Genomic DNA, 72089 nt, shown 5'->3' with positions numbered 1-72089 from the left:
GAGACTAGTTTTAGGATACTGAAGCTGAAACAGTAAGCAGATTACCACCATTGGGGTGGCCAAGTACTTTGCATTAGGATAATGAAAAAGATGCCTGGGAGTGAAAGTTACCCAGAAAAGGCTCAAATGAATAGGAATGCAAATTCTTTTATAAGGAGATGACTTGAAGTAAGAATTCTGAAGGAGTAACCTGCTCTTCAAGGTTAAAGTTTATCCCCTCTGGGTTTACAAAATTGGCTGTGCCACTGCTCACCTGGTAATGGTTTTGGACGCATGAAAAATACAGGGTAGTGGGCCATGAATTGCACAGGGTTCCAGAAGCCACATGAGTGGCAATGTGAAGAAAGGTGAGGTCCCTATGTAGAGACCCAGTAAGACCACTGTATGAAGATGAACAGGTTCCAGTCAGTGCTGAGACACTCCATTGGGAAGCAGGGATAAATAAATACCTGTACTGAAGGACAAATAATGCATTGTATGGAGATATAAAGATGGACCATGGTTTGCAGTGGAGACCCAAAGATGCCTTGAAAATACTATGCAATGACTACCATAGAGTGCTGCTGATTCAACATGAATACATTTCCCTGGCTACTCATCCCAGAGGGAGGGGAAGAATAGAAAATCCAGACATCTTCATCATTGGTTATTGATGTCAGGCTTGAATCACAATGATTGGTGTTTTTCTGATGGTTATTGATCTGTTTTGGTCCAGTCTCTCCTTGTTATGCCTTACTGCTATGGAAATGTTTACTCTGGGTCATTATGTGTTCGAAGTATTTAACTTGTTTTGATTTTACAGGACTCAGAATTAAGAGACAGTCTTAAATCTCAGATGAGACTTGGGACTTTGGAATAGTCTTAACATTGATAAAGCTTGTGGGGAAATTTGACTGAATGCAATTTACATTATGAGATGGTCATAAGTCTTTGTGAACCAGGGACAGAATGTAGTGGTTTTACATATATAGCCCCATAAAAGAAAGACAAAATTCACCCATGGCAGAAGAGAAAGAAGTGGAGGGGAAACTATACCCTAGGCCTTCAAATGGTATAGCTCAAATGCTATCTTAAAGACTCCTGCTGAGTTGGTGTATTAGCCACCACAAATGCCCATGAAACTCAATTTTGGTAAGCTATGAGCATGTGTAACAGGACTAAATGCTGGATTCTGGTCTGTAGAATAGCTCCAGAGTCTGGGGAAGGATGTTCGAATCAAAACTCTGCAGTACTCAATGAGATACAAACCTGATCAAAGCCAGGGTCCTCAGGAGAATATAAATATACTCCCTCATCTCTCTCTCTCTCTCTCTCTCTCTCTCTCTCTCTCTCTCTCTCTCTCTCTCTCTCCTCTCTCTCCTCTCTCTCGCTCTTTCTCTCTTCAGTTTTTCAAGGTAAGGTCTTGTTCTAGCCTGGAATTCACCCTGTGGCTGTTACAATTTTTGCACTCTTTCTTCTGCAATTTCCCTTGAGCCTTGGCAGGTGTGTTCTAAAACTACTTTAGTATTCAGCTCTCAGCAACTTCTGAATATATGCTTTGGTATATTGTGAGCATCCTTGGTGTCTAAGAACTTCTGGTTAAAATGGTAGACTAGGAACCATTCAAAAAAAAAAAAAAAAAAAAACCTGGGCTACAGAGATAGCTTAGCAGTTAAGTGCTTGTCTGTGAAGCCTAAGGACCCTGGTTTGCAGCTCAATTCCCCAGGACCCACATTAGCCAGATGCACAAGGGGGAACATGCACCTGGAGTTTGTTTGCAGTGAGTGGAGGCCCTGGAGCACCCATTCTCTCTCTATCTACCTCTTTCTCTCTCTGTCACTTTCAAATAAATAAATAAAAATAAACATTTTTTTAAACCTAAGAGAATAAAGATCAAAGATAATACATAATGCACTCTTCTACCAAAAAGGTAAGGAGTGTAAAGAAATTCTCTTGGGAATAACAGCATTGAAGCTGGGGAGTGAGCAAAGAACACCCAGCAAGATTGGTGCCAGAGATCTGTAGCTGGGAAAGTTCTGCAGGTGGGAACTGAAGCCAGGAATCTAGGAATCCTGCACAGATGGAAACTAAAGCAAACATCTCAAGGCCTGCTTGGAAGTGCTCCCACCAGCCCAGCCAGAACTTGCCTCCATCAGCATTAGCAGATCTACTATGAAAGAAGACCCACACACAGGAAGAAGCATTCACAAAAAGAGTACATGTGGAAAGCAACTCAGTGCTAGTCTCCAGGAAAGTCTCATGAAGTGAATCTCACTCCCAAATTCCAGTCTCAGCTACAGCCCATAGGTGGATACCATCCCTAGACACCAGGAAGTGAGTAATGATGGGAATTCAAGCCCAGCTGGGCTTCCCCTCCACCACATACTGTGCATACCAGATCCTGGAAGAATGTAAAGTAGAATTTCAAGCATAGCTGAATGAAGAAATTAAATGAAATGAGCTCAAAACACGGATGACAGGAATACAAGCAAATCAATGAGAATTCATTAGATGCCCAAATGAATTGGAGAGATCCAACAAAATATTCTCAACAGATACCTCAATAAGATGGAAGAGAATCAGAAAGAACTTAGGGGATGGATAAATGAAACAGAGGAAAATCAGCAGAACATGAACTCAGTGTCCAGTGGAACAAGCTCAGAGGCCATGATCAAATGCAGTAATGAAGTCCAAGAGACAATAAGGAGCCAAACCACACAATAAGAATGGAATCCAATAAACAAAGAGATAGAGATAAGGGCTGGAGAGATGGCTTAGTGGTTAAGCACTTGCCTGTGAAGCCTAAGGACCCTGGTTTGAAGCTTGATTCCCCAGAACCAACATTAGCCAGATGCACAAGGGGGTGCACATGTCTGGAGTTCATTTGCAGTGTGGCTGGAGGCCCTGAGGTGCCTATTTTCTTTCTTTCTCCCTCTCTCTCTCTCTCTACCTCTTTCTCTCTCTGTGTGATAAATAAATAAAAATAAATGAAAGAAGAGATAGAGATAATGAAGAAAAACCTAACAGATAATAAAAATGAAATATTGCCTTTTAAAGGCTACAAAAGCCTCACCAACAGAATGGACCATGCAGAGGACAGAAGATCAGAACTCAGACAAGACAGAGGAACTGGAGCATGAATCCAAAAATAATATCAAGTTCACAAAAACAGTGTATCCAGAACATGATGGAAATGTGTGACACATTTAAAAACATCCATACTGCAGCAGACAAGAAGGGGAAGCAGTACAATCCAAAGGTGTAAAGAATGTCTTCAACAAAATTATTGAAGAAATGTTTCTAGTTTCACAAAAGACAGAGACCAATCCAGGTACAGTAGATCCACACAACACCAAACAGTCAAAGAAGAACTCGATGTCACATTCTAGTTAAAACTCAGCACTGGAAACAAGAAGAGATTACTAAACACTGCAAGAGAAAAACACCTTGTCACATACAAAGATAAGCCAATGAGAATTACCTCTGATCTCTCAGTGGAAACTTTAAAAGCTGGGAGGGTTTGGAATGGGCTATTTCAAATTTTGAAAGACTATGGCTTCCAACCCAAACTACTATACACACCAAAATTATCCCCTCATAATAGATGGTAAAAAGAAATTTTTCCATGATGAAAATCAATTTTTTGAATATATAAGAATGAAACCAGTTTTGCAGTAAATACTGCAGGTAATCCTCCACACAGAAAAGAGAAACAAGCATATTGAAGAGGGTGAAAGTAACAACCAAATATAGAACAGACACAAAAACATACAAGCCTAAGAAAACACCAGTCTCCAAAAATCATCCAACATGACAGGTTTAATTCAAACCTCACAGTCATAGCTTTGCATATTAATGTACTCAACTCCCCAATCAAAAAGCACATGTTAACAGGTCAAACAACAGATGTTAACACATGTTAACAGATCAAAAAAAAAAAAAATGGATCCTGATCTGGGGAGATAGCTAGTGCTTAAGGCATTTTCCTATGAAGTCTAAAGACCCATGTTCAACTCTCCACTTCCCATGTATGCCAAACGCATAAAGGTGATGCAAACACACAAGATCACACATGTGCACAAGGTGGTGCACGTATCTGGAGTTTGATTGCAGTGACTGGAGACCCTGGCACACAAATTCTGTCTTTATCTCCCATAAAAAAAGAAATTACAAACCTTTTGCCATTTTCTGCCTACAACAAACTCACCTTACCATCAGAGATAGGCACTTCCTTATGGTGAAAGGGTGGAAAATGATTTTCCAAGCCAATGGAAGTAAGAAAAAAGCAGGTGTAGCTATACAAATAGCTAATAAAATAAACTTAAGCCAAAAGTAATAAAAAGAGACAAATAAATCCATTTCCTCCTCATTAAGGGAATAATCCAACAAGAAGACATTACAATTATAAAGTTAGATGCACCACACATAGGTGCATCAAATTTCAAAAAACAAAATCTGCTGAACAATAAGCCAGAAAATCCTGACACAATAATAGTAGGAGACTTTAATACTCCACTATCATCAACAGAGACAATCCAAGCAGAAAATTTACACAGAAATAACAGAGACCTGTACAATGAAAACACAACTCTGAAGTAAGAAATGGAGAAAATGAAAAGACCTCCTATTCTAATGGATTAGAAGAAATAATATCAAAAATTGCCATCCTATCAAAAGCATTATATAAATCCATTGCAATTCCACTCAAAATTCCTGCACAATTTCTTACATGATTAGAAAAAGTAGTCTCAAAATTCATTCCCAAGGCACAAAAGACCTTGAATAGCCAAAAGCAACTCTCAGCAAAAGGAATACTTCTAGCGACGTCACCATACCTGATTTCAAGACATACTATATAAAGCCATGGTAATAAAAACAGCTTGATACTGGCACAGAAAGACATGTTGATCAATGAATTAGAATAGAAGAGCCAGGTATAAGTTCCTCTGACTACAGTTACTTGATCTTTGACAAAGGGGCCAAAAATGCACACTGGTAAAATCAATATTTTTATCAAATGATACTGGAGAAACTGGAAAGCTACAGGTAGAAGAATAAACATGGATCCTTCTCTTACCAAAAACCAATTCTGACTGGGTCAAGGACCTCAATTTCAGACCTGAAACTCTAAAACAACTGGAAGTTAAAATTGGAAGAACAGGGCTGGAGAGATGGCTTAGCGGTTAAGCGCTTGCCTGTGAAGCCTAAGGACCCTGGTTCGAGGCTCGGTTCCCCAGGTCCCACGTTAGCCAGATGCACAAGGGGGCGCACGCATCTGGAGTTCATTTGCAGAGGCTGGAAGCCCTGGCGCGCCCATTCTCTCTCTTCCTCTATCTGTCTTTCTCTCTGTGTCTGTCGCTCTCAAATAAATAAATAAATAAAATTTTAAAAAATTCTTTAAAAAAAATTGGAAGAACATTCCAAGATATATTATAGGGAAGGGATTCTTGAACAAGACTCCAATAGCCTAGCCAATTATACAAACATTTAACAACTGGGATCTCATGAAACTCAAAAGCCATTTTACAGAGTCAATAGACAACCTACAGAATGGGAGAAAAATTTTTCCAGCTATATATCTGACTGGTGTTTGATATCCAGCATTTATAAAGAACTCAAAAAAAAAAAATAAGTTAAGCAACCCACTCAAAAGTGGGGAAGGGGGGGCTGGAGAGATGGCTTAGCGGTTAAGCGCTTGCCTGTGAAGCCTAAGGACCCCGGTTCCAGGCTCGGTTCCCCAGGTCTTACGTTAGCCAGATGCACAATGGGGCGCACGCATCTGGAGTTCATTTGCAGAGGCTGGAAGCCCTGGCATACCCATTCTCTCTCTCTCTCCCTCAATCTGTCTTTCTCTCTGTGTCTGTCACTCTCAAATAAATAAATAAATAAAATTTTTTTAAAAAAAAGTGGGGAAGGGCATTGAACACAGAGGTCTAAGGGGAAGAAATTCAAAGAGCTAATAAGCACCTACAGAGGTGTTCAACATTCATAGAAATAAAAGAAATGTAGATGAAAACAACTTTGTGATACCATCTCATCCATTAGAATGGCAGCCATCAGAAATTCAGGTGACAAAAAGTGCTGGCAGGGATGCAGAGAATATGGAACCCTCATCCACTGCTAGTGGGAGTTCAAATGTATATAACCACTATGGAAATCAGTATGGAGACTCCTCAAAAGCTGAAAATAGACCTACCTTTTGATGTAGCTATGCCACTCATGGCCATATATCCTAAAGACTCTGCTCTTTACTTCAGAGACACTTGCTCAGCATATCTGTAGCTGCTCTATTAACAATAAGTCAATAGGTAGCATGGAAACTTCAAAAAAGTAATAAACTGAGACTATCTTAAGCCATGACTTGTTTGTCTTCCATCTCTCAGTGTCACTGTTGGTTGTTTACTGATGTCCATGGTGTTGGAAACCACTATTTATTTCTTTATGGTTTGTCTTTGATTTAGGCAGGTTTAAATCTGACTTTGTTATTCTATCTTAGCTAGAAATATATTCTAAATACAAAGAGAATTGAGTATTGGAATATTTAGACTACATTCACTAGGTAAAAAAGAAAGCATTGAGACTTCCTATTAAAATGGCAGCTTAGGTACCATGCCAAAGCAGCCTCAGGTTGAAAAAGATCAAAAAAAACTCAGCAAAATATACACTTTTACTAAAAAGTGAGGGGTATAGGAAATCAAAACGGCAGTGGAGAAGTAGAAGAGATCCAGAGCCCACACAGGCCAGCAAAAGCAGCCCTGGTAGGTCTGCTGACCGTGGCAGCAGCAGTGCAACAGAAAGCCGCCAGGCTCAGCTCTAGCTGCAGGAAAAGCCAGGTGCGGGGAGCTCCCACTCACACCGGTGCTCTCCGCAACTCAGGAAACATGAAGGGAGAGCGGCAGTGAGCAACAGAGGAGCAGACCTCGAGGTAGAAGAACACGTGGAACAGCGAGAGAACCAGAGCAGCTGCGGCTTCCCCCCGCCACCAACACACACTGCCTGAGCCCAGCTCAAGCTAACAGAGCAGCAGTCCTGGAACCCAGCCACGCCAACTTGAGCTGACAGTGGGGGACAACATATTACTTAATGGGGAAAAACTGGAAGCTTTTCCACGAAAATCAGGAACAAGACAATGGTGTCCACTGTCCCCACTTTTATTTAATATAGTTTTGGAAGTCTTAGACATAGCAATAAGGCAAGAGACACACATAAAAGGGATACAAATTGGAAAGGAAGAGATCAAGTTATCATCATTTGCAGATGACATTGTTCTATACATAAAAGACCCTAAAGATTCTACTAGCAAACTGCTAGAGCTGATTAAAACCTACAGCCATGTAGCAGGATACAAAAATAAATACACAGAAATCAGTAGCCTTCATATATGCTAACAGCAAACACACAGAGGATGAAATCAGAGAATCACTCCCATTCACAATTATATCAAAAAAAAAAAATAAATAAAGTACCTTGGAATAAACCTAACGAAGGAAGTAAGGAATCTCTACAATGAGAACTTTAAAACACTCAAGTGGAAATTGAAGAAGACACTAGAAAGTGGAGAAACATCCCTTGTTCCTGGATTGGAAGAATCAATATTGTGAAAATGGTAATCTTATCTAAAGTAGTCTACACATTAAATGCAATCCCTATCAAAATCCCAAAGGCATTCTTCATTGAAACAGAAAAAACAATCCAAAAATTCATTTGGAATCACAAAAAACCTCGAATATCTAAAATAATACTGAGCAACAAAAATAAGGCTGGTGGTATCACCATACCTGATTTTAACCTATACTACAGAGCTGTAGTAACAAAAACAGCATGGTACTGGCACAAAAACAGACATGTAGATCAGGGGAACAGAATGGAGGACCCAGATGTAAGCCCAAGTAGCTATAGCCACCTGATATTCGATAAAAATGCCAAAAATACTCATTGGAGAAAAGACAGCCTCTTCAGCAAATGATGTTTTGAAAACTGGATATATATCTGCAGAAGGATGAAAATAGATTCTTCTCTCTCACCATGCACAAGAATTAAATCCAAATGGATTAAAGACCTTAACATCAGACCGGAAACTCTGAAACTGCTAGAGGAAAAAGAAGGGGAAACCCATCAACATATTGGTCTTGGCAAAGACTTTCTGAATACAACCCCAATTGCTCAGGCAATAAAATCACAGATTAATCACTGGGACCTCATGAAATTACAAAGATTTTGCACTGCAAAAGACACAGTGAAAAAAGCAAAGAGGCAACCTACAGAATGGGAAAAATCTTTGCCAGCTATATATCTGATAGAGGATTAATATCTAGGATATACAAAGAACTCATAAAGTTAAATAATAAGGAATCAAACAAGCCAATCAAAAAATGGGCTATGGAGCTAAATAGAATATTCTGAAAGGAAGAAATAGGAATGGCATATAAGCATCCAAAAAAATGTTCTACGTCGGGCTGGAGAGATGGCTTAGCTGTTAAGCGCTTGCCTGTGAAGCCTAAGGACCCTGGTTCGAGGCTCGGTTCCCCAGGTCCCACATTAGCCAGGTGCACAAGGGCGCACACATCTGGAGTTCGTTTGCAGAGGCTGGAAGCCCTGGCGCGCTCATTCTCTCTCTCTCCCTCTATCTGTCTTTTTCTTTGTGTCTGTCGCTCTCAAATTAAAAATAAAAAATTAAAAAAAAATATTTTACGTCACTAGTCATCAGATAAATGCAGATTAAAACTACATTGATATTCCATCTCATTCCTTCCCGATTGGCTACCATCATGAAAACAAATGATCATAAATGTTGGTGGGGATGTGGAAAAAGAGGAACCCTTCTACACTGCTGGCGGGAATTCAATCTGGTCCAGCCATTGTGGAAATCAGTGTGGAGGTTCCTAAAACAGCTAAATATTGATCTACCATATGACCCAGATATAGCACCCATAGGCATATATCCTAAGGACTCATCTCATTTCCTTAGAAGTACGTGCTCAACCATGTTTCTTGCTGCTCAATTTATACTACCTGGGAAATGGAACCAGCCTAGATGTCCCTCAACTGATGAGTGGATAATGAAGATATGGCACATTTATACAATGGAGTTCTACTCAGCAGTAAAGAAAAATGAAGTTATGAAATTTGCAGAAAGATGGATGTATCTGGAAAGGATTATACTAAGTGAGGTAACCCAGGCCCAGAAAGCCAAGCGCCACATGTTCTCCCTCATATGTGGATCCTAGCTACAGATGATTGGGCTTCTGTGTGAGAAAGAAAATATACTTAGTAGCAGAAGCCAGTAAGTTAAAAAGGAGATATAAAGGAAAGAGAAAGGAAGGGAGGAGGGTACTTAATAGGTTGATATTGTACATATGTAAGTACAATGAATGAGCTGGGGAGGTAATATGATGGAGAATGTAATTTCAAAGGGGAAAGTGGGGGGGGGGACATTACCATGGGATATATTTTATAATCATGGAAAATGTTAATAAAAAATTTTTTAAAGCATTATGTTGATAGGTTCTTAAGCATATCTGATGCAAAATCTTTTTTGGAAATATTTTCTATATTGTCATGGAGAAGAATGGATTTTTTTTAACTTATGTGTGTGTGGGTATGCATACCACAGCACATGTGTAGCAATCAGAGGAAACTTTGAGGTGTCCATGCTCCACCATTTTGAAACAAGGTCTCTTGCCAGTGCAAGTGAACTCCAGACTGCAAACAAACATCAAAGTAGGTGGCCAAAGTTTAGGACTCAGCTGACTCTAGCTCCCATTATCATAGGCACATTAGGATCAAAAATGCATGGCCCACTTTGCAACCAGCTTTATGTGGATGCTGGGAATTGAACCTGGGCAGGAAGGCATTGAAATAAAGCACATTTGTGTGTTCAGGCATCTCCCTAGACCTTAATTTTTTAATGTAATGTGAGACTATAAATCTTGAACTCAAACCAGTGCATGATTCAAAATAAAACTCTAAAACTTCTCTTTATTTTTCCCAGGATAACTTTAAGAACAAAATGTTCCTCCTCTTTATGTGAGTTTTCATGCAACAACAGAAAAACATGGGATACAGAAATGTAATGTTCAAGGATGCCTTCTACCCACTTAGAATCTACAGCAAGGAAATACACACACAGGTTTGCACTGAAGGAAGAGAGTCCATCATGAATGCCTCCTGGCACACTCTTCCATCTGGCCAGCATTTCTGCCTGTACCCTTCAACACTTGGAATAGCTCAGTACAAACTGGCTGCATGTCCTGTCATTTCCTGTTAGAAGAACCCGTTTGAAATTTTTGAAGGAACATGCCAGTAGAGAGCAAAGAGAAAAATAAAACCCCAGATGCTACTACTTAGGTAACCTCTGATCCTTTAAATTTTTATTGCTCAGACTTTTGAAGTAAGTTTGGCTACATACATTCACTATACTTTCCTTGTACTCTGGAAAGCAATCCAAAAGGTGAAAGACTCATTGCTAAAAAATAGTGTTATGACTATAAAGTATTTTGAAAGATATATGCATAGCCTTTTGGTATTACAGGTGTATCAGACAGCTTCAGGTTCACTGAGATGAACTTTCAGACCAGACACAGTTATGGAGGAAGGGATATTTATTGAAGCCTGCAGATCCTGAGGAAGTTCCATAAATGGCAGAATAAGCAGGCCTGCCTTCACAGGATCAGGCAGAGAGAGAAGTACAAGCCTAAATGTCAAAAGCTACAGCACACTTCAGGAACTCCAGCTAGGCACACTTCGCATATCTTTAGATTGAAATCTGAAACCCACCATCACACCTTAAGATACACCCAGTGACACTGCCTCCAGCCAGGTGGCTACAGATGCAAACTACAAACAAATAAACAACTGAATATATTGGGAGCCATCTATTCTATTCAAACCACCACAACAGGGATACTGATACTCAGAGAAGCCAAAACAGGAAGGCAGATTTTAGTAGTACCAGATCTCAATAACATCCTTATAATTTTTTGTCAGTATACTAAGATTCTCTAGAGGAACACAGCCAAATTAATATATATTATAAGGGTGACTTATTAAATTGCTTGAACAGTGCAGGCTAGGCATTCCAACAATGGCTGCCTGCAGGCTGGAGAGTTAAAGAACTTACGAGCTGTTAAGTCCAGCAGGCGAGACACATCAGCACTCCAATCTAGTACTGAAGGCCTGGAAATCACCTGGAGAGAGCTTCAGTTCCTGTTGGCGGCTAATAAAGCTGGGTTCTGATGCCCACAAAGTATGGCAGCAACAGAGTAGACGTACTCACCAGCAAGTAGAAATGGAAGCCAGACAAAAGTCACTGCCTTATATATATGTAATTTATATATCTAGGCTGCCACCAGAAGGACTGCCCAGAAGTATGCTGTGGAGGTGGGTAATGCTGTGACCAGAAGCCATAGATTTTTGCTGGATTATTTCAGTGCCAGGGCTGGGATACCTTCCAGTGAGTTATTGGTCAGGGAGGTCCCTGATGCCCTCAAAACACTACAAGCTATTGACAGGGTTCTTGGTTGCACACCAGAACTAGATGGTAAAACCCTATTGTTGAAGACTGCATACTTGGAACACAGGTAACTGAGAAATCAAGATGAAGCTCACGTGGAAATCTTCTCCCTCATGACTACCTGCCAGAATTCTGGAAAGAGCTATGCAGCCTGTGGGTGAATAAAGGTCATCAGTGGTCTTAGCCATCAGTGAACCCTGCAGGCTACGTCAAATGTATCCACTAGTACCACGGTGGCATGTCTGTAATCAGGAAAACCAACAGTTTTCTGGTTGGACTTAAGGCCCCACCCACAGGAGGGATTTCCTGCCTGGTACTGAAAATCTAATCAAAAGCTTGTGGCTGAAGAGGTCATAACCTTAGGAGGAAAGCTACTACTGTTGTCTGGTTAAATAGATATGCCCACCAAACTACCATTTACATACTTATGTTTATTCCCATTAATGCTGCTCTCACTAATTGTTAGAAAGGGTTCCCTTTCCACATAGCAGTGACAACTGGGGTGATTCAAAACTTACCAAAGAGAAGAAGTAACAGCAGAGTGTTTAGCCTTGTGACATTTCTATCACACCCTCCAAAGGCTCAGGGACCACTTCAGAAGAAGATAGAATGTAAGAGCCTAAGGTAGAACAGGAGTGCTTACAATACTTCTGTGCACAAAACTGGCCATGACATGACCTGCATAGTAAGAAGAAAACAAAATGATGACATCAAAATAAAATGGAAGCTAGTTATGAAGTAGGAGAAATTAAGCAGATAGAGGATTTGGGAAAGTGAGAAATGAACGTGGTGGGAGGGGATTATGATCATGTTATGGTGTCTATATGTATGGAACTTTTCAATAAGATGTTAACAAATGTGGGCTGGAGGAATGGCTTAGTGGTTAAAGTGCTTGCCTGCAAGGCCAAAGGACTCAGGTTCAATTCCCTAGGACCCACATTAGCCAGATGCACAAGGGGGCCCACGCATCTGGAGTTCATTTGCAGTGGCTGGAGGCCCTGGCACACCCATTCTCTCTCTCTCCCTCTTTCTCTGTCAAATTAATTAATTAATTAAATATATTTTTTTAAATGTTAACAAATGAAAAAAAAAAACTTTTTTAAAAAAAAGAATTACTGCCTACTCTGTGTGGGGCAGGGGGAGAGGATTTCCTCTCTCAATTCTTCCTATAATGATTCTTATAAGCCTGTCCAAGAAGCGTGCCTCTTGTTTCCTGATCTGATTAAGTTGACAATAGAAATTAGCCATCATAGTCAATAAAGTAGAAGTTCTGGATGTCTCAATGAAGAGAAAAGCTTCATCATAGGCAAATAATTAAACTTAACATCACAAGTAAGTAAAAACCACTGAACCAGAGGACAAGCTTACATAGAAATAGTATATTCTACAAAACAGCCTACCTGTATTCCACATAATGTCAATGTGAGAGAATACAAAGAAAAGGGGCATTAATGGCTTTACACTAAAAGAATCCATGCTACACATATGATAAGATTTGGGACATTGGATTCACTTTTTCTACAAAAAAGACAAATATAAGTTGCCTGTTTTATATAAATGTTTATTTCATGATTTTTAGCCTTTTATAATTATCTCTTCTTGGTTCTGGAAAGTTAGAAGTTTTAGAGGACATAATATCCACAGGCTTTCTCTTAAACCTTTCAGGAAATAATATAAATAAGTCTATCTGCCTATACAATAGAGAGAAATGGACACAGAGAAATAATAATTTTGCATATATTTATCATGATGTTTATGTATGTAAATTACATATTTTTCATATGTAAATACACAAAAATAAAGAATCAAAAATCAAATGTATGAAAATGTGATTATATGAAGAACCAGTGTGAAAAGTATCCAATAATGCATGTAACTTTTATATGATTTGGAATTTACATTACATTTAAAATATTTTTAAACATAACAGTTTTGAGTTTAAAAATCAAGGCTATAAACATGGGAGAAAAAGAGTCAATGAATACAGTTTGCTTATTTTAGGCAAATAAGTCAGAAGGCCTTGTCATCATCCCCTAGTAATTGTACTTACCACAGATGAGCATAGGTCAGTATGTGGTTTCTGGCTTGGAGACTTTCTCAGGGTAGAGGATTTCATACAGGGTCTTAACCACCATGAACATTTGTTTGTGCATGGGGAGAATGAATCAAATCATAGTGCTTACCTCACAGTGTCAGGGTGGAAATGAGAAGGCAAGCACCAACAACATGCTTAGCTGGATTCCTAGAAAATGATAAGCATTTCATATATGTGAGGCAAGAGTGCTATACACAACAAGGAAAATGCCATCAGAGTGGTACTTAAGCTGTCAGAAAATAAATTGTTTTTAAAACTATAAGTAATCACTTATATAAAGCATTAATTCCACAATTATTTACTGTGTCCTAGCACCAGCACAACTCCTGAGAAGCTAACAATAAGCTTGTATTCCAGACAGAAACCAGCTAATAAAAATACTTTAAGTAAACTATCCAGCATATTAGCTGGCCAAAAGTGTTACATTAAGTGTAACAGAAGGTTAAAAAACCATAAGGACTGAAGTTTTGCAAAGGTCATTCAATGTTTAGCATAAAAACATTTAAAAACAATGTTGTACATGTAAGAACCAGAAAACTTACTTAACATCTGTAAATCAATACAGAAATCATGTTTAGAAACTAATAGATTCAGAGATTAAAAAATAAAACATTGCCCTAGAAAAGTTTATTCTACAAATGAAGATGTGGGTCTAGTACAATCCTATGACATAATTGGTTATCTTACATATATAAGGAATAATAGTATAATCATCTAAACAGGCATTTTTTAAAGTATTATTATTTTTATATTTTTAAGTAATTCAAAATACAAATTAAGGTAGGTTTCAACTTATGGAATTCTACATTATACTGGATATAATAGAACAATACTATTGAACAATGAAAATAAATTTAGTAGTAATAAAATTTAGAAATAAATGAAGAAATCATTAAAATGACATGGATACATTTCTGGGTAACTAGAAATAGAAAATAAAGAATTCCTTTGAAAACAGACACACACATGAGTATAACTATCATAAAGCTGGTGACATAATTATGAAAAGAAAGGACAATTAATGAAGTTTAATCATAATTTTAAGCCTCTAATAGGATATACTTCATAAACAAAAAATCATTGCAAAGACATATTCAACTGCATTGAAAATTAGCCATATTTTAGAAGTTTCATTAGAATATGCTAGTTTTGGCTTCATATATAATTGAAAAATATGAACCACACAAGCTGTGAGTATTCTTAGAATGCTTTACATGTGAATATATACTGTGAAATGATCACCACTCTTAGGCTACTTACATCATTAAAATTGTTCTTCATTATTCTTTTGTTGTTGTAGGAACACTTCAAGCAGGCACTGCAAAATGATTCTGTATCAGCCATGGGGCACTTTAGACTTGATAAATTATTTCTTTTTAAAAAATATATTATTTTATTTATTTCAGAGAGAGAGAGAGGATGGGCATGCCAGGGCCTCCAGCCTCTGCAAATGAACACTAGGTGCATACACTACTTTGTGCATCTGGCTTATGTTGGTCTGGGGGAAATGAAAGCTGGGTCCTTTGGCTTTTCAGGCAAGCACCTTAACCACTAAGCCATAGCTTCAACCCCTATTTTTACTAATAAAACTTTATCCTCCAGACATCTTCAATTTTCCCTCAGCCTTCAGCCCATGATATCTAGTGTTCTGTTCTTTCTTCCTGTAAATTTGACTACATTGGATTACATATATAAATGATATTTGTAGTATTTGTCTATATCTGGCTTACATCTCCTAACTAATGTCCTCCAAGTTCATCCTGTTCATATATGGTGAGAATTCTTACTTGAGGAATCTTAGAAACATGGCACAGCCTCTGTAGCCAGGAGGAATAGCACTGAGAGAGTGAGGAGTAATGGGTTGATTCATTGTACAATTTCACTATTTTATAGGTTAGATCATTATTGTTTAATATTTTATTTATTGTTAGAGACTGACAGAATGGAAAGTATGAGCAAGCCATAGCCTCTTGCCATTGCAAATGAACCCCAGACACATACACCACATTGTACATCCATCTGGCTTTACGTGGGCACTAGAGAATCAAACCTAGGGTAGCAGGCTTTCCAAGAAAGCACCATTAGCCATTGAGTCCTCTCCCAAGCCCAGGTTCTATCTTTACATTATGCTATTGTGACAGGAAATGAGTTAAACTGTGCCAAAGATAACTATAGAAGGATTTTTAAAAGATAATATTTAAGCTTGAAAGAATGTGGGAACTAGGAAAAAACTTACCACTGGCTGCATTACTAAATGGATGCATTGCCAATCTGTCTCCTAAATATTTGTCTTTATATCCTCAGATCAGTTGTGCTCTCAGCCATGATCAGAAATGCTTTTGTTTTTCTTATTTGGCAGTGTAAGTAGTTAATGCACGGAATACTAACTCATAAAGTTTGAAAACAAGAGACTAGTAAGTGTTGTCCCTATGTGGAGACATATACATTATCCCTATCAGGGGTCAGGGAACATGGGAACATGGAATGGTGAGAATGTGAAGTCTGGAGAATGTGGAACACTGTATCTGGACATGGCAAGGCCATTGCACTCATGGACTCACACTGGATGTGGTTACCTACAGAAGACCTGCACATGATGGGGCCAGTCAACATTGTTATAGACAGAGGAGGGGCTCAGAGGTTACTCCTCCAATAAAGTAAATGGCAGTAACAGTTGCTGGGAAACGGAGAGTCACTCTCTAATGTAGCATGGCTACTGCTAAGTAATGAGAAGTACAGTGAGATCGAGGAGAACAAGGGGGGTAGTTTGGAGCACATTTGATCAACAGTAATACATATCTATGAAAAGGTGAAAACATAAGACACGTTAAAAATAAAAGTTATATTACTGGGGCTGGAGAGATGTCTTAGCAGTGAAGACACTTGCCTGCAAAGCCAAAGGACCCTGGTTCAATTTCGCAGGACCTACATAAGCCAGATGCACAAGATGGCACATGTGTCTGGAGTTCCATTGCAGCAGTTGGGCCCATTCTTTCTCTCTCTCTCTCTGTCTCTCTCATAAATAAATAAATAATAAAAAGAGAAAAAAGTTATATTACTAAACTACATTATTTAAAATACTGTGCTTTGAGATTGACACAGAGAACAATCAACTCCTATCAAACCAGATATCCAGAGACACAAAGGCTCCCAAGACCTCATCACTGAAGCAGACCTACATTTAACCCAACATGGCTCAGGGAAATTTGCAGAAGAGGAGGCTGGAAATAATGTTAGAGTCACATGTTGGGTCATGATACATGGAGGCATTTCCTCCTACCCATAACTGATGGCTAATGCCATAGAGCACGATTCATATACCCCAACAAGAAGGGTCCCTGTGGAGGGAAAAGGACAGGGAGGAGGCTAACAATGGTACCAACTTGACTGTATTAACTAAGTACAAAAGTAATTTAAAAAATTGTGCTATTGGTATGAGTGTACTTATACTCATACACCACAAAAAAAAAAAAAAGTCAAGATTAATTCAAAGGTTTAGCCTGAAACCATAAAATCTAGTAGAAAGTATTTAGGAAAACCTCTTAGTATTGATCCTTGTGTCAATTATGTGTTTTTGGATAGAACACCAAGGGCACATACCAAGTAAAAACAAACCAGCAGTATTAGATTCAAAATAATAGCTAATAGCTTCTGCACAGCCAAAGAGACACTCAAGAAAATTAAACAGTACCCTAGAAGTTGGGAAAAAATATTTGCAACTCATGTATCTGAAAAGAAGTTATAATCTAAAATATATGAGAAAGTCATGAAATAGTAGCAAAACACATAAGTCAATTTAAAGGGAGCATAGGTCCTGAATAGGCATTTCTCTACAGAAGACAAAAATATTGTCAACAGTATAGGAAAGATCAACATCACTAATCATGAAGAAAATGCAAATTGAAATCACAATGAGATGTCACCTCATACTAGTAAGGACATCAAAGACAAGTAGTTAGTTACAAGGGTTGTATCTGTGGAGTAAAAGGACACTTACACTATGGTTGACAACGTATTCGTAGAGCCATTGCTGAAAGCACTATGGATATTCTTCAAAAAATTATACATGGAGGGCTGGGGAGAAGGTGCAATAGTTAAAGGCACTTGTTTATAAAGCTTCCTGCCTCAGGTTCAATTCCTTAGTACCCAAGTAAAGCCAGATTCACAAAGTAGTACATACACCTGCAGTTCATTTTCAGGAGCAAGAGGCCCTGGTTTGGTCCATGCACATTCATAGTCTCAAATTCTCACTTTCTCCCTCTCCCCGCCCCCTCTCTCTCTCTCACACACACACACATACATAAATGAATAAGTAAAATATATTTTCAAGAATTACACATAGAACTACCATATAATCTAGCAATCCCTTTTCTGATACATACATGAAGGAACTCAGAGAAGTGCTTCTATACTCACATGTTGACATGCTACTACAACAGTCAAGAAATGGGGAAAACCTAAATATCCACCAACAGATGAATACATAAATAAATTCCTAGTTAAAGAGATTACTCGAGCAAGGGAATTTATTCATCTCTTTTATTTTTAAATTAATAACTACAAATGGTTATAATGAATGTGATGTTTTGGTACATGTTTATATTATATAAGAATCAAATCAGGACAATTAGCATATATATTGCCTCAAACATGTATTTCTTTGAGGTGAGATATTCAAAATCCACTCTTCTAGCTTTGTGAGATATGTGCTACATTGGTGTTAAGTGGAGTCAACTCACTGTAAAGTAGATCACTAGAACCTGAGCCTTCAGTTTAACTATAGCATTATACCCACAAGCCAGTCTCCCTGTCTTCCCACTCTTTGCTACCCCTTGGCCTCTGGTAACCATTACTATACAGTTTTGTTTTCTATGAGATCAACCTTTTTAGATTCCACAAGTGAGGAAGACCCCCACACATATGAGTGGGGGAGGGAGTTTGTGTGAATTGTCATTCTGTATTATATTTCAGTCACTGCAACCTGACTTCTAGCTCCATCCATGTTGGTACAAATGATTTTAACTTTTTATGGAATGCTAGTACTTCATATGTCTATTATAAATTTTCTTACTAGATTTAAAAAGTGATCCCATTATTTTCAGCAACATGGATAAACCTGGAGGATATTATGTTGAGTAGGGAAAAGTGGCACAGAAGGGAAAAACACTGTATGATCTCTCTCATACACATGATCTAAAAAAAAGCCAGAACAGTGCCTGCAGTGCTAACCAGAGGAGGTGAGTAGGGGTTAAAAGAAGAAGGAAGCTGTAGATCTAAGGGTACAAAGTTACAGCTGCATAAGATGAATAAGGTAGGGGCCCTAAGGTGCTACATAACATTAACAATATGTTGTATATTAGAAATAATCTAAAGGATTAAATTTTAAGTCTTTTGTTTTTAGTATTTTTTTAAATTTAATTTATTAGTTTTCTTTTCAGCAAATACAGGAAGTTTGGTACCATGGTTTAGGCTCATCTATGATCTACCCCCTCCCATTGGACCCTCCTTGTTGATGTAAATGGGTCATGCATTGTGGAGTTAGCCCCCAGTTATTGGTATGATAAACGTCTCTGCATCTCATGACCCAATATGTGACTCTGACATTCTTTCCGCCCCGTCGTCCGCAAAATTTCCCTGAGCCATGTTGGGTTCATTTTGGTCTGCTTCAGTGCTGAGGTGTTGGGGGCCTCTGAGGCTCTGGCTCTATAATTTGGTAGGAGTTGATTTTTCTCTGTGTTGGTCTCCTTCCCCCTTGTGCTGGTATCCAGTTCACAGGAAAACATCACCCTTGCTTGTTTCACCAATTGTCCTTAGTTCCTGTCGGGCCCCTTTTGAGGTATGTTGGGGCAGCTCTCTCCCTAGGATCTGCATCTATCTGAAAAAGAGAAGCAGATTTTCCAACGGAGAGTAAGTTAGCACCTGGAAAATTGAGATAACACTTACATTTTTGATAGAGAGTTTGATAGGTGTAGGCCCTCTTGTACCCCATGATTGATGGTAGCTTGATATTGGAGAGTGGGCTTACGTTTGGTTATGGTTCTGACTTGTTTCCCAGCTCCAGATATGGGTCTCATACCACTGAGGGGATCAGTTAGCCAAATCAAGAGCAGTTGGTTCCCCACCATGGCGGTGTGCCACTATTGCACTTGTGTGGACATCACATCAGGTTATTTGTTGCTAATTAGGTTAGACAATGAGTTGCTTGGACAGATATTGGTCATTTCCCCCCAGTCGCCCATGTAGCACCTTCTGGCACTAGACACGCTGATTGTTTGGGGACTGACTCTCTCCTGGCTTCCAGCCATGACATTCCATTTTACATGTCAGCTCTGTATGGAGTCTTCAGCAATAGGGTCTTACCACTGGCCTTTGGTGGGTCATCAAGTACTCTGACAGAAGTCTGTCATTGTTTTAGGAAACTATCTCTGATCAAAAACTCATTGTGGATGATAGCCCCATGCTGGTAGTGGGGTTACAGGTCAGTGCCCACTAAGAAAATGAGGAAAAACATAACTAATATACAAGAGTTAGAGAGGAGAGAGGAGGGAAGGGGGAGAAGAGGGAGGGAAGATGTAGAAGAGTTAGGTTAGTCTTGATCCTACCCTCTCCAGTGTCTTGTGGTTCAGGTGTTTCCTATAAGAGTCTGGTGAAGGTTCAGCCATTTGGTCTGTCTTTTGGGAAGTAGAATTTTATGGTACCATTGCCGTTTGGGACCAGATTACTGTTTTCCACCCTTTGATGTGGATTTGGGATGGACAGTTCTGTAGATGTCTGTTAGGTCTAAGTGCTCTATGGTTTTGTTGAGCTCTCTTACTTCCCTGTTGAGCTACTGTTTGGATGATTTGTCTATTACTGATAATGGTGTGTTAAAGTCCCCAGCTATGATGATGTTGGTGGTTATTTCTCTTTTATTGTCAAGTAGGCTTTATTAACTGTGGTGCATACAGATTTATGATTGTAATATCCTCTTGATGGATTGTTCCCTTTATAAGTAGGAAGTAGCCTTCTTTGTCTTTTTTGATTGTTTTTGGTTTGAAGTCAATTTTCAATTTTATCTGATATTAACCTAGCTACACCTGCTTGTTTCTTATTCCCATTTGCTTGGAATATTGTTTTCCACCCTTTCACCCTGAGGAGGTTTCTGTCTTTAGTGGTAAGGTGGATTTCTTAAAGGCAGCAGATTGAGGGGTCTAATTTTTGATCCACCCTGTTGGATTGTGTCTCTTGATGGGTGAATTAAGGCCATTAATATTTAGGGTGATGACTGTGAGATTTGATTTGATCCCTGCCATGTTGTGGTGGTAGAGGTGTGTTGGTGTTTTCATGGAATTTGAATTTTTACTGTCTACTCTGGGTTTGGTTGTTGTGATCTGCTTCTTGTAGGCATTTGTGTTTGGTTATTTGTTTCTTTTCTGTGGAGAATTTCCTGGAACACTTTCTGTAGGTTTGGTTTTGTGTTCATATAATTTTTAAGCTGAGTTTTGTCATGGAAAGTTTTCCTTTCACCATCTATTATAAGGGAGTCTTTTGCTGGGTAGAGTAGTTTGGGTTGGAATCCATAGGTTCTTAGAGTTTAGAGACTTTCATTCCAGGCCCTTCTAGCTTTCAGGGTTTCCATTGAGAAGTCTGAAGTAATTCTGATGGGGTTTCCTTTGAAAGTGGTGTGCTGTTTTTCCCTAGCTGCTTTTAGGATTTTCTCTTTGGTGTCAATGTTTAGAGTCTTAATGATAATATGTCTTGGGGAGTTTCTCCTTCGGTCTAGTCGGTTAGGAGGTCTGTTTGCTTCTTGTTTCTTGATGGGACTTTCTTTTAAGAGAGGGGGGAAGTTTTCTTCAATTATTGTGTTAAATAAGTTCTCCATGCCTTTGGCCTGAAATTCTTCTCCTTCTGGTATTCCAATGATTCTGATATTAGAACGTTTAAGTGTATCCCACAATTCCCTCATGTTCTGTTCACAGGAACTTTTGAACTTACTGAAATTTTTGCACTCTCGAACTGTTTCTTCCATCCTGTCTTCCAGATCAGAGTTTCTATCTTCCACTTCGCTGACTCTATTCTTTAGAGCCTCTAGAGTTTTGGACTTGCCTAATTAAGTTTGCATTTTCTACTACTTTCCTATGTATCACTTCCGTCGCTCTGTCCAGCTCCCTTTTCACCTCATTTTCTGATTTTCTTGATGATTCTTGGAAATCATCCTTGCATTTCTTTATGTTTTCATTTAGTGTGGCCAGCTGATTTTTAAGGTCCTCTTTTTTTTTCAGTCTCCCTCAACTCTCTTAGCTCTCTTTGAATTCCTTCCAGTGTCTTATCATATTGCTCTAGCTTAGTGATGGTAGCATCCACACGATTATCTGTCCTTTGTAGCTTTCCTGTAAATGCTAGCAGTCAGTTGGTCAGGGTTGTATTGCTCATAGCTTCCACTTGATGTTCTGATCCTAAACACTCTTCTATGTTTTGGTTAGATGTAATCCTTGTTGGTCTGGATGATCTGTCTGGATTTTCTTGCATTTTATTTTTCATGTTATTTCTTTTGCACTGTGGTCTACCCATGTCAGTGTATGGGCAGGTAGGTGGGTGGAGCAGCCTGGGCTCTAGCTCAATGAGAATCCAAGGCAGCCTGGGGCAGTTGCCAAGCAGCCTGGGTTTTTGCTCTCTCTTGCAAAAGCAGCCTATCTTCTGCCTGACAGTGGCACCAAAGTTGCCTGAATTCTCACCGAGTTATGCACCAAAGCTGCCTGCCTTCCAGTTTGAAAGGGGACTGAGGTAGCAAGCCCTGAAGCTGCCCAAACTCTGCCTGGGAACACTGGGACCAGCAAACAGTCTGCGCTCTCCTGCTTCAGGGAAGTGGGGGATGGGGGGCAACGGACAGGTAGGGATAGCACCTGAGCTGGCGTTAGTGACTCAGTGTGGACTTGTGTAGCCCTTGCTGTGGGACTGGGCCCACTGCACATTCAATTGTAGTGCAGAGGCAGCTGATGCAGGCATAGGATCAGGACATAGCAGAGGGTAGCTGGCGGACAAGAGATCAGAGCACAGCAGCAGGGGTCTGGCCACCACCTAATCATGGCAGAGGTGTCCCCTGTGGGCGTGCGAACCGAGCACAGCGTGGTGGGCCAACACGCGCAATCAGAGCACAACAGTGGAGATCCCCGCATCAGCGCAGCAGGCTGGAGGGCACACGATGGGCTGGCGGGCACGCGATCGGAGCACAGCAGCACGGGGCCTGGGGCGAGGCAACTGTATGTGTGGGGGTAGACTACCCACCCACAGGGGGATCCGTGATTCCCTGCTTTTCTCCACTCTGTGCCCTCCCACTGGCAAGAAGACCCTGATAACCCTTAATTTCTTGCCTTTCTCTCCCCGGTATCTGCAGCGCAGCTAGGCCATTGCCATCTTGGCTGGAAGTCCTCAATTTTAAGTCTTCTTACAAAAATGTGAGGTAATGAATACATCAAATTGTTTATTTTTCATTACAACTTCACTATGTATATTAAAATATGATATTTAAGGGTGGAGCTACAATTTAGCGGTAGAGTGTTTGGTCTGAATACCCAGGGCCCTAGACTTGGCCCCCAGCACTGCAAAAAGAAAAGAATTATCTTTATACGATGTTTATTTAAAAGACAGAATTATTATAAAATGGGAAACAAAAAATAAGGGCTGGAGAGGTGGCTTAGTAGTTAAGGCTCTTGCCAGCAAAGCCAAAGGACCCAAGTTAGATTCCCCAGGTCCCACGTAAACCAGATGCACAAGGTGGCACATGTGTCTGGAACTGCTTTGCAGTGGCTGGAAGCCATAGTGCACAATATCTTTCTCTATATTTGCCTCTCTCTTTCTCTCAAATAAATAAAACAGTAAAAACTAAAAGAGTTCTTGCTTTAATTAGGAATGCTTCCATTAATATGCATTTCACAATTAAGGTAAAAGCACCACTTGAGGTTGCTCTCAGACTATGTGTTGTTATCAAATTATATATGATGCTGCTCACATATTTTATTTCATCTTGATTTGAATTAAAGATGAACTAATTACAATAAGGTTTGAATTAACCTATCGATACTAGAATGAAAAGGGGGAGAAATTACACTCATGGAGGTCAGATAAAATCCTTTCCATGCACAGAAACTCTTCCCTACACTTATTCATGACTTCAGCTATTGTCTCTTACCCTGAATGTGGTTAGAGAAACACTGAAATATACACAGATATATTCCGTCTTTTAACTGTTGCTTTATTAATTTTAAGGTAAAAAATAAAATAATGTGTTTTACTGCAGCATTTGACACATTTTCTTTCATGTATATGTGAGCAAGCATGGCATTTGTCTTTCTTTCTCTCCATTATTGTCTCCTCTTCCCCACCTTCTAATCTCCTTCCTCAGCCACATAGTCACTCCTTTACTTTCATATATAAAATGTAGTATTAAAACTAGGTTTTTCCTATGAAAGAAAACATGATATTCCTCTTTCTGAGTCACTCAAGCCTTCTTTCAACACAATTTAATGTGATTCCTCTGTTTGGTTCACGGCTCTTCACCACATCATCTGTTTCACCTTCTGAGGCCTTTCACTCTAATGCATGGCACCTGAGCCATAGCACCCAGGTTTTCCTACATCCTCCATGTCCACATGCATGAATGCATGCACACATACATACAAATATTCTTTTAGTGTTTACTATGTATCTGTCACTATTAATAACCACTTAACAAATAACTTTTAAGTCGTCCTATTATGTATCTATTTTCATAGATACAGAAATCATGGAATATTCGCTACCTCCTTTGAACAAGTTCTTCCTTTATTTTATGCATTTTTTCATTCTGTATACCTGTTCTGCTGACCCTGATAAGATTACTTTTTGATCCTTCAAACAGGATTTGTCAGGTAAAAATCATACACATACATGGAGAAGCCTCTAGACAAAGAGCAGTACAGAAATATACAAAATTGAACAGCACTTCAGCTCCTAAAATTCCTGCAACACCAGTCAACTGAGAGTATTAGTCATCATAGCTAGGACAGAGAAAATGATGTATCAAAAAATTGAGTGATGAACAGTTACATTATAGTTACAAATACCAGTAGTAGGAAAAGTTTGCAATAGCTGAGAGACATTGAATCATTAGAGGAAAAGAGAGACCATATATGAAAAAGATTTAAAAGAACAGAAAGAGTAAGATGAAGAATAAATATTGAAGAATTTCTATTTTTCCAGAATGTTCCTTTTTGTTGATATGATTGCGTGTATTAAGTGATTGGTGAAAAAGTTAGGATTCATAATTCTCACAGTTTGCTATGAAATATATAGCCAATATTATTTTAAAAGATTATCCCTTAACAATCAACTATAATCTACACCATTACTTCTCAAACTGTGTGTTAGATACCTCCATATAATGTATTGAAAATGAAGACATGTCTCTATCTAACCACATTCCTACTATATTAGATTTCTAGATGTATATCCTGGAAATGTACACTTCTACAAGAAACTTAGCTGATTCTAACAAATGTCAAAGTTTACAAATGAGCAATAAACAAATCTGAATGTGATAGTATCATGATGAATAATTTAATGTTCAAGCCTTTCTTTAAGGGCTTAATATACTAACAGTAAGCTTTAACATGTATTTTTTACTTAGATTCTCAGAATCTTAAATATAATATGACTTTCTCTATAGTATTTGAATAATAAGTCATTTATGTTTTATTTCTCCAATGAAGTCAAATTTGATCCACCGTTTTTTCATAGCAATTTTCACTTCTGAATTTCTGGGGTGTAGATTAAAGGATTCAGCATAGGCGTTATCATGGTATAAAACACAGCCACAGCTTTATCAATGGAGAAGGTAGTTACTGGGCATAGATACACAAATATACAAGGCACAAAGAATAAGATGACCACAGTGATGTGAGAGACACAAGTTGAGAGAGCCTTGTGCCTTCCCTCCAAACTGAGATTTCAGAGTATTTAGGATGACCATATAAGAGATTATGAGGAGGAGAAAGTTTAACAGGCAGATAAAACCACTGTTGGCAGCAACAAAGATACCAAGGGTATGGGTGTCCATACAGACAAGTTCCAACAAAAGGTACAAGTCACACATAAAGTGGTCAGTGACATGGGGACCACAGAAGGGAAGCCAGACTGTGAAGAGGATCTGAATGGTTGCATGGATAAACCCTCCAGCCCAGGCCACACCCACCAGGAGGCTACACACTTGTTGGTTCATGATGATCATGTAGTATAGGGGTTTGCAAATGGCCACATAGTGGTCATAAGCCATCACTGTAAGAAGAATAATTTCAGTAGCATCAAAAAGATGCTCAGCAAAGACTTGAGTCATGCATCCACTAAAGGAGATGGCTTTTCTCAAAGAAAGAGAGTCAGATAGCATTTTAGGAGTCATGGATGAGGAACAGCAGCCATCTATCTATAAGGGATTAAATAAAACAAGAAGAAGTACATGGGGGATCCCAGTGCTCTGCTGGCAGTGATGGTAATCATGATGAGCAAGTTGCCCACCAATGTGAGCAGGTAGACAACTGAGAACTCAGCAAATGAAAATTTCTCAAGGTCCATATTTTGAGTCAAGCCCAGAGGATGAACTCAGTGATGTTATTCATTCCCACTGTCAAGCCAGCTCATCCAACAGGTGATCATCCTTAACTATGTCACATTGATTTCCAATAAGACTCCCATGTAGTGAGGAAATATTCCCAAGACTGTCTTTTTTTCTAGTTTCATAAGAAGCAAAAACAAAGAATCATGTCAACTATTCTCTTACATTCTTTGGATAATAGTAAAGATGGTTGGGTTTTTTTGTTGTTTGTTTGTTGGTTGGTTGGTTGTTTTTTTTTTTTGTTTTTTTTTTTAGTTTTCTGAATTTGCTTTCAAATTCTAAGTTAAATAATGTATCATTTTTAAAGCCAAAAACTAACAATATCATGTTTTAAGAGCTAACCTGTGATACGGCAATATATAAGCACATAAAGATGCAAATACTTTACCTGAGGGTGGAGATGTACATACCAGACAGAAGTCCAAATTTTCTCCTGATTTTAAATTATTTAAGAAAACCTCAAGGACACATAGAGATTCTTTCATGAATCATGATTTTTCATACTTTCTTTGTCTGAAAATTTCTTGGCTTCCTTGGAACTTGGAATGGTCCTTCCAATATGAGACCATGGTAAATGTCCATTCAATTTGTCTCATGGTCTTCATGCTTATATTTCTGTATTCAACACTGTGGGTCCTTGAATGCCTTACTGCAATCATAGTCACATTTATTTTAACTATATCCCCAGTGTTAACTGAAATTTTAATATAGGCATGTACTTAGAAAGGGTGAAGAAAAAAATGACAAAAGAGAAAGTGGAAAAGATAAAAAGGAGAAGTAGAAATTAAAATTACATTTATGAAAAAAGGATAAATGCATTTAAATCTAAAGAGATATTTTAAAGTGCGAAGTGTAATCGTTATTAATATGACAATATTTTGTACTTCAAGCTTTAAATCTGATATCCTAGAAATTAATATATCTATACTTGGAATTGTTGTGAATAATTAAATCATGTTTAATACTACTTTTGTTATATGATTTTCCTATTCTCATGGAAGTTTTAATTTTAAAATATTTTTTTGTTCATTTTTTATTTATTTATTTGAGAGCGACAGACACAGAGAGAAAGACAGAGGGAGAGGGAGAGAGAATGGGCGCGCCAGGGCTTCCAGCCCCTGCAAACGAACTCCAGACGCGTGCGCCCCCTTGTGCATCTGGCTAACGTGGGACCTGGGGAACCGAGCCTCGAACCGGGGTCCTTAGGCTTCACAGGCAAGCGCTTAACCACTAAGCCATCTCTCCAGCCCGGAAGTTTTAATTTTAAAAAACATTTAAAAAGAGTCTCTGACCATCTCCCAAAGACAAAGAATATGAAAACATAAACTGATCAAGTGAGAAGAATAGGATATACAAGATTAAATGTCAACAATGAAGGCCATCATTTTGAAAAGAGAAAGAAAAAAATCCTTAACAAGAAGAGTTCTGAATTCGCTTTGTTTTCTTACTTTGTGAAAATTACTATTTCACTACTTCATTTGTTAAATCTATACATAGAAAATTTATTCCTTCCAAATTTGACTCTTATAGCTAAGAGTAAAGATGATTATGTTAAACCACATTCACTGTCCAAATAAATGCTTAATAGATTCATTTTATCCATAATTCTGACTAATATTATAAGTTATAAAACATCCAAATAGAGTTCAAGTAAGGATGTGTGTGCATGTGTGTGTGTGTTTTCAAGACAGAGAGGGAAATAAAAAGAAGTAGGGAGAAAGAAGAAAAGAAATAGAAGAGGAAAGAGAAGAAGAGAAACATAAAAGAAAAGAAGAAAGAAAATGAGGAAAAAATGGACAGAGTCACTTGGGACTATTCACTTTTATATAGATGTATTACAATATTTCACACAAGTATTGTATTTGAAATTCCGTTTTCATTAAACTCACTTGGTGGTGGTAGCCCTCAGAATTAACATCAGAGAAGAATGCTGGAAAATAAGCATGTGAATTACTAAGGAAAAAAGCTAGTTTCATTCAAGTACATACTAAGAGTTAAAAACTATTAACCTATTATGAGCTGGTTTGTTGAAGACTCAGAAACACTTAAAATGGGATCATCAAAATTTGTTTTAATGAAAAACATATGAAACAAGAGTAATGGTTATGTCAATATACTAATTTTTAAAGACATAATTTCTAGGAGAGAAAATCCTGAAGTAAAATTTTTAAAAGAGAAAAGAAACTAGGCTTGTCTTACTTACCAATGCTTATGCCATCCTGCATGTCTGGGCTGTCTCATTCTGGCCTGAACTTGTTCAACAACACACTACTCCAGACAGTAGAAACATTAACTTTGTGTTTAAAGGAAATTGGATTTTTGAAGAGAGAAATGATTTCAGCAGAACTGCCCATTCCATTTCTATGACACCCTAAGAAATCTTAAGTTTTCATAACTTTTGAACATAACTTGGACCAATATCCTTGGTACAGACCCTAAGAATTCAATTGTCATTTTCTAAGCTAGAAAAGAAAATCCCATTAACATCAACTATTGATATAAGGTGCCCCTGATGAGAAATTTCTTGAAGATGTTTTGCCAGCATTTGTTCAGAGCATCAATGTCCTGTACAGAGCCAGGCATTCCATGCCTCTGGGATCAGGCTTCTTTCTCCCAAAACATCAGTTCTAACTCCAGAGTGTGCCTGAGAGAGGCACTGCCTTTTATATTGGCTCTTTCAATAAATCCTAACATTCTCAATTTCTTAAATCCTTATAAAATAAACACATGGATTTTGTATATGAGGCATTCTGTTCTATTTCCCCAGTGAAGAAGCAATTAATTTTAGAAACCTTGGCCAAAATGTCAACCACTTATCCTATCTTCCTACTGTCCCTCTACTGGTGAAGCCCTTTCTGGTAGGAGAACTTATCTATGGTACTGGGATGATTGCTAGGATATAGTTAGAATATGAATGATTTACCTCTATATTTTTTCTTTAACAAATGTTCCTTAAATATCTAAAATGTACGAAACACAGTGTTGTACAGTAAAATGTCAGTAACTAACCATCGATACATGGTGCTTTTTGTTGTGCCTACTATTGTAATTATTTAATAAATGGGGATACTAATGCACTATGAGTTTAATATACTCAATATTAAAAGTAATTATGTTGAAAAATTTGTGATGAAACCCAAAAGTTTGCCAACTGTAGTTGCTTGAAAGTAAAATATTCTTGTTTTTTTTTTTTTTTTTTTTGAGGTAGGGTCTCACTCTGGTCCAGGCTTACCTGGAATTAACTCTGTCATCTCAGTGTGGCCTTGAACTCATGGCAATCCTCCTACCTCTGCCTCCCAAGTGCTGGGATTAAAGGCATGCGCCACCACACCCTGCTAAAATATTCTTTATAACTTCATGTGTCTGTGATTAAGTCTCCTACTTGATTCTCAAATATTGGAACCTTTGCAAAGAGGTGAAACCTTGCTGGACAAGGGGTGTCATTGGGAGTAGGCTTTGGGATTTTATAATTGAGCCCTACTTGCCAGTGCTGGCTAACTCACACTTAATGCTTCATCTCTGTTCCTGTGACAAAATGTAACACCTAGGGCTATCTGGTCTTCCATGCTTTCCTTGCCATCATGAAACCTCCTCAAAGCTGTAAGCAGAAGTAAACCCTTTTCCTTCCATAAGATGCTTCTGGTCAGCTGCTTTATCCTAGCAACAAGAAAGTAACTGCTGCAGGACGTGGAATCCTTGCTGTGATAAACCTGACCATGTGATTTTTAATCTGGCTTGCTGGAGAAACATGGAAGGATGTGGAATTTTGGACTAGACAAGCTATACAAAGCTGTGAGTAGAGCTGGAGGGGTCAAGTGGTGAGAGGTGAATGACCAAAACGCACAAAGTGAGGAGTGTAGAAGCCTGGCTTATGAAGTCCAGAGGGGAAAAAGGCTACAGGCAGTTTTTTGTAATATTCGGTCAAGGGGGCTGTTTGCATTCTGCCCATGTCCTGAGAACTTGAGCAAAGCTAAATTCAAAAGTAATGGACTAGTGTATTTGGTGGAGGAAAATACAGCACAGAAGAAATTCAAATTTTGGGGTGCACAGACTATAGCCACTTCAACTGCAATTGCTTAAAAGATTACCTCTACTGATGGTGGGCTAGCTGTCCTGCATTGAGATACTAGGAGGAGGGCTAATATTTTTGCAAGAAGAAGGACCAGAAAGAAGAATGTTGCTGTTCCTCAAAGTCTGCCTTTATCCCCTGATGGACTGACAGATTAGATAGCCCACCTGGCACTGGTTTTAACAGCATTAAAATGCCAAAAATAGGGGACTGTTGAGTGCAACCACTTTTCTGGGAGCTACTGAGGCTAGAAAGTATGAAACAGGATCTCAAGAGGAGGCTTTGTGAACCATGGTATGGAGCTGTAAAGATGAAGAAAGCAGTGCAGTGTAGAGTGCACAGGTGTTAGACATGGACTACTTGATTTGACGCTTACCCTGATGGTTTTGCTACCTTCTGTTGGTCCAATTTTTCCTTACAGTGCCTTTATTTGTTCTTTTTTGAGTGAAAATGTTTACTCTGAGCTGTATGTTTTGTTTTGACTTTAGCGGATTCATAGTTAAGAGACTGTCTTGAATCTTGGATGTGATGTCAGATTTTTGAACAATATTTGGAAATACAGACTTTGGAGACTGTTAAGGTGGGAATAAATACATATTTATCATGAAATGGCCAGGAGTCCATGGGATACAGGGACAGAATATGTTGTTTTGAGTACGAAATGACCCATGCCTCATGCATTTGTGATTAAGCACAAGCTACATTGGGGAGCCTTGGGGAGATGGAGACTTACTAAAGGAAGTATGTCACTAGGAGAGAATCTTGTGGTTTGGTGACCCAGCCCCACAAGCATGATGCCATCTGCTCCTGCCATGCCCTTGCCAGCATGGAGAAATGCCCCCCTTGAAACTGCGAGCTGGAAATGAACCCTATTGTTTCATAACAGTTTTTGGCTTGGTTGGGTGTTTTGTCCCATCAACAAGAAGGTAACTGCTATACCACCAAAGCTGAGATAGAGTCTCTATCCTTATAATGCAAAAAATTAAGCTATTAAAGAGTTGTTAGCACTATAATAAAGAATATGGGGTTGAAGAGATGGTTTAGGGATTAAGGTGCCTGCCTGGGAAGCCTAAGGATCCAGCTTTGACTCCCCAGATACACATGATGGTGCATGCATCTGAAGTTTGTTTGCAGTGGCTAGAGGCTCTGGCATGCCTATTGTCTGTGTGTGTGTGTGTCTGTCTCTGTCTCTCTGTCTGTCTCTCTCTCTGTGTGTCTCTTTCACTCAAATAAATAAATAAGGATATGGTATTATTTGCCTGTGCAATGGGGACATGGTCTAAACTAGGATGGAAGGAGAATGTTCAAGAAAGTTATTGTTTAAAAAAAGATACTGAAATTGAAGAGCAAATTAATATCCAAAACCTAGATGAGGGAAGTTAAGACTTGGGTGGGTCCCCAAGTCTGAAACTTGAACAGTACAATACCATCTGGTAAAAAGTATAGGAAGATAACTGCATGAATTTTCTAGGTGCATTTGAAGCTCCACCCTGCTTTATTTTTAATATATATTTATTTAAATATTTGTAAGCAGAGAAGAGAGACAAGAGAATGGATATGCCAGGGCCTCCAGGCACTGCAAATAAACTCCAAATGTATGTGCCACTTTGTGCATCTGGGTTTACATGGACACTGGGGAATCAAACTTGGGTCATGTGGCTCTATAGGCAAATTCTTTAATCACTGGACCATATCTACAAATGCTCACCCTGTTTTAAACAGAATATCACCAACTACACTGTCCTAGAAGTACCTTCAAGGACAGTATAGGTATCCCCTATCACCTTTATTTAGCTGGAAATCACTCAAACATAAGACTTCAAGCAACATGGAGATATAATCTCACCCATACATAATGGCTATCATTTTTTAAAAAATAACAATAAATGATTACAAGAATGCAGGGAAAAGGAAACGTTTACATGCTTTTAGTTGGAATACAAATTAGCCTAGCCATTATGGAAATCAGCATGGAGAATCCTCAAAAGAAAATGTAAAAATAGAGCTAGCACATGGCCTAGTTATACCACTCATGGATATGTGCAAAAGATTCTAAATCAACTTACTACAAAGACATTTGCACATAAGTGTTTGCTACTGCAGCACTATTCACAATAAGAAAGGTATAGAATTAGTCTAACCATCTGTCAACAAATGGATGGATAAAGAAAATGTGATATACACATATTACAGTTTTATTCATCCATAAAGAACAAAACTATGCTGTGTATGTGTGTGTGTGTGTGTGTGTGAAGCTTAGGCTAAATATATATATATACATGTATATATGTATAATATATATATACACACACACACACATATATGTGTATATATATATATATATACAGTAGAGAAGAGAGAGGAAAGGGAGGGTGGGGGATGAATATAATCAAGGTAAATTATATCAAAATATCTTTATGAAACCAATCACTATGTACAATGAATATAGTGATAATATATCAATAAACAAATGCTTTAAGCAAGATAAACCTCTCAGTTATCAGATTCATACATATGAGCAAGGACAGCTCAGGAAGAAAACCATAGATAAGTCTCTGATATAAGCTGCAATATAAATGTGTGTTTTACCTTGAAATAATGCATTTGACTTTGCTCATGCACACTTTACTCATCTTAAAAATGGAATTAACTTGTACAAGTTTTTAAAATATTTTACTTATATATTTATTTACTAATTTATTTATTTACTTATTTTCAGAGAGAGAGAGAGAGAGAGAGAGAGAGGCAGATAGAGAAAGAAAATGGGCATGGCAAGGCCTCCAGCCACTGCAAACAAACTCCAAACTTATGTGCCACCTTGTGCATCTGGCTTATGTGGGTAGTGGGGAATTGAACCTGGGCCCTTAGGCTACTCAAGCAAGCACCTTAACCACTAAGCCCTTGAATGGGTATTTTCTTTTAAATATATTTTTGTTCATTTTTTATTTATTTATTTGAAAGTGACAGAGAGAGAGTGAGAGGAAGAGACAGATAGAAAGGGAATGAGCGCACCAGGGCTTCCAGCCACTGCAAACGAACTCCAGATGCGTGCGCCCCCTTGTGCATCTGGCTAAGGTGGGTCCTGGGGAAAAGAGCCTCGAACCAGGGTCCTTAGGCTTCACAGGCAAGCACTTAACCGCTAAGCTATCTCTCCAGCCCAAATGGGTATTTTTTTGAAGACTAATTAGGACTAGGACTATTTTAAAAGGTCAATAAAGGTTAGTAAATATTTTTATTAATTTGAAAAGGCCCCATGTTCTCAAATTTTAGATAAAATTCCAACTAAAAACTTGAGAAACCATTTTCAAATGACTGACATAATCATAATCATACATTCTTCATCAGTTACCATTTCCTATGACAAACAATAAGTGGGAGTGTCCCATCTCCATGGACCTATTTGCCCTGCAAGCGCTTAACCCTAAAGATTGCAGCTGCTGTATCTTGAAGTCCAACATCTGAGCTCAGCCCTCACTTCTATAGCTACTTCACAAATTACGTTTGTGATAGATCTGCGGACAGTTACCGCATTACTGAAAGCTTATTTCTATAAGGCCTCTGCTTCATGCTTCACATGTGCACATACCCACTATTGCAAGGATGCAACTCTAAGAGTTGAACCTATGAGTAATGGGATATGTAAATAGTCAAGCTAGGCCAAACTTTCCCTTTCTCTTTCTCTCTCTCTCTTTCCACATATCTATATATCTATATCTATCTACACATACATACGTACTTACCTACCTACATACATACATACTTCCAGCAGTAATGCATTAGAAATCCCATTGGCTCATTTCTAAATCACATGCTATCCTCAAAATTAATGATTTTTGCAAATTTAGTGGATGTAGAATTTTTTGTGGGAGTTTTGCATGTATTTTAAGTAATAATCTTTGTATCATTTGCCAATATTTTGTACTTTGTAGATTGCCTTCTCATCTGTTTTGACATCCTCTGAAAGCAACTCATATAATTTTATGCTTTTATACCCTTCATTTTTGTTTTTCAAAGCTTTTTTCTATTCTCCTTGAAGAAAAATTACATATTTCCAAGTCTGAAGTAGGTTCACCTATATTTTCTTCTAAAACTTTTTTTTTTTTTTTTTCAAGATAGGATCTCACTCTTGACAAAGCTGACCTGGAATTCACTTTGTAGTCTCAGGGTAGCCTATAACTCAGCAATCATCCTACCTCTGCTTCCTAAGTGCTGGTATTAAAGGCATGTGCCACCATACTATGTTTTACTATTGTTTAATTTTTAAACTGATGTTAAATACAAAACCTTTTATATATTTATGATTTTAATTTTCACCATTATGGCTAAGATTCATCTCAAACTAAGTTATGAAACTGGATCTCATGTGCCCCAGATTGGTCTCTAACTCACTTATGAGGGTGGGGATGACCTTGAACTGCTGATCCTCGTGCTGCATAGTGCTAGGGTTACAGGCATGCACTGCCACACCGGCCATGCCATGCTAGGGATAGAATCCAGGGCTCCTTGAACACCACACAAAATTCTACCAAATAAGCCATATCATTGAATCTACAATTTTTTTTGAATAGTGTGAATAACAAGCTGGAGTTCATGTAATTCATATGAATGATGAATTACTCTAATACCTTTTTAAAAATTTTTTTATTTATTTGAGAGCGACAGACACAGAGAGAAAGACAGATAGAGGGAGAGAGAGAATGGGCGCACCAGGGCTTCCAGCCTCTGCAAACGAACTCCAGACGCGTGTGCCCCCTTGTGCATCTGGCTAATGTGGGACCTGGGGAACCGAGCCTCAAACCGGGGTCCTTAGGCTTCACAGGCAAGCACTTAACCACTAAGCCATCTCTACAGCCCTAATACCCTTTATTCAAAGGTGTTACCTTTCCCCATAATTGCTTTGATAATTTTTTGTAAATTCAGTTAACCATAATATGCTGACCTAATTCAAATTTCTCCATTATGTTACACAGATATATGTTCCACTTGTGTCAAAACCACACTGTCTTAATTACCATATCCTTACAGAAAGTCATGAAAGCAGCTCATATAAACTTTTCAAGAAAAGGAATGTATGCATACTCTAGAATCTTTATTTCCAGGCATTTGCATTTCTATCTAGTGGGAAATATTGTTTCTCAACATAACATTTTAATATTTATATACTTAATACAGAGAATGCTACTTTTAATTTTTGTTAAGAATTTTCACATGTAAACATATGATAATTTGATAATAATCCCCTCCCATTACCTTTTATGCCCTCTCTCCACTCCCTCCATTTCACTGAACTCCCTCTTCTTCATGTCAAGTCCATTTTCTATTTTGATGTCTTTTCCTTTTTTCCCCCCTTCCTCTGTCATCCATGTCAAAATGTTGATGGGTTCAACATTTTGGAGGTAACATCAGCCAACAGTCATTATGGGATCATGAGTGTACCAGTCACTTCATGTCCATAGGACAGTGTACCAAAGTTCTCCTCACTACCCTCTATCTCATACATTCTTTTGGCCTCCTCTTCTGTGTTGTTTCCTGAACCTAGGAAGGCAATGTTTTTATATACTGATAATATATCCACCAATGTGACTACATTCTTTTCTTGATTCAGTAATAATTATTTTCTATATGTACAACCATAACTTTTGAAATAAACATGGTTGAATTTCTTCCTTCCAAACTTTGCATTTTACACTGACTAGGATCATTGCTATAATCTTGAGGAGAAGTGGAGATAGCAGACAAACAACCCTTACTATTGAGAATGCTAAAGCTGCTTCTGTCACATGTATCCACAAGAAATGGGAGCACAGTAGTGCCCCACATTGGAATTACATCACATGATAGCACATGGCACTCAGATTTATTAACACCGAAAATCACATAGAGGAAAGAAACTCACCGGCTTTCTAGGGAATATAAATCCCACATAAGAATGGGTTTTTTCCAAATATGTCTCCCCAGAATGTCTAAGATCAAGCCTTTCCATCAAATGACATAATTAGTCCCTGGGAGAGAAAGCAGCAGCTACAAGACAATGTCTCTGAATCTTTAAATATCTGTGTTGTGCAAGGTAAAAGCAGATTTATTGTGAATAACTCCCGATTACATTTAACTTGAGTGGAATGATTTATCTAACTTTCTTTTTGTCATACTTTCTTCCTGTTTTCCCTCCAGGAACCACTGTTTTACCTAGAATATCATTTCTCCATAATATTTCTAGTAAATCCATTACAATTAAAATTCTACATTTTTTTGTGAAATTATTCTCAGGCTTCAGGCCAGAAGGAAAGGCTTAGTCTTATGAAGACTCTTAAAAAATGTGGATTTGATATTGCATTTCTCAATTGATCTTCTTCCAAGTGTGACAGGTGTTTTATAGTGAACACTGATTATTCAATGGTAAACCATTTTAAAGATGGCATTGTGTCTGAAGGTTCCCAAAAAGTATTAGTCATCAAAGACTACTAAGGTAACTTTTATAGCATACTGGTGTTTCTAAAATGTTACTATCTTTAATGTAGCAAATTATTTTCAATGTTTTTATATATTAACAGTTTCTTTTACCTTAAATCGAACTCTGCAACATTTATATGATATATATTATTCATATACTTTGACATTTGAAAATTCTGAGACTCAGATTTTAGAAATTTTTAGGACCCAGCTACTTAAAACCAAGCACTGTGCCTTTGCCATGGGACACCTCTTTAATAATCAAGACAATCATGGGAAAATGTGTAAATACATTTTCTTTTTTTAAATTTTTTTGTTGTTTATTTATTTGAGAGCGACAGAGAGAGAGAAAGAGTGAGAGAGAGAGAGAGAGAGAAAGAGAGAGAGGAAGAATGGGTACACCAGGGCTTCCAGCCACTACAAAGGAACTCCAGACACCTGCACCCCCTTGTGCATCTGGCTAACATGGGTCCTGGGGAATTGAGCCTCGAACTGGGGTCCTTAGGCTTCACAGGCAAGAGCTTAACTGCTAAGCCATCTCTCCAGCCCAGAAAATGTGTAAATACATTTTCAATACATGAAACCTAAGTATGAATATTAAGTGACATAAATCATTAAATATTTATTACACATACAAACATAGGAAAACCCTTCCTGTGGCCAACTGCTGTGAATAACAATAGTCTAGAGCTTCTTAGGGCATTATATCAGTGATGATTTTTTCATGAGCTTGTAGTGAAAATTGGTGTATAGGATTGCTCTACTGTCAATTTTGCCTATCTCTTAGGTATATACACATACTCACAAAACAATTCTATGTGTGTCCACAACACTGTGGCATGTGTTTTCATATATGTTCCATATAAAATGTCTCCTAACAACCTAGAAAGTCTATCCTAATATTCTCACTGTATAGATGAGAAAATAAAGATGTAAGATGCCAGGATATTCACCCAAAATTAAAGGAATTGAATGTTGAAGAATCAAGATTCTAATGTAAGCTTTGGCTTCTGAAATCAATATGTAAATAACTGCTATAAAGTATTTCTCAATATATGAAGGACAGTCTGAGAGCCTAAATTTTGCAATAGTACTAGAGAAGAACTTGATGGACTATGAGAGAGTCAAGACAGAAAACCTTGCTTCATGGTGGAGAGACATTATATTTTTGGTATTATATGATATTGTATCTTTCTTATTATTGAGAGTGCAACTATCTCACTTGTGCATGTATTTATGCTAATAAATATTCTCCACACATATTTCCCACTGAAGTAGGAGATAATCATATAATATTGATAAATAATTGAAATAATTATATAATATTGGCCATATTAAAAGGACATTGCTAATTCAACATTACTTACTACCACAATATAGAGTACATAAAGAATTAAGTTTAAAAATATATGAGAATAACCTAAAGCATAGCCTTGATTTTGCTCATTTTTATTTGCTTGATCTTGAACTGAATTATTAACTTCTATGTTTCTATTTTCTAATATTTGAAGTAATATACTAATAATTACAAGTGACCATCTTCTAAGATTATAGTGAGAAAGAAAATGTTTAAGGACATACAAATTCAGATAATACTAAATGATCACATGTTTTACATGTATTATCATTGTTAATTTGTTTAATGATATTTCATCTAAATGACTTTTGCTTCATTTGAAAAATGCACCATCAATATTAACTGCACAGGTTTTGTAAGTATTAAATAGGAGTATGTGTGCAAAACACTTGGTACTATTGCAGAACTCTGCAAAGATCACTTCGATGCCAGCATGAGTGAAAATAGAGAGTTTATTTCCTGGAGACTGAAGGTGGGCTCACTCCCAAAGTAATTTCAGCTTTAAGGTGAGATGATACTTTCATTTTATAGTGTTCATAACTGAGGGGAGGGAGGAGTGAGCAAGCAGGCTTTATAGAAGCAGGATGGGACAGTTAGTTATGTAATCTATGCAATTAAAATTTTTTCAAAACATACAATGAATCAACATGCACATGAATCATGTAGTCTGGTCACCCTAACCATAAGTTCTATTCTACTCTATTTTAGTCAAAACTGTCCCTTCCTCTAATCATCCCCCTGGGTCCCCCTTAGACAGTTCTCTCTTTGGGATTCCTTCAGCTATTGACAGAGATAAATTCAGCTCCTCAGCACTTAATTCTTACAGTGACTTAGTGCATCAGTCAGTTGTCAGCTTCTTTTCTGCTACATTTCCCTCCTCTTTTCATTCATAATTCCTTATGATCTACCATGTAACTTTCCCAACCAGGCACAGCAAACACCAATAGGACTGGTGGACATCGTGTCCATGTTTTTTCTGAAACCCCATGTTGACTTCCTCAAGCTTCTGCCATGAGTAGATTAGTCAGCTTCCGGAGCCACTAGAGCAGGGCCACAGTCTCCTTCCAGGGTCAGGTCAGGTGTCTTGTTGAGCTTGATCTGGAGGGGACCCTCTAGGTCCCTGGTGACCTGTTACCGGCTACAATCAGCCGAGAACACTGTCCTCTGGACTCTGGTGTGATGAATCTGTACTGTGTCTCTTAGCTGATGGATATGGACTCAACTTCCTAGAGATATGTAGGTCCTTTGTGTTACAGATTTTAAGGGAACACTGTCAATGGCAGAAGGATCTGGCTCATTTACATATTTTAACAGTAAAGATACAGTAAACATTTCTATTGTAATGAAGCAGAACAAGGAGATACTAGACCAATACAAATCAATAACCATCAGGTAAACATAATCAGTGAGGACAATTTCTGGATTTCTTTTTTATTTAAAGCAACAGTGGCTAACTAATCAGGGCCAGGCAGAGGCAGAAGAAAGTATGAGTTAATGTAAGAGCTTAGTATTGTAAGCCAGCCTCAGACAGGAGGCCTATTAGTCTGAAACTTTGTTCATATTATCCTCTTGCTGGGTGGTTAAGACCATGTAGACAGTCAATAGTAACTATGCATTATATTTTTGGAGGTCAATAGTGACTCTGTGAGAGAGACTTTAGGGACCTGTGAGGAGTTCAATGACTCTCAGCATTATGTCATCTGCTAGGATTAGTTAAGACCGTGCTGACCAAGTGTCCCTCCCTCTTTTGGAAAGCCCAAAGGACTGATTTTCCTCTGATGTGACTCTCCTGTTGCAGATACATTGACTCGGAGTCCATCTCCAGGTCTCTGTGTCCTCCCTGATCAGGTATCTTACCAGAAGCTGGAAGTTAACAAGTGTCCCATCACCTCCTGTGGCCTTCTCACCTGGGAGCAGAAACCAAAATATTGGTTATTCTTTTAATTCTGATGTTTCTAATCAACTTTAGCTTGTATATATGATAATCACTCAGAGAGACTATACACATCTAATTTTCAAAACAGATCTACTTAACGAAGTACAGAACATATCTGGTTAGCAAAGCAGATATGGTCAGAGAGCGATACAAAAGTTTATAATCATTCTGGTTATCATTTAAGTTTTGCTGTCAGGTTATAGTGTGAGGTACATCTGGAACATAGAAAGCATACACATTTTCTCTTTTAAGTATCTGTCAGTTATAGGTACAGCCAGAACATGTTAGCAGCCTGGAAACAATATTTTACCCACAACATTAAGCCAGTTGATTTGATCTAGAAATTGTATGCCAGGAAAAGACAAGACAGTATAAAACTTGTCATCTGTTTTTTGAAAACAACTTTGACTAATCTGTATACTTATGCATGTACCAATTACCCCAAAACCTGGAAGCAGAAGAGCAGAGTTTCAGAACATTTTTAGAGCAAGGAAAATGTCTTAAAGATTAATATGTCTATAGTAATGAACTTAAGATATCAGGGATGACACAATCACGTAAGTAAAACCTTGACTGAGACTAATAACACACAGCTTAAGAATAAAGCCAAACCTGGTCATTGTTGAGCTAAACTAGCCTGATTTTAAACACATATTAGAGACATTTTGACAGACACAAAGTAATTTTTTAAGCAAGTACCTTTAGCCATTGAAACATTTTATAGTTTAGCATAAAGCAGAACTTATTACTGGTAGAATATATGTAGCTTAGACAAATTATATTAACATTATTTGTACATGGTAGATTTCCCTATGACATGGGGGCCTTTCTCAGTTTTCTGAAGGACAAAGTCACAATGACCAAATCACCTTTTATAAGTCTTATATTAGTGATATATTACCTCAATGATAACCACTCAGCAAAACCAGCATGAACAAGACAGTATCCATCTTAAAACTACAGTGTTTTAGATATAATAACCTTATAAATTAAATACTAATGAGCCAATTTTAACCTTAAGATTTAGTTCAAAGGTTGACAAACAGAGGAACACAGCTAACTTGGTTGAGCTAGTCTTTTGAAATCATTATCATGTCCAGATTAACATAAGTGAGTTAAGTTTTAAGTTTACGAGCTGAATACCATAACATCCTGCAACCAGCCAGAGTCATCCTCTGTTAGTCTGATATAAGCCCTAGGCTAATAATAATTTTATATCTCAAGGAGTCTTTACTCTGATCAAGTACTTTGAGACTTAGTAAATCAACTTTGTCTTTAGCCTTCTGTTTAGCCTTATTTATACCTTTTTGGTTTTGTTTTGGTTTGGTTTGGTTTGGTTTTTGGTTTTTGGTTTTTCAAAGCAGGGTCTCACTCTAGCCCAGGCTGACCTGGAATTCACTATGTTGTCTATGGGTGGCCTCAAACTCATAATAATCCTCCTACCTCTGCCTCCCAAGTGCTAGGATTAAAGTCGTGCACCACCATATCTGGTTTATTAATACCTTTATCCTTTATCCACATACTTTTACCTTACAACCTATGTAACCACTATGTAACAATTGTGGTGGGTTTTTTTTGTTTGTTTGTTTGTTTGTTTTTTGTTTGTTTTCTTTTGAGGCAAGCCCAACAGACTGGTCTTTTTTATGCAAGAGAGGGAGATAAAGAGCAAGAGAGAGAGTGAATTGGTGCTCCAAAGCCTCCAGCCACTACCATCAAAGTCAAGGTGCATGAGCCATTGTGTGTGCATGTGCAACATCGCGCACTTGTGTCACCTTGTGCATCTGGCTTAAGTGGAACTTGGAGCACCAATGGGTCCTTATGTATCACAACAAAGTGTCTTAACCACTAAGCAATAGCTCCAGCCCTAAAACAATATTTTTAGTCAAACATTTGAAATCCAACATGTAAAGTTTCCTCTCCAGTTTATCCTTCTTAGTCGGTTTATCTCACTATAACTACCAACAAAAACTTTTATTATAACTCATTTTTACTGTATAAACAAATGACAAGCTGATTTGATTTCCTTAAGATATAGATATATATCCCCATTTTCATCCTTTCCCTGGAGAGCCATCCAAGCCCCAGCATGTGAGAGCCAGACAATGAGTTAGCCCAGGTTTCTAGCATCTGCCTTGGACTGGCCCCAGGACTTAGCTATTTCTGACTGACCTCTTGACCCTGGAGCACATAGCAGGCAGGACAGCATAATGCTTCTTTGCAAGCGTGAAGGGACTCTCCTAACTCTTCTGGTAGGTATGTGGTTGGGTTCAGGGCTTCAGTGCCTTTCACTCACATTTGGGGATTTCACAACATTTCTTTACAGAGCCAAAAACCATGGGAAAACCAAGGCTGCCTAAAGTGAGAAGCAATTTTAGCACAAGAAGCCTCTTAGATCTGGCCCAAGCATCTCAGTCACATTTAGCTCAGAAGCTCTGCAAAACTTTTTTTTAATAAAAAAAAAAAATTGTATTTACTTAGAAGCATTCAGAATGTCAACAAAACAGCTGCAATTTTTTTTTTTTTTTTTTTTTTTTTACAATTACAGGGAAAGACTTTTATCTTGGTTTTCCTCCTTCCATCATTTAACTCTTTTCTCAGTGTCAGGCCCTGGAGTGGTGGAATTTCCCAGTAGCCCAGACAGACTAAATTCCACCCCTTTCTGTGGCCCTAGATTTGGCTATATTCTTTTTTTTTTTTTTTAATTTTTTTATTTATTTATTTGAGAGCGACAGACACAGAGAGAAAGACAGATAGAGGGAGAGAGAGGGAGAATGGGCGCGCCAGGGCTTCCAGCCTCTGCAAACAACTCCAGACGCGTGCGCCCCCTTGTGCATCTGGCTAACGTGGGACCTGGGGAGCCGAGCCTCGAACCGGGGTCCTTAGGCTTCACAGGCAAGCGCTTAACCGCTAAGCCATCCCTCCAGCCCGATTTGGCTATTTTCAAGTCCTGCTAGCCAGTACCTCATTACTAGAAAGTGTGTTTGGAGGCAGTTGTGGGGGATGGGGAACAGTCTCTAGCCTTGAAGCTCTGGTCTAGCTCTAGCTGAGCTGTTTTTTTGTTTGTTTGTTTGTTTGTTTGGTTGGTTGGTTGGTTGTTTTTCTTATTTCTTTTTTAATTTCAGGGAGAGTTCAGGATTTATCTCAGGGCTACAGGACAGCTCTCTGATCCTGTCATTTTACAACTTTTTAAGAACAGGAGAAACTTGCATTTTCCCTGTCCATGTTCTCAGTTACTTTCAACATTCCCTCTGGGGGCCATTCAATATTAAAAGCTGATCATACAGTCTGGGATACTGGGCTTGGTGGAAGATCTCCTCCACAATGAATTCCCCACTGTGTTGGTGTTGCAGAACAGAAATAAAGACAAAGCCTTCCTGAGTATAAACTGCTTGGGACAGAAATCACTCTGCAACCTTAGTGCTGTGAGCCACATACACACTCATACACATGCATTCACTTCAAGAGGACTTTTCATATAGACTACAGACAGCCATCTCTCCCTCACACATTAATTCATTTATTTATTCAGAAGTTATGCATTCCCATTTTAAATTCCTACTCCATTCGCAACTCCAGAGACAAAAACCAAACCTCAAAATTACTTTGAGTATATTTCCAAACCTAGAAATTGCTTTGAGGATCAAAAAACACCAGTGAAACCCTAGCATCATGTCAGATCTTCAGATGCAATCTCCTGTAGGTGATCAGTCCATGCCGGCACTTCCAAACCTCAATATTACATCAAGGACAATTTCCAAACATGAAAATCACTTCGCGTATAATTTGTGACTTCACATTGAGGATTTTCCAAACCAAACCTGACTAGTTTCGATTCCATTTTCAAATATTTCAAATTCCAATTTTCAATTTCCAGTTTTCCTAGGGAATTCTTACCTGGTCAAGACATCTGGCTCAGTCTAGTCTCCTTCCATTCAGGAACTCCAGTCTTGGGGTTCACAGTCTCCTTGATGACCTGGAAAGGGGCCCTACAATCAATCATGTCATGGGCAAGTGCTTTCCAGTTCCAGGAACCTTTGGCAGGCTGGGAAGCTTGGGAGCAGCAGCCCCTCCTGACCAACAGGGGTTTGGTGAAAGATTATCTGCTTGGGCCTCCAGAAATGTTGCAGAATTTCTCTGAAAAGATCACTCCAGCACCACCAGCATGAGTGAAAGTAGAGAAGCTTATTTCCCAAGGACCAAGAGTACTTTGGGGAGCAATCCCAATTTTGGTCCCCAGGAAATAAACTCCTCTATTTTCACCCATGGTGATGTTGGAGTGATCTTCACAGAGAAGTTCTGCAACAGTACCATGCTATACACATAGATACAAATAATATAAGACTATATTGCAGGTTGCTATGAAGTTATTAGATTTAAAAAAACATTATGAACTTTTACCACAACCTTTGTATCCTCTATCCCCCTAATTATGCCCTCTTACTTCCTGTGAAAGCTACCCTAAATAAGACCTTAACTTGAGTTCCTGCCTCTGGCTTATATTCACTCAGTGAATCTCAGAACACCTCATCCAAGACACACAAACAATTTTATTATAGTAGAGGCCAAGATTTTTCTTTCCTCATATTCACCTTCCTATTAATATTCCAAGGTTCCTCATTTCATAATGTTGTAGATAGAATTGTTTATGTTTGTATTCATGCATTTTCATTCATTTACTTCTCTTCAAAGTCTTAGCTTTCACAACCTTAAGTTAGATCCTCAGTCATCTCAAAGGGACAGATTTATGCAGTTGTCTCTTGTCTTGTGTGGTCACAAAAGTTCCTCATATCCATACCACCAACAATGAAGCAATTAGAAGAATCAAGAACCATTTTTTTTAGATTACAAATGAAAGTTTCATAGCTCGTTAGAATACAGATATTTATAACCTGAGTGAAGAATTCCAATAAATTCATGTTTTTATTAATATTTTTAGGTAATGTAACTAACTGAATGGAAAGCAGAAACGTGACAGAGTTTATTCTCCTGGGACTCACAGAGAACCCAGAAATGCAGGAAATTGTGTTTGCTGTGTTTTTGGTCATCTACCTCACCTCTGTAGTAGGAAATGTGCTCATTGTGGTCACCATAACTTTCACAACATTATTAGGATCACCTATGTACTTTTTTCTAGCTTATCTCTCATTTATTGATGCCTGCTATTCATCTGTCAGTACCCCTAAACTGATTACAGATTCACTCCATGAAAAGAAGATCATTCTATTCAATGATTGTATGACCCAAATCTTTGGGGAACATTTATTTGGGGGTGCTGAGATCATCCTGCTGACTGTGATGGCCTATGACCGCTATGTGGCCATCTGCAAGCCCCTGCACTACACAACCATCATGAGCCGACAATTATGTAGCCTACTAGTGGGAGTGTCATGGTTAGGAGGTTTTCTTCATGCAACAATACAGATCCTATTCATCTTCCAATTACCCTTCTGTGGCCCAAATGTCATAGATCACTTCATGTGTGACTTGAACCCTTTGCTCAACCTTGTCTGTGCTGATACCCACACTTTGGGGCTCTTTGTTGCTGCCAATAGTGGGTTCATCTGTTTGTTAAATTTCCTCCTTTTACTGGTCTCCTACGTGGCCATCCTGCGCTCCCTAAGCAACCACAGCTTGGAGGGGAGGCGCAAAGCCCTCTCCACCTGTGGCTCCCACATCACTGTGGTTGTCTTGTTCTTTGTTCCCTGCATTTTTGTGTACATGAGACCTGTAGCTATTTTACCCATGGATAAAGCAGTCGCTGTGTTCTATACTATGATAACTCCTATGTTAAACCCTTTAATCTATACTTTAAGAAATGCTCAAATGAAAGATGCCATTAGGAAACTGGGTAGTAGAAAAGATTTTTTAAGTGATGAATAAATGTGACTGGACTCCAGAATTACTTTAGCTGAGTAAAAAGCAAACAAAAAAAAAATCAAAGAATACTTTATGTAATTCCAACAAGACACAATTGAATAAGGAAAAAATAACCATGGAATTGACTTACACATTCTTCACTGAGAAGAGCAGAAATGGGTACAAGACATAATTTCTAAGTAATGTCCACTCTCTGCACTTTGGAGAATTTTATAAAATTGAGATTTTTGGCTAACTTATCTTTGTATATAGATTAATAAGCTTTCAATATAATAAAAAATAAAGACCTACTAGGTTGTGCAAGCAACTGGAACTTGACTTCAATGGCTGAGGCCCTGGTTTGCCAATTCACTCTCTCTCTCATAAAAAATATTTTAAAAATGTAAAGAGGCTGGGTTACCTGCATGCACAGTGCGGACAGTTGCCAGGGTGTGGAGTGGGTAGGCCAGACCCCTGATTCCTGGCTCCTCCCAGTTCCCTGGTCGAAGTTCACTGGGCCTGAATATGTGTGGACAGGCTGTGAAGCACAGAGTAAGTAGAACAGATTCCTGTTCCCCGGCTCCTCCCAGTACCCTGGTCCAGGTAGGTCCTATTGTTCCTTGCTTGGGGAGGCCTGGTTCCTGTGTGAGCTGTGTAATCAGGCCTTTTGCTCTGGTATACTGATTGGCCACTTGGTGCCAACCTCCGTGTTCACCACAGTGAGAGGGTGCATCAGTCAAAGGACAAAAACTTGCTTCCTACTCAATAAAATAAAAAGTTTCCATAAAATGGATAGACAACAATGCAAAAAGAGCAAAGGAAAGTCAGAAAACTGGGAGATCTCCATCAAGAATGTTCTATAATAGAAACCTCCAGTGACATAGAGAAATCAACAGAAATTCATTCTGGAAATGAAAAAACAATAACTAATGAGACCCTGATAAAAAAATAAATAAATAAATTACTGAACTGGAAGAAAGCCATCAAAGAACCAACAATTGTATCAATGAAATTTAACAGAATTGTCTCTTAGTGCATTGAGCTTTTGACAGTAGGCTCAACTTGATTGAAGAATTGTTGGAATCCTTGAAAGAGATACAGGTAAACTGAAGATGACTCAAGAAATGGAAGATCTCAAAAACCAGTTGAGGGCTGGAGAGATTGCATAGTGGTAAGGCACTTGCCTGCAAAGCCAAAGGATCCTGGTTTGATTCTCCAGGACCCATGTAAGCCAGATGCACAAGGGGGCGCATGCATCTGGATTTTGTTGGCAGTGGCTGGAAGCCCTGGCGAGCCCATTCTCTCTCTCTCTCTCTCTCTCTCTCTCTCTCTCTCTCTCTCTCTCTCTCTAATAAATTAATTATTTTTAAAAAACAGTTGATTAAGCTAAATGATAGATAATTAATTAATTTATATATCAGGCCAAGATTTTCTCCCATTCAGTGGGCAATCTATTGGCTCTGCTTGTGGTGTGTTTGTCTGTGCAAAAGCTTTTTTTTTTTTTTTTTTTAAAGTTTTTTGGAGGTAGGGTCTCACTCTGGCCCAGGATGACCTGGAATTAACTAAACTAGGTAGTCTCAGGGTGGCCTTGAACTCAAGGTGATCCTTCTACCTCTGCCTCCCAAGTGTGCTGCTATGCCTGTCTGATGCAAAACCTTTTTATCTTCATGAGATCCAGTTGGTTGAGTGCTTGTTTAATTTCCTGGGCTACTGGGGTTTTGTTCAGAATGTCTTTTCCCAGTTCTATATCATAGAGAGTGCCTCCTATTTTTTTCCTAGTGGTTGAAGAGTTTCAAGTCTTATATTGAGGTCTTTAATCCATTTGGACTTTATTTTTGTATATGGGGAAATGAGTGGGTCTAATTTCATATTTATACATATGGCCACCCAATTTGTCCAACACCATTTGCTGAAAATGCTGTCTTTTCTCCAATCTACATTATTGGCACCTTTGTCAAAGATCAAGCAGCTGTAGTTACTTGACCTAAGGTCTGGGTCTTAAATTTTGTTCCATTGGTCTATGCTTCTGTTTTATTCCAATACCATGCTGTTTTTGTCACTATAACTTTGTAATATAGCTTTAGATCAGGTATGGCTATACTGCCAGAGGGTTATTTATTTATTTATTTTGCAGAGGATATGTTTGTATATATGAGTTTTTCTGTCACTCCATAGAAATTTTGAGATCATTTTTTCAATCCATGGGTGTGATTTGTTTGTTTAGGAGATTATTCTGCTCTGAGTTTACTTTTCTTAAATTTTGTTTTGTATACTTTTATTTACTTATTTGAAAGTGATGGAGAGAGAGAGAGAGAAAGAGGCAAATAGGGAGAGAGAGAATGGGCATGCGAGGGCCTCTGGCCATTGCAAACGAACTCCACATGCATGCACCCCCTTGTGCATCTGGCTAACATGAGTCCTGGAGAATCGAGCCTTGAACCGGGGTCCTTAGGCTTCACAGGAAAGTGTTTAACTGCTAAGCCATCTCTCCAGCCCTGAGTTTACTTTTAGTAGGTGGTAAGTGTCTAGGAATTCATCCTTTTCTTCCAAATTATTCAATTTTGTGGGGTAGCGGTTTGGGAAGTATGCCCTGGTGACTATTCCAATTTCATTTATGTCTCTGGTGATCTCTCCCTTTTTCATTTCTTATTTTGTTAATTTGATACTTCTCTATTTTGTTTTTGCTTGATTGAATTGGCCAGGGACTTGTCAATATAGTTTACCTTTTCAAAGAACCAGCTCTTTATTGCATCAATTTTAAAATTGTTTTCTTAATTTCCAATTCCTTACTTTCTGCTCTAATCTTCATTATTTATTTCCATATGGAGCTCTTTGGGTTGGGTTCTTCTTGTTTTTCCAGTGCCTTTAGGTAGACAGTCAAGTTATTAATTTGGGATCTCTGTCTTGCTAATGAAGGCTTTTAGGGCTATGAACTTTTCCCTTAGGGGCTGCCTTCATCGTGTTTCATACTTTTGATAGGTTGTGCTTTCATTATCATTCAATTCTAGGAATTTTACAATTTATTTTTGGATTTATTTCATAACCCACTCATTGTATAATAGTGTTGTTTATTCTCCAGGAACTGGTGGAGTTCTTGATATGTCTCTTGCTGTTAATTTCTAGCATTTAAGCATGACATGATACAAGTTACTTCAATTTTCCTGACTTTGTGGATGCATGCTTTATGGCCCAATATATGGTCAATTTTGGAGATGGTTCCATGGGCTGTTGAGAAGAATATGTATTCTCTATAGTTGGGGTGAATAGTTCTCTAGATATCCATTAGATCTAGTTGAAATATGATGTTGTTGAGCTCTATTATTTCTGTGTTGACTTTCTGCATGGATGATCTGTCTAATGATGATAGTGGAGTACTGAAGTCTCCAACTATGATAGTATTGGTATTTATTTATGTTTTATTGTCAAGTAGATTTTGTTTTATAAACTGTAGTGCACCTGTGTTTGGCTCATATATATTTATGATTGCAATGTGCTAATGTTGGGACATTCCCTTAATGAGTAAGGAGTGGCCTTTTGTTGCTTTTTGATTACTTTTGGTTTGAAGTCTATTTTATCAGATATTAATATAGCAATACCCATTTTTTATTTCCATTTGCTTGGAATATCATTTTTGAACCTTTCCCCCTAAGGAGGTGTTTTTCTTTAGTGGTGAGGTGGGTTTCTTGAAGACAGCAGATAAAAGGGTCCAGTTTTTTGATCTGCCCTGATAACATGTATCTTTTGATGAATGAGTTAAGACCATTAATATATATGGTTATTACTGTAAGGTTTGAATTAATCCCTGTCATGATGATGTGTTTTATGGAGTTTGGGGCTTTCTTGTGTTTTGTACTATTTTGAGCCTGGTTATTATGATCTTCTTATTGTCTCTTGAGATTAGTTGTTTGTTCTTTGTGGAGTATTTCCTCAAGTATTCTATGTATGTTTGGCTTTGTGTTAAATAACCATGGAGTTTACTTTCTTCATGGAAAGTTTCTCTTTCACCATCTGTTATGATGGATATGTTTGCTGGGTAGAGTAGTTTGGCTTAGAAGCCATAGTTTTTTGGAATTTGAAGTGTTCCATTCTAGGCTGTTCTGGCTTTCAGGATTTCCTCTGAGAAATCTGGTATATTTCTGATAGGATCACCTTTGGATGTTGTGAGTTGTTTCTCTCCTGCTGCTTTTAACACTCTGTCTTTGTTTTCATTGTTAAAGAGTTTTAACTATGATGTATCTTGGAAAGTTTCTTCTTAGGTCCCATTAGTTTGGTGTTCTATGAGCTTCTTGTATATAAATGGGCCTCTCTTTTATGAGATTAGGAAAATTTCTTCAAAAATTGTGTTGAATATGTTCTCTATGCCTCTGGCTTGGATTTCCTCTCCTTCTGGTAGACCCATGATATGAATGTTTGGTCTTTTTATGGTATCCTACAGTTCCGTACTATTCTGTTAACTTAAGTTTTCAAACTTAGCAAATTTTTGGCTCCCTGATTAATTTTTTCTGTCATGTCTTCCAGGACAGAAGTTCTGTCTTCCACATGAGTAACACTGCTCATGAGGTTTTTATAATTTCTATTTGATTTTTGTTTTTTATTGTGTCATTTTGCATCATGTCCTTCTTTTTTTTGAGGTTTGATTTCAATTCAAATTCTGATTTTCTTGATGTTTCCTGGAATTTATTCTTACATTTGATCTAGCAACAATCTACAGCTCCTGAATGTTCCATTGTCCAAAAAAAGTATGTTTCCATATTATTTACTTATATCCTCTTAGATTTTGATTGGCCCTCTCTCCACCTTTCCTGTATTCAGTCTCTTCGCCTGACCTCACTTGGGCCTTTTCACTCGCATTAATCTATTCTTCTACTTACATATACACAATACCATCCTATTAAGTATCCCCCTCCCTTCATTTATTTTCCCTTTATATCTCTTTCCTATCATACTGGCCTCTGCTACTGAGTTTTCATCCTACTCACACCGAAGTCCAGTCATCTGTAGCTGGGATGCACATATGAGAGAGAAATGCAATGTTTGGCTTTCTGGGCCTGGGTTACCTCATTTAGTATAATCCTTGCTGGACCCAACCATTTTCCTGAAAATTTCATAACTTCATTTTTCTTTACTGATAAATAGAACTCCATTGTAAAAATGTGCCATATCTTCATTATCCACTCATCAGTTGAGGGACATCTAGGCTGGTTCCATTTCCCAGCTATTGTGAAATGAGTGACAATAAACATGGTTGAGCAAGTATCTCTAAGGTAATGAGATGAGCCCTTAGGATATATGCCTAGGAGTGCTATAGCTGGGTCATATGATAGATCTATTTTTAGCTATCATAGGAACCTCCACACTGATTTCCACAATGGCTGGACCAGACTGCATTCCCACCAACAGTTTAGAAGAGTTGTAAGTTTTCCACATCCTCGCCAGCATTTATGGTCATTTGTTTTCATGATGGTAGCCAATCTGACAGGAGTGAGATAGAATCTCAACATGTTTTAATCTGAATTTCCCTTATAACTAGGGATATAGAACTTTTTCTTAGATGATTATATGCCATCCATATTTCTAATTTCAAGAACTCTCTATTTAGTTCCATGGCCCATTTTTTAATTGGCTTGTTTGATTTCTTATTATTTAATTTTTTGAGTTCTTTTTATATCCTAGATATAAATCCTCTATCAGATGTATAGCTGGCAAAGATTTTTTCCCATTCTGTAGGTTGCCTCTTTGCTTTATTCACAGTGTCCTTTGCCATACAAAATCTTTGTAATTTCATGAGGGCCCAGTGGTTAATCTGTGGTTTTATTGATTGAACAACTGGGATTACATTCTGAAAGCCTTTGCCAACACCAATATGTTGAAGGGTTTCACCTACTTTCTCCTCTAGCAATTTCAGATTTGCAGGTCTGATATTATGGTCTGTAATCCATTTGGACTTAGTTCTGGTGCATGGAGAGATAGAAGGATAGATTTTCATCCTTCTACAGATACTTATCTAGTTTTCCCAGCAACACTTGCTGAAGAGGCTGTCTTTTCTCCAGTGAGGATTTTTGGCATTTTTGTCAAATATCAGGTGGCTATAGCTACCCGAACTTACATCCAGGTCCTCTATTCTGTTCCATTCATCTACATGTTTTCTTTTGTGCCAGTACCATGCTGTTTTTGTTACTATGGCTCTGTAGTATAGGTTAAAATCAGGTATATTGATACCACCAGCCTTATTTTTGTTGCTCAATATTGTTTAGATATTTGAGATTATTTGTGCTTCCAATGAATTTTTGGATTGTTTTTTTCTATTTCCATGAAGAATGCCATTGGAATTTTGATGGGGATTGCATGAAATGTTTAGATTGCTTTTGGTAAGATTGCCATTTTGACAATATTGATTCTTCCAATCCAAGAACTGGGGATGTCTTTCCATTTCCTAATGTCTTCTGAAATATCTCACTTGAGTGTTTTAAAGTTTTCATTGTAGGGTTCTTTCACATTCTTAGTTAAGTTTATTTCAAGGTACTTTATTTTTTTATGCAATTCAAAATGGAAGTACTTCTCTGATTTCATCCTGTATGTGTTTGTTCTTAGCATATAGAAAGGCTACTGTTTTCTGTGTGTTTATTTTGTATTCTGCTACACGGCAATAGTTGTTTATCCACTCTAACAGTTTGCTGGTAGAGTCTTTAGGGTCCTTTATGTATAAAATAATGTCATTTGTAAATAATGATCATTTGATATCTACCTTTCCAATTTGTATCCCTTTTATGTATGTCTCTTGCCTTTTTGTTATGGCTAAGACTTCCAATACTATATTAAATAAAAGTGGGGCCAGTGGACACCCTTGTCTTGTTCCTGGTTTTAGTGGAAAAGCTTCAGGTTTTTCCCCATTTAGTAATATGTTGGCTGTAGGCTTATCATAAATAGACTTTGTTATCTTGGGATATGTTCTTTCTATTCCCAGTGTCTGTAGAACTTTTACCATGAAGGGGTGTTGGATTTTGACAAGTGCTTTCTCTGCATCTAATGAGAAGATCATGCAAGTTTTGTCCTTCTGTCCATTTATATAATGTATTATTTTATCGATTTGCATATGTTGAACCATCCCTGAATCTCTGGGATAATGCCTACTTGGTCAGGGTGAATGGTCTTTCTGATATATTCTGGTATTCTGTTTGCCAATATTTTGTTGAGAATTTTATTTTATGTTTTATTAATGAGTTTTGTACTCAGTGAATACAGTCTAGTTGGTACTATTGTTAGGCTCATCCATGTCCTGCCCCCTCCCCCTGGCCCCTCCTTGTTGAGGTATATGGGTCATGCAATGTGGAATTAGCCCAGTTATGGGTAGGAGGAAATGTCTCTGCATATCATGACCCAACATGTGGCTCTGACTTTCATTCTATCCCTTCTTCTGCAAATTTCCCTGAGCCATGTTGGCTTCATTTTAGGTCTGCTTCAGTGATGAGGTGTTGGGGGCCTCTGGGTCTCTGGATATCTTATTTGGTAGGACTTGATTGTTTTCTGTGTTGATCTCCTTCACCCTTGTACTGGTACCCAGTTCACCAAAAAACAGCACCATTGTTTGCTTCCCCAATTATTCTTAGTTTCAGCTGGGGCCCTTTTAAGTTATGATAGGTTGGTTCTCTCCTTAGGATCTGCATCTATCTGAAAAAGAGAAGCAGATTCTCCAACAGAGAGTAAAGTTAGCACCAGACATATGGGATAACCCTTATTTTTTATACAGAATTTAACAGGTGTAGGCCCTGTTATAGCCCACAATTGGTGGTAGCTTGATAATGGAGAGCAGGCTCATGTTTGGATATGGTTCTGACTTGTTTCCCAGCTCCAGCTATGTGTCCCATTCAACTGAGGGGATCAGTTAGCCAAATCAAGAGAAGTTGGTTTTCCACCATGGCTGTGTACCACTATTGCACTTGTGTGAGCATCACAGCAAGTAATTTGCTGCTAAGTAGGTTAGACCATGAGTTGCTTGGACAGATATTGGTCATTTTCCCCCAGTCACCCATGTAGCACCTAGACACACTGTCTGGGGGAGTGATTCTCTTCCAGCTTCCAGCCATGTCATTCCATTTTACATGTTAACCACATATAGTATATTCAATAGTAGGGTCTTACCACTAACCTTTGGTGGGTTATCAAGTACTCAGACAGAAATCTGTCTTTCTTTTAGGAAACCTTGTAAGTATCTCTGCTCAAAAGCTCATTGTGGATAATAGCCATATGCTGGTGCTTGGAGTTATAGGTCAGTGCCCACTAAGAAAAGGAAAAATATATATATAACTAATATAAAAGAGTCAGGGAGAAGAGAGAGAGAGAGAGGAGCTGTAGAAAATTAAGGTCAGTCTTCATCATATCCTCTCTAGTGTCTTGTGGCTCATGTGTTCCCTCAAGGGCCTGGTGAAGGTTCAACCATTTGGTCTGTCTTTTAGGATGTATAATTTTTAGGAACCATTGCCATTTGAGTCTAGATTTGTGTCTCTACCCCCTCCCTTGCCCTCCTCTCCCTCCGCACCCACCCTATTGTCTAGTCCTCAAGATGCTTGCTGGGTATGTTGGCATCTTGGTTAGATTCAGGTTAGGTGCTGTAGATGAGTGAGACTATGTGGTGATTTTCTTTCTGTGATTGGTAAGTTCATTGAGAATGATCTGTTCCAGGTTCAACATTTTCACTCAAATTTCACTGTGTCATTTTTTTCTTACTGCTATGTAGAATTCCATTGTGTAGATATATCACATCTTGGTTATCCATTTTTCTAGTGATGGACATCTGTGTTGATTCCAGCTTAGCTATTCTGAATGGAGCCACTATAAACATGGTTGAGCAAATCTCTCTGTACTGTAGATTAAAGGTTTTAGGGTACATGCTCAGTAAGGGAATAACTGAGTTTGTTGGTACCTCTGTAGTCAGCTTTTTCAGGAGTCTCCATATTGCTTTCCAAAGTGGTTGTACCATCTTACATTCCCACTAACAGTGGATGAGGGTTACTAATTCTCCACATCTTCACCAGCATTTTATTTTCATTTGATTGTTTGATGTTTGCTATCCTTATTGGGGTATGGTGGAATCTCATAGTAGCTTTAATTTGTATTTCCCTGATGATTAGGGGTGATGAACATTTTCTTAATTCTATTTTATTATCAAGTAGGTTTTGCTTTATGAACTGTGGTACCCCTGTGTTTGGTGCATACAGATTTATCATTGTAATATCCTCTTGATTGACCATTCCCTTGATAAGTAGGAAGTGGCCTTCTGTGTCTTTTTTGATTATTTTTGGTTTGAAGTCTGTTTTATCTGATATTAATATAGCTATGCCTGCTTGTTTCTTATTCCCATTTGCTTGAAATATTGTTTTCCACACTTTCCCCTGAGGAGGTGTCTCTCTTTAGTGGGGAGATGGGTTTCTTGAAGGCAACAGATTGAGGGGTCTAATTTTCTGATCCATCTGTTAGCTTGTGTCTTTTGATGGGTGAATTAATGCCATTAATATTTAGGGTAATGAATGTTAGGTTTTATTTGATCCCTGCCATATTGTGTTGTCACATGCGGTTTAGTGTTTTCATGGACTTTGAAGTTTTTTGTGCCTTCTCTGAGTTTGGTTATTGTGATCTGCTTCTTGTAAGTATTTGAGTTTGATTATTTGATTTTTCTCTGTGGAAAATTTCCTGAAATACTCTGTAGGTTTGTTTTTGTGTTCATATCATTGTAAAGCTGAGTTTTGTCATGGAAAGTTATTCTTTCACTATGTATTATGAGGGATACATTTGCTGGGTAGAGTAGTTTGGGCTGGAAGCTCTAGGTTCTTAGACTTTGCAGTGTTTAATTCCAGGCCCTTCTGGCTTTCAGGGTTTCCATTGAGAAGTCTGAAGTAATTCTGATGGGGTTACCTTGAAAAGTGATGTGCTGTTTTTTCATAGCTGATTTTAGGATTTTCTCTTTGGTGTCAATGTTTAGAGTCTTAATGACAATATGTCTTGGAGATTTTCTCCTTTGATTCAATCTGCTTGGAGTTCTGTTAGCTTCTTGTATCTTTTTTTAAATATATTTTTTAAGTATTTTTATTTATTTATTTATTTATTTATTTGAGAGCGACAGACACAGAGAGAAAGATAGAGGGAGAGAGAGAGAGTGGGAGCGCCAGGGCTTCCAGCCTCTGCAAATGAACTCCAGACGCATGCACCCCCTTGTGCATCTGGCTAACGTGGGACCTGGGGAAGCGAGCCTTGAACCGGGGTCCTTAGGCTTCACAGGCAAGCGCTTAACCGCCTAGCCATCTCTCCAGCCCAGCTTCTTGTATCTTGATGGGCCTTTCTTTTAAGAGAGTGGGGACATTTACTTTGATTGTCTTGTTAAATAAGTTCTCCTTGCCTTTGGTCTGAATTTCTTCTCCTTCTGGTATTCCAGTGATCCTGATATTAGGATGTTTAAGGGTATCCCACAATTCCCTCATCTTCTCTTCACAGAAACTTTTGAACTTATTGAAACTTTTGAACTCTCAAACCGTTTCTTCCCTTTTGTCTTTCAGATAGGAGTTTCTATCCTCCACATGGCTGACTCTATTCTTGAGAGCTTCTAGAGAGTTTTGGACTTGATCAATTTGGTTTGCATTTTCTACTACTTTTCTATGTATAGTTTCCATCCCTCTTTCAAGTTCCATTTTCAAATAATTTTCTGATTTTCTTGATGCTTCTTGGAATTAATCCTTGCATTTCTTTCTGTCTTCATTTTGCATTGCCAGCTGGTTTTTCAGGTCCTCTTTTTTTCACTCTCCTTGATATCTCTTAACTGTCTTTGAATTTCTTCCATTTTCTTATCTATTAAGTCCAGTCTAGTGATGGCAGCATCCACACAATTATCAGTCTTTGTTTACTTTTCCGCAAGTTCTACCAGTAGTTTGGTTAGGGTTTCATTGCTCATGGCTTAATTTTGTTGTCCTGATCCTAATGACTCTTCTATGTTTTGATTATAGATGTTCATATAAGGACTGGGTGATCTAAGTTGATTTTCTTCCATTTGATTTTTCATGTTATTTCTTTTTAGCTATGGTCTGCCCATCACAGTGTATGGGCAGGGAGAGTAGGACTGTGGTCTCGATGTGCATGGGAAATGGTGCCTTTTGGGGGAGCTGGCCTGGGCTAGCCAGCAGGCAAGCAGATGGGCTGAGTGGTCTTGAGCTAACACGTAGGTGAGTGGATCAGCCTGAGCTCAAGCACAGTGGGAAGCTGAAGCAGCCTAAGGCAGATGCCAAGCAGCCTGAGCTCCTGCATGGCATGGGAGTCAACGTTGCCTGAACTCTCATAAAGTGATGTACCAAAGCTGCCTGCACTCGTGCTAGGGGGGACCCTGATGCACCAAGCACTGAAGCAGCCTAAACTCATGTGTGGCCTAACACTGGGACCCAGACGTAGTCTGAGCTCTCCTGCAACAGCACAGTGGCAGTCAGCAGAAAGGGAGGGGCTGGAACCTGAGGTGGTGCAGGCGGACAGGCAGAATGGGCCTGAACTTGCGTGCACAGGTGGAATCAGCCTGAGCTCACACATGAATGGGCTATGGCTGGACCAGTTAAAGGGTAAATGGGCAGAGAGAGCAAGCTAAGCTCTCTTAGTGGAGTATGTGTTCTTAAGAAAGTGGGGATCAGCAGGGCACCTGTGGTGGGCAAATGGAGCCTGAGCTCCAGCAGGCCAGCAGGCAAAGCCTTCCCAAGGTCCTGCATGGGCAGGGGTAGCAGGGCGATCATCCCTGTGCATTGAGGCAAGTGGAACTATGTTGACCTTGGTCCCCTCTCCTACAGTACGTGTGGGAGTATCCTGAAGCTGGGAGTGTGGGTATGGTGGCTGCTTGGGGGGATTGGGGAACTGGTAGGCTACCCACAAGCAGGGGAATCATCTATTCCCTTTTTCCCCTCTATGCCCTCCCACTGGAAATCTATTAGAGACTTCTCTCCTCTAAGAGACCCAGTGAACCCTTAATTCCTTGTCTTTCTTTCCCGGGGATGAGCAGCGCAGTTAGGCAATCATAATCTTTGCCGGAAGTGTTGTTAAAAATTTTTGATTCTATGTTCATGAGAGAGATTGGTCTGTAATTTTCTTTTTTTGTTTTATCTTTGCCTAGTTTTGGCATCAGGATGATGCTGGCTTCTTAGAAGGAATTTGGTAGGACACCTTCCTTTTCTATGTAAAGGCAAATTTTAAAAGCATTGCTGTTAGTTCTTCCTTGAAGGTCTGGTAAAAGTCACCAGTGAATCCATCTGGGCCTGGACATTTTTTAGTTGGGAGATTTTTGATAACTGCTTTGATCTCCATGAGTGTAATAGGTCTATTTAAGTAATTAATCTTGATTTCATTTAGGTAGGCCATGGAAATTATCCATTTCTTTCAGATTTCATACTTCATGGAGTATATCCTTTTATAGTATGTCCCTATGATTTTTTGAATTTCTCTGGAATTTGTTGTGATGTTACCATTTTCATCTCTAAATTTATTAATTTCTGTCTCTTCTCTCTTTCTTTTTGTCAGATTTGCTAAGGGTGTATCAATCTTGTTTATCCTTTCAAAGAACCAACTCTTTGTTTCATTAATTCTTTGGATTGTTCTCTTTTTTGTTTGTTTGTTTCTATTTCATTAATTTCTGCCCTAATCTTTATTATTTCTTCCCATCTACTGATTTTTGGTTTGCCTTGTTTTTCTTTTTCCAAGGTTTTAAAGTGAAGCATTACATCATTTACTTGTGACCTTTCTAATTTCTTAATATAGGCACTTGAAGCTATAAATTTACCTCTTAGGACTGCCTTCATTGTGTCTCAGAGATTTTGGTATGTTGTGTTCTCATTATCATTTGAATCTATAATTTTTTTGATTTCCTTCTTGATTTCTTCATTGACCCATTCATCATTTAGTAGTGTATTGTTTATTTTCCATGATTTTGTGTATGCTCTATAGCCTTTCTTGCTACTACTGATTTGTAGTTTGATTCCATTCTGATCCAATAGTATGCAAGGAACTATTTCAATTTTCCTGAATTTGTTAAGATTTGCTTTTTGTCCTAATATATGATCTATTTTAGAGAATGTTCCATGTGCTGCTAAAAATGTGTATTCTGCAGCATTTGGATGAAATGTCCTGTATACATCTGCTTGGTCCATTCCTTCTATGACCTCATTTAGTCCAGATGCCTCTCTGTTTATTTTTTCCCGGGATGACCTGTCAATTGATGAGAGTGGGGTGTTAAAGTCACCCACTTTTCCTTTTCTTCCAGTGCAGGCCTATATACCTGCTTTTTTGTCAGTCAGCCTCATTACCATTTGGAGTGGCTTCCAAACTCACCAGTGCTGAGTGCCCATGTCAATCCCTCCATGTTGTGCTGTGAATCTGGTGTTCTGATCAGCTGTGCTGGATGCCCTGCCCCTGGGGGCTGAATGTATTCGGAGGTTCATGGTTCTGACGGTTGGGGGATGGGAGAGTGCAGGAAGCCTGGAGTTGTACTGGAACTGCTCAGCTTGTTCAACCTGTATCTCTTTCAGCAGCTCCTTAGCTGATCTCCACGTTTTCCCCTTCAAGTTATTGACTCTGCAAGGAGGCTGATAAGGTTGGAAAATCCTTGTTTGGTCCCCACTCCTGTAGTTCAGCACCAGGATTTATCTTCCCCCTCCATTCTTCACTCCCAAAGACACCCACCCCCTATTCCCCAGCCCTTTAAAAATCTCCAGTCTCCCATATTCAAATGCAGCAGAGGCAATTTCATCCCAGGAAAGCTGCTGTCCCTCCAATAAAAAATATTCTAGGGATGGAGAGATGGATCAGTGGTTAAGACACTTACCTGTAAAGCCAAATGACCAAGGCTCAGCTCCCCAGGACCCACATAAGCCAGAGACACAAGGAGGTGCATGAATCTGGAGTTTGTTTGCAGAGGCTAGTGTCCCTCATGTGTCCATTCTGTTTCTATCTGCCTATTTCTCGCAAATAAATGGATAAATAAATAGCTCCTTGAGAGGAAAAAGAAGTTTGTGTTGATTTTTTTCCTTTCTTGTATTTCTCATATGTCTTTAGTCAATCCCAAATTCTAACAGAGGCCTCCCATGTGCATTCCAGGCCAGACTGTGCTATGAGATTCTTTCCATTTAAAACAAAACAAAATGAAGCAGCAGTACTGGGGAGGTTGCTCAGTGGTTAAGGGTGCTTGTTTGCAAAGCCTGAAGGCATAGGTTCAATATCCCTGCACTCACATAAAGCTGAATATATAGTGGCACATAGATCTGTGATCCTACCCCTGCCTCACGAGTGCTGGGATTAAAGGCATGTGCCACCACACCTAGCTACTCTGACATTCTTTTTGCATTCTGATAGTTCATTTGCATCAGTAAGTGACCATGGATTAGGCTGGGTGTGGTGGCACACTCTGTTAATCCCAGCATTCAGGAGGCAGAGATAGGAGGATAGCCATGAGTTTGAGGCCACCCAAGATCACATAGTGAATTCCAGATCAGCCTGGGCCAGAGTAAGAACCTACCCCAAAAAACAAACAAACAAAAAAAAAAACGAAAGAAAGAAAGAGAGAAAGAAAAAAAGAAGGAGACCCTGACTCAAGTGTGCAGATCAGGGCCACAAGTGCCTCAGTGGAATTCTGGCTGTTTTCCTCCTTTCTGGTGGATCTTGGTCTCTCCTGCTTCTCTGCTGTGGTGAAAATAAAAACTATTCACCTTCACGTTTTAGAAAAAGAGTGTATTTTCCTGTGGCTTTTGCTTAAATCCCTTGCTAGGTGGTTTGGCATGGCTCCCATGCTGCCATCTTACCTGAAAGTCCCTAAATAATTTTTATTAATTAGATTTAAAATGTTTGTGCACAAAAATGATAACTCTATGAGGCAATGCATGTGTTAGCCTTCCCATGATGTACACATATTTCAAAACGTATGTTGTGGCTAGAGAGATGGCTGAGAACTTAAGGTGCTTGTTTGCAAAGGCCTGATGGCCTGGGTTCAACTTCCTAGTTCCCCATGTAAAGCCAGACACACCAAGTGGCACATGTGTCTGGAGATTGTCTGCAGTGGCAAGTGGCCTTGGCATACTCATTATCTTTCTCTCTCTTCCTCTCCATTTCTACCCCTCTCTTTCTGCTTGAAAAATAAAACAAAAATAAGGACTGGAGAGATTGCTCAGTGATTAAGGTGCTTGCCTGCAAAGCCTGATGGTTTGGGTTCAGTTCCACAGTACCCATGTAAAGCCAGATGCACAAGATGGCATATGTGTCTAGAATTTATTTTCAATGGCTGGATGCCCTGGTGTGCCCACTCTCTCTCTCTCTTTGTCATGTATGATGGTGCACACCTTTAATCCTAGCACTTGGGAGGCAGAAGTAGGAGGATTGTCATGAGTTTGAGACCACCCTAAAACTACAGCATAAATTCCAGGTCAGCAGAGCTAGAGCAAGACCCTACCTAAAAAAGAAAGGAAGAAAAGGGTAGGGAAGGTAAAGAAAAGAAAGGAAGAGAAGAGAAGCAAGAAGAAAAGAAAATAAAAGAGGAGGTTGTTATTAACTGGGTTGAGAAGAGGGAAGAGGATAGGAAGTGCATGTTTTGGGGGAAGTATCAGAGTTCAGTTTTTGACAAGTGGTAATGGCAAGTGGCAAATTGGATTTTAGAGTCTAAAATCTGGAGTGTGGACTCCATGAGGGAAGGCTGGGATGGGGGCAGAACTATGGGAGCCACAAAAAATAAACAAACAAAAATAATCTGGGTGTGGTGGCACATGCCTTTAATCCCAGCACTTGGAAGTCAGAGGTGGGAGACTCGCTGTAAGTTTGAGGACAGCCTGAGACTACATAGTAAATTCCAGGCCAGACAGGGTTAGAACAAGACCGTGCCTCAAAAAAAAAAAAAAAAAAAAAAAAAAAAAAAAAAAAAAAAAGTTGTACATGATGAATATATGCAAATTTGTCAATAAAATGTTAAATAAATTTGATGTCTTCAAAATCTCAGTGTATTGTTTCCTCAGGACCTTATTCACAGTACGCACTCAATGAACATTAGCTGCTATCATAAATCATCACCATCAAAGTCATGACCCTTACCACTGAGATCATCTCATTCTTATTTTATATTTTATTGAGGCAGGATCTCTCTCCAGCCCAGGCTGACCTGGATCTCACTCTGTAGCTCCAGACTGGATCCACCCTCTACCTCTGCCTTCTGAGTGCTGGGATGGCCAGTTATTTATTTTTATGTTTTCATTCTTGTTTATACATTATCTTACATTTCATTCTATTTTTTCTTGGATACTAAAACTAGATCTTTAAAAGATGAATTTGATTTTCAAAAGTAATTTTTACTTGCTCATGTCTTCATGATACACACTCACAGCAGCTGCCCTTCTGACAGTTGTGGATGTCAGAGCCACCCGGGGCAAAGCCCTAAGAGGGCAGGAAGTGTCCGCAGCAGGCGATACCCAAATCCCTGGGCTGGGCATGTTTCTGAGCTCCCTCACAAAACCAATAGCTAAGTGCAGAGGGACATCTGGCCTGGCACTCATGTCTTCTCCTTCCTGCAGAATTTCAAGAGATGAAGGATTCATCATTTGTGAGTTTTCTTTTTCTGTCCCCCTCCCCACAACTTTTTTTTTCAGAAGCTAAATTTGTAATTTATCAAGCAAAATAATAGGTTAGATCATGTCATCATAAAACTTTATTTTTTTATCAATTATTTTTGTACTCAGTGAATACAGCCAAGTTGGTACCATTGTTAGGCTCATCCATGTCCTAACCCCTCCCCTGGCCCCTCCTTGTTGAGGTATATGGGTCATGCATTGTGTAGTTAGCCCACAGTTATGGGTAGGAGAAATGTCTCTGCATATCATGACCCAACCTGTGGCTCCGACATTCTCTCCTCCCCCTCTTCCACAAAATTTCCCTGAGCCATGTTGGGTTCATTTTTGGTCTGCTTCAGTGATGAGGTGTTGGGGGCCTCTGGGTCTCTGGATATCTGATTTGGTAGGAGTTGATTGTTCTCTGTGTCAATCTCTTTCACCCTTGTGTTGGTACCCAGTTCACAAATAAAACAGCACCCTGGCTTGTTTCACCAATTGTTCTTATTCATCCCTTTTCCTTAGTGTATCCCCTTCCTCTGTTCCCCTTTACTGGTCTCCTTCCTCCCTCTCAATAACCCACCTTCTGCTTTCATGAAGTACGGTGAAATCTTGTCAATTCAGCTTTTTTTATTTTAGGAGTATTTTAATAGGTATTATTCATTGCACATGGTACTGGGTTTCATAATACATTTTCATGTAGGTAGATATTGTACTTTGAGGATATTTCCTTATATGACCCCATCCTTCCCTTTCCCATCTTCATTCCTCCAATTAGTCCCCTTTGCTACCCTAGACAGTTTCACTTCTTCATGTCACAAATACACAGTATTTTATGTATCTACATAAAATCTAGGAATCACAAATGAGAGACAACATGTGATATTACTCTTTCTAAGACTGACTTAATTCACTTCATGATATTATTTCCAGTTATATTTTTCTTCAAATTACATAATAATTCTTTATGGCTTTTAAATAGTTTTATATATAGAAAACATTTTATTTACTAATCCCTCTGCTGATGGATATGTAAGTTGGTTCTCTAACATGGCTACTGGGGAAAGTGCTACAAAACACATTGATATTTTGACTTGGAGTCCTTCAGCTCAATAGTAGGGAATGGTAAAACTGTTCATATGGTCCATATTGTGATGAAGACCTTCTTGAAAACTTACTATTCTATGTTCTTTTAATATGCAATTACTTTTTCTTTTTTAAAATATACCCTTTATTGAATGCAGTCATTGATCCAGTTCATGTTTATAATTAGGAAAAAAATAAAACTATGTCGACCTTTGGTACTTTTGTTCTCATTAGTGCTTTCTTAAAATACAAAAATTTATGTTTTATGAGTATATTGAAATAATTATAATGTAAGTTGTATTTAGATTGTATGCATTTCTTCTTCTTGCTTTTCCTTTTTTTTTTTTTTTTCAAGGTAGAGTCTCCCTCTAGCCCAGGCTGAGCTGGAATTCACTATGCAGTCTCAGGATAGCCTTGAAATCACAGCAATCCTCCTATCTCTGCTTCCCAAGTGCTGGGGTTAAAGGTGTGCACCACCACTCCCCGCTTTTTTTTTTAATCTTAAAGAAATTTAGTGTTATCAAGGCATCTAGGAGCACTTTGACATCCTGATTCTGCTCTTCCTGTGGCTTAATGAATAATACAGTCCAGTCCTTTGTTATGTATTAGTGAACATTGATGTATCCCTCAACAGACGAATGGATTAAGAGAATGTATGTTTTCTCACTGGAATGTTATTCAACCACAAAAGTAATGAAATCCTACAGTGGAATGTTTAGCAATGAGTAAGAAATCTTTATCATACCCCCCCTAAAGCTCAGGGACCACTGTGGAAAGGATGGCAGAAGAACATAAGAGCCAACGATGAGGAGGAGGAGCACTTTGCAACACTGTCTTCCAGACACAAGGTGGCCATGGCACCTGACATCACAGCTGCTACGGCTACCTACAGAAGCCCTGCATAAGAGGATGGAAAATGATGACATCACAATAGAAGAAGGGCTTGTTGGAAAGAAGAAAGGAGTCAGTGGAGAGGGGATTTAGGAGGGGGATGAGGGAGGGATTGGTATATTGTTCTTATGTATAAAGGCTGTTAAGAAAATGTTTTAAAGAGGGGCTTGAGAGGCTGGAGAGATGGCCTGGTGGTTAAGCACTTGCCTCTGAAGCCTAAGGACCCTGGTTCAAGGCTCGATTCTCCAGGACCCATGTTAGCCAGATGCCCAAGGAGGTGCACGGGTCTGGAGTTCATTTGCAGTGGCCAGAGGCCCTGGCGTGCCCATTCTCTCTCTCTCTGTCTCTCTCTGTCTCTCTCTCTCTCTTTCTCTCTCTCTCTCTCTGTGTCTCTGTCTCTCTCTCTCTCTATCTGTCTATCTGCCTCTTTCCATTTCTCTGTCCATTGCTTTCAAATAAATAAACAAAAAAATTTTTTTAAAAAAGAGGGGCTTGAAAAGTACCTTAGCAGTTAAGGTATTTGCATGCAAAGCCAAAGGACCCAGGTTCGATTCCCCAGAACCCACGTAAGCCAGAAGAAAAGCATGTGGAGTTCATTTGCAGTGGCTAGAGGCCCTGGTGCACCCATTCTCTCTCCCTCTCTCTCCTTCTTTCTCTGCCAAATAAACAAATTAAATTAAAATATTTTAAAATGTTTAAAAGAGAATGAAATCCTATCATTTATAGCAATATGGATGGAACTAGAGGACATGGTATAAAGAAAACAAATCAGGTGCAGAAAGCAAAATGTTGCATGTCCTCAACCATATATCAAATGCAAGATGTTTGATCACATAGGGAGTGAGAGTGGAACAATGACGTCTACAGACTAGAAAGGAGAAGGACAAAAGCTGTGAGGTGAGATACTGAGCAGCAAATACACTATCACAGAAACAAGAAATTCCCAGTACAGCAGGGGTCATGGTTCACAGAAACTACTCACTCACTTTATACTGAAGCAGAGAAGATAAACACAAACAAATGAGAAATATTTAATGGATTTGGTCACACACAAGGTCTGTAGGTACTATCACACTGTAACCATAATAAACACAATTATTATCCAATTAAAATTTGATGCAGAGAGGATAATTGACTATCCAAAATTTAATTTAAGGAGAACAAATCTCAGTGAGACATGGATATGTTTTCTTGTCTAAGAATGAAAGTTATAGGACTTATTTATCACCAGATTTCATTATTTGGTCCAATAGTCTTGTCATAACTCTTTTCATTTCTTTGTTTCTAAGGGTATAGATTAAAGGGTTCAACATGGGTGTTACTAAGGTGAAAAACACAGTCACAACTTTGTCAATGGGAAAGGAGATACAAGGTCTTAGGTACAGATATGAGCAAGGTACAAAGAATAAGATGACCACAGTGATATGAGAGGCACAGGTGGATAGAGCTTTGCGACGCCCCTCAGAACTGTGATTCCTAAGGGAGCGCAGGATGATGACATAAGAAGCAGCCAGCATAGAAAAAGTGAGAAAACACAGTGACCCGCTGTTGGCAGCAATTAGGGGCCCCAGAGTGTGAGTGTCCGTGCAGGCCAACTCCAGGAGCGGAATTAAATCACATATAAAGTGATCAATAGTATTGGGGCCACAGAATGGTAACTGTGCCATAAACAAAATCTGTATCCCTCCATGAATGAACCCCAAAACCCCCGCTGCCCCCACCAGGAAAATACACACAGGTCGGCTCATGATGGTCATGTAGTGCAAGGGCTTGCAGATGGCTACGTAGCGATCATAGGCCATGGCAATTAACAGGATGATTTCAGCTGCAGCAAAAACGTGTTCAGCAAAAAGCTGAGTCATGCAGCCATTAAAGGATATGGTGCTGTTTTTTGAGATTAAGTCCAGGATCATCTTGGGTGCTATGGAAGAGGAGTAGAAACCATCGATAATGGACAAGTATGACAGGAAAAAGTACATGGGAGAACCCAGGGCTGGGCTGATGAAGATGGTGACTGAAATGAGCGTGTTACCTGCCAGGGTGATCAAGTAGATGACTAAACACACAAAGAATAAGAGTTTCTGCAGATCTGGGTCTTGGGTCAAGCCCAGGAGGATGAATTCTGTTACATTGCCCATCCTTCCCATCCATTCATTCAAATTGTAGGTATATGGGGATCTGAAAAAACAAACCATATTATTTTTATAAAGCTATAGTATTTTAAATTCAATACAAAAATACCTCATTGTCTCATGAATTCTGGTCCCTGAAAGAGACTTTTACTCCTACCTTTGGGGATAGTATAGAGTCTTGGAGAAGTCATAGAGAAGAAGGTCACATGATTCATCATCTACTTTTTGCTGGAACAGTGACCATGCCTTATAAATACTAAATAGAACAGTGTTTTGTGACTGTTGACTTATGGTAGACTTTCAAACTTTCTTCCTCTGAACAACTCAAACCTGGCTTTCTCTCATTGTTATGCTTTATAGGCCAAAACACATCCAAGTCAATTATTATGAAGTTATACCTGTCTATTAACATTATTCTGTTATGTCTGGTTGTATTGGATAACTAAGTGACAAGTAATGTTAAAGCCAACAGCCTGTGGTCACTGACCTATGCCTCTCCCTGTCATATGCACACACATAAGAGAGAGGTACAGAGCTGTGGATGGAGATTTTCCTTTCTGCAATCAAGGCACTGTCACTATGACAGCTAACTGGCTTACTGTATTCAGCAGCTCTAGATGTTAGAACTGGGTCTCCAAGATCCCTTCTTACCTGGTCTTTTTCTCTCAATTGTTCATATCCAGATGGTAAAAAGTCCCTTTTAAAGTTCACATATTCCCTGGGCGTGGTGGCATACACCTTTAACCACAGCATTCAGGAGGTACAAGTAAGAGGATCACTATCAGTTCAAAGTCAGCCTGGAGCTACAGAGACTGTCCAAGTCAGCCATGGCTCTGCGCTACGTCATGGCCATGGGCCTCAACAAGGGCCACAAGGTGAGGAAGAATGTGAACAAGCTGAAGCACGAGCGGCTGCGTGGGCGTCTGACTAAGCTCCCCAAGTTCATCCAGGACCTTAACCTCTAGGTGTGCGGGCTCACGCCACGGCGCCACTCAAGGTGTCCACGGACCAGCGTGCGCTCAAGTTCAAGGCGCGGGTGGGGACGCACGTGGGCACCAAGAGCAAGCGGAGGAGCTGAGCAGCGCGAAGGCCACGGTGCACAAGGCAGCCGCCAAGAAGAACTGAGCCCCTGTCCCGTTCCCCCCCCCCCAACACACCATAAACCCTTCTTTATCCTGGAAAAAAAACGTTCACATATTCTTAAAACAAATCTTCCTTGTGGTTAAATTTTTCTGTCTTGCGTGATTATCTTCAGGATTCGGTAAATTTCTCCTCCTCTCCCTTTCATTTTACAAATGCAATTAAGTGAGATATGAAGTTAACCTTTACTTCCTAGTAAAAGGAGAGGGTTCTCCAAGGTAACACACATTTTCATTTTGGCATAAAACTAGCCAACATAAGACGAATTTTTGGTTTGACTGCTAACTGGAACAAACATTGAGTTATACAAAAAAAAAGTCATTTTCTTTTAAATAATCTAGGTGTGGATTTTCCAGAATAAATTAGTTCTTACAAAAAAGCAGGAGGGACTTTAATCTTCTTGTGCCATTTTCTTCTCTCCTCAATCCTTTCTAAAAGTCACACTGCTAAACCAGGCATGGTGGTGCACACCTTTAATCTCCAGCACTCAAGAGACAGAGCTAGGAGGATCGCCTTGAGTTGGAGGTCACCCTGAAACTACATAGTTAATTCCAGGTCAGCCTGGGCCAGAGGGATACCCTGCCTTGAAAAAAACAAACCCAAAAGGGACAACAACAATAAAAATCATAACGCATAAATGTCTCCTCCCCCATATACACCTTTACCCAAATTTCTTGGTATAGAGGTCAGAATAATGACATCTCAGTTCAGTGAAACTGAAGAAAAATGTACTTTTCTTTCAGGAAGTCTTACTTCTTGAATTGTTTTCTATGTCTAGGTGGCTCCTAAAAGTGATAACAGATAATCACTCTCAATGGACTGAGTTCACAAAGGCTAACTTTAAAGTATAAACATGGCTGTCACAAATGAGAGAAATCTGTACAAATCACAAACACAACTATATTAAATAGTCAGGGGTACACAATAATCACAGTCTTTTAAAAGTGATGTCAATCACATGCCACAGTATCTCATATGACAACACTTTGACAATACTTTCAAATGGTAATTTCAGGATTTGCCCACATCTAGAATTCATAGATAGATAAAATTGCAACTGAGATATGAAGTTAACCTTTACTTCCTATTAAAACAAGATGGTTATCTAAGGTAATATGCATTTCCATTGTGGCATAAAATCAGCCAACATAAGATAAATTTTGGTTTCATTGCTAACTGGAACAAACATTGGAGTTATACAAAAGTGTTATTTTCTTTTAAATAATCGAGATGTGGATGCTCTAGAGTAAGTTAGTCGTTACAAAATAGTAGGAGGGAATTTAATCTTCTTGTGCCATTTTCTACTCTCCACAAACCTTTCAAAAAAACACACTGCGTAACCGTCCTCAACCCCCACATACATATACCTACCCAAATTTCTTGGTATAGTGGTCAGAAGAAGAAAACTACACTTTTCTTTCAGGAAGGCTTAGTCCCTGAGTTGTTTTCTATGTCTAGGTGGCTCTTGAAGGTGATGAAGGATTATCATAATCCTTCTCAATGGATTGAGTTCACAAAATCTAACTTTAAAGCATTAACATGGCTGTCACAAATAGGAGAAAACTGTACAAATCACAAACACAACTGTATTAAATAGTCAGGCGTGCACAACAATCACAGTCTTTAAAAAGTGATGTCAATCACATGCCACAGTATCTCACTTGACAACACTGTAGGTGGTATACCATCAAATGGTATTTTCACATGATTTTCCCACATTTAGAATTCATAGCAAAATACTCAAATTCAAATAAATTTGTAAGGACTAAATCTACTTTAGCAAGAGTAATTAAGCTAAATCAAGTTATTCTGCCCAAAACTTAGATACAATAAGATTACTTTTCACTGACCTGTGTTTAGTTGATTGTGGATTCCTCTGCTTTAAGATTGAGTGCAGGTATTGTTTTGTGGTTGTTGTTTTTTTCTCTCCATAGGCAACACATTTCCAAATGGACTCTGCAAACCAACACTGGAATTATTATCTATATAGACAATTCTCTAAGTTTGATATTTTTGTTTTCTTTGTATCCATTATCAGTCAAGATTTACTTGGAAAATGAACTACTTCAGTAAGGCATTTTGATAGTTTTAAGATTAAATTCTGATTCATTTTGTTGCTTACATATTTGTATAATCTTTGAATTATATTCAATCCAAAGTATATATTCTTGAAAAAAAGCCAAATTACATCAAAAAACAGTGTATTCAACTGCAAATGTATAATGAATCAAATCAGCTTGATTGGACATTGCTTTCTCTACCAATGTGGGCAAAGTTCTCTGTTCCCTCAGTGACCATCCACATTGCGGAGAGAGAATTTCTTTCATCCCAGGGAATGCTGGAAGCCTATGAAGACTAAGAGTATTGCCTCTTAAACAAATCTTCCCCTTGTTGATACATGCTCTGCTCTCATCATGGTTCACAGACCCTCCTTGTGATTCTTCCTTATTTCTAAAAGGTTTAAATAGATTTGCATGTATTGCACAATCTCTTAACACTCCGCCCTCTCAGAGGACTTGTAATTGTTTGTGCTGAAATCTCTGCCAAGACAGGAGTCAAGGTCATTTGTTTTCTCCCACTTGGGTCCCACAAACATCATCATCAGTGGCTAGTTTTAGAAATACAATTAGGGTACATTTAAAGATGTGTCTAAGCTGTAGTTTGAGTTATAATTTTGAAAACTTCCTGATTAGCAGAAGAAATGATGACATTTCAATCAGTGACTCCTTCAGTTAAAGGAAATAGATGGCAGGATTCCCAGCACCAAAAATAGGACAGAATTTCTCAGAAGTTACAGAAGTGTCAGCCTTTTTCAGAGTAATTCCCTGAGTGCCACTCTTGCACTGAGTTCAGGGCATGCATTTTCTCTCTGCTGCACAAAGAGGACACAATGCTTCAGACAGTGGCTAGTGGGGAAATCCTACACTGCCAAGCCTTCACACACAGACGTATTCACAGGGAGGGAACAGACCAGAACTGTAAGTTTTATTTCTGGAGTTTTAAAATATTTTATTCAAGAGATAGAGAAACAGAGAGAGAGAGGGAGAGAGAGAAGGCAGAGAGAGAAAATCAGCACACCAGAGCCTCTATCCATTGCAAATGAATGGCAGATACATGCACCATCTTGTGCATCTGGTTCAAATGGGTCTTGAGGAATCAAACCTGGGTCCTTAGGCTTTGCAGGCAATCATCTTAACTGCTAAACCATCTCTCCAGTGCTAGAATTTTTCATTTAATCTAGAGTTTTCATTTAACCTTTTTCAGATCTTGGTTGACCATGGGTGACTAAAGCCAGAGGGAAAACACAAAAGCTTACTCTAAGTATTCCTTTTCTTCTCAGGCATTTTTTTTCCTTTTCCTTTTCCTTTTTCTTTTTTGTCTTTGAGTTTACAATTTCATTATCTTTGTCAAACCCTTGCATGATGCAGCAGATGGAGACCTTCCTGAGCATCTAGTGTGCACTCGTGAACTTCGACCCCCACACACAGGCTTTATCACAGGTCCCAATCCATTCTCTCCCTTAATCCTGCCATAATTTCCACCTCTATCTTCATAGTCTCCCAAAGCAAGCCTTAGTACATATAGATCAATGGAACATAGAAAAGAACCCAGATCAAAATCCAGCACTTATAGCCACCAGATTTTTGACAAAAATACCAAAAATATTCACTGGAGAAAAGAAAGCCTCTTTTACAAATGGTGCTGGGCAAACTGGAAATCTACGTGTAGTAACATGAAACAATAATCATTATCTCTCTCAATGAAACTTTGAAACTTCCAGATGAAAAAGTAGGGGAAATGCTGGGGTCCAGCCCTGGCTTGAAGGAGGGTCCCTGAAGAGAGGTGTGAAAGGGAGTGGCAAAATAATGACTCGAAGTCAAGTTCTGGTGCAAGCTGACAGGGTAATGCTGAAGGCAGCTGAGTTTTTCTATGTTTTTCTCTCTGCCTCCTTTTATGTTTCTTTTTTTTTCTCTCTCTCTTTCTAATTTTAGTGGAAAAGCTTCCAGTTTTTCCCCATTTAGTAATATGTTGGCTGTAGGCTTGTCATAAATAGCCTTTATTATATTGAGATATGTTCCTTCTATTCCCAGTATCTGTAGGACTTTTATCATGAAGGGATGTTGGATTTTGTCAAATGCTTTCTCTGCATCTAATGAGATGATCATGTGATTTTTATCCTTCAACCCGTTTATGTAATGTATTACATTTATAGATTAGCATATGTTGAACCATCCCTGCATCTCTGGGATAAAGCCTACTTGGTCAGGGTGAATGATCTTTGTGATATATTCTTGTATTCTGTTTGCCAATATTTTGTTGAGAATTTTTGCATCTATGTTCATGAGGGAGATTGGTCTGTAATTTT

General features: G+C 38.7%; 2 protein-coding genes and 2 pseudogenes across 2 annotated transcripts; 2 read left to right on the top strand and 2 right to left on the bottom strand.

The window, feature by feature from the left end:
- Positions 1-25346: 25346 nt before the first annotated feature.
- On the bottom strand, positions 25347-34754 carry LOC123457704 (annotated as a pseudogene).
- A 10222-nt stretch (positions 34755-44976) lies between these two features.
- On the top strand, positions 44977-45903 carry LOC123463429 (olfactory receptor 4C46-like). Its single transcript, XM_045158801.1, has one exon. It carries the CDS (start codon positions 44977-44979, stop codon positions 45901-45903), a length of 927 nt encoding a protein of 308 aa, XP_045014736.1.
- A 19765-nt stretch (positions 45904-65668) lies between these two features.
- Positions 65669-66598, bottom strand: LOC123457641 (olfactory receptor 4C45-like). The gene has a single exon (XM_045141729.1). The coding sequence runs from the start codon at positions 66596-66598 to the stop codon at positions 65669-65671; it is 930 nt and encodes a 309-aa protein (XP_044997664.1).
- An 812-nt stretch (positions 66599-67410) lies between these two features.
- LOC101604351 lies at positions 67411-67708 on the top strand (annotated as a pseudogene).
- Positions 67709-72089: the final 4381 nt, after the last annotated feature.

The sequence above is a fragment of the Jaculus jaculus genome, chromosome 1 (assembly GCF_020740685.1).
Source record: "Jaculus jaculus isolate mJacJac1 chromosome 1, mJacJac1.mat.Y.cur, whole genome shotgun sequence".
In the NCBI taxonomy this organism is placed as follows: domain Eukaryota; kingdom Metazoa; phylum Chordata; class Mammalia; order Rodentia; family Dipodidae; genus Jaculus; species Jaculus jaculus.
The sequence above is the reverse complement of the archived record's forward strand: the minus strand, read 5'-3'. Positions and strand labels throughout refer to the sequence as shown.

What these genes read in the sequence shown, in the direction of transcription:
- LOC123457641 (XM_045141729.1), bottom strand. Translation starts at nt 66,598, where the DNA reads ATGGGAAGGATGGGCAATGTAACAGAATTCATCCTCCTGGGCTTGACC.
- LOC123463429 (XM_045158801.1), top strand. Translation starts at nt 44,977, where the DNA reads ATGGAAAGCAGAAACGTGACAGAGTTTATTCTCCTGGGACTCACAGAG.